Source organism: Aptenodytes patagonicus, chromosome 1 (assembly GCF_965638725.1).
Source record: "Aptenodytes patagonicus chromosome 1, bAptPat1.pri.cur, whole genome shotgun sequence".
Taxonomy (NCBI): Eukaryota; Metazoa; Chordata; class Aves; order Sphenisciformes; family Spheniscidae; genus Aptenodytes; species Aptenodytes patagonicus.
Window position 1 is genome coordinate 176,618,861 of NC_134949.1, and position 72,089 is coordinate 176,690,949.

At 42.6% G+C, this 72,089-nt stretch overlaps 1 pseudogene; it reads right to left on the minus strand.

Annotated features, from left to right (window-relative positions):
• Positions 1–21,499: 21,499 nt before the first annotated feature.
• Positions 21,500–26,236, minus strand: LOC143160365 (uncharacterized; annotated as a pseudogene).
• Positions 26,237–72,089: the final 45,853 nt, after the last annotated feature.

Sequence of the window (72,089 nt, forward strand, 5' to 3'; positions counted from 1 at the left end):
TAATTACATCATTTTCTTTCTGTCTTGTGAACATGACTATATTAAAACAAAAATGAGGAAAAAAGTCCACATCCAGGCAAAAAGAAAAAAAAAATATTCACTTTTTCCTTCAGTACCTTTTCCCACTCTGTATTTGATAAGAACATGAAACTAAAGTTACTTAGATTAATGTAGTGCCTCAAGAATGTTGATAGTTTCTAGTTTGATAGAAAATAAACTCTAGTGTTTGCTAACGGTATGGAAGCTTCTTTGCTAAGATGTTACCATGAGTAGCTCAAGAGTTGTTTGTTTGCTTAGCTTTTTATGATTTTATTTCCCTAACTTGAATGGATATCTTAAAGAGTCAGAATTCACTAAACATAAAGAAATATGAAGACAATATAAAAGAAATGAAAACATAGTTATTTGAGTCCTAAAAATTCTTTGATATAACTGGTTCTTTGTAAGACAAAATAGCAACAATGAACATAATGACAGCAACTCAAATTAAACATAAAATGCAAATTTATTTTAAGAAAAAATGTAGAAAGCCCTAGTGTAATCAGGCTTCAAAATTAATATTACATTACTTCAAAAGATTTCAGCTTATCTTGGTTTTCAGCTGTATTGTGCCATATAATAGCTACAGGTTCCTGTTTTGTATAGCATACACAAAAGCTACTGTATGCACAATATTTTTACTCTCATGTCTTGTTTGATTTATCTACTTGTTGTTTGATTAAAATTCCAGAATGTGGGGAAAAAAACCTCAAATGAAGAGCAGCAGACCAACAACAACAAAAATGTGCAACAAAACATGCTATATCTGAGCAAAAGTTTTATGGGTATGGTTAACTGTAAACACATGAGTAATATCAGCCTGCTCCGTCCAGCCTCTAAACAAAAACTTGATTCTTCCTGAAGTCAGAAATGTTGCAAATCTTAGGTGACTTCCCAAAGAGTCAAAATCAATGAACAAGACATTAGCAAAAGTGATAAAGTCTTATATTCAGTATCTTCCTGCACGTAGAAGGACATATGAAAGGCAAGTTGAAAGGGTCCAGACGTCTACTGATTTTAAATTATCTGCAAGAACTCAAGAAATAGGTCTAAGCATTACTTTGGCAGTGTAGACATTATTTCAGCAGTTTGGACATTAAAACAGCTGAAAACAGCTACTAGAAGGACTTGTTAAAAAAAAAAATATTTTCATATATTTATGTAGGTAGTTAGGCTGTAAGAACTTAAAAAAAAAAAGCTGAAAATATATTACCATTTAATTTGATGATGCATCCTCAAATAGAATATTATGTGTAATTATCTCGGGATATACCAGAAAGAGAAAAGGTACAACTAAAAGCATACAGTATTATTACAGTTATTCCATATGCAGAAGTCTAAAGCAACTAAAATTTTTGCTTAGAGATGAAAATTCGGACACATTGTATGATGGTAATATAAAAATGTATATTGCTGAACTCTTATTTTCCTAAGATTTACTTAATTATCATAATTTAAGTGAAAAAAGTAAATTCAAAGGAAAAAAAGATCTGAGCAAGAGGAAACTGTTAGTCAGGAATTTTATTTAATTAATACTATTTTTAGCCCCACAGCAAAATTTAACTTCCTACTGTTCATAAACTCCAAGTATGGGGTACAAGCATTAACAGAAATAGAAAAAACTATTGGATGTATATTAACACGGACAAGCATTCTTCATGCAGTCCTACTAAGTGAAGAAAAAAATAGTTCAATACTTAAGTCATCCCCTTCCTCCTAAAGGTTGGGAAATTCTCCTTATGGACAAATCTGTAAAGTTATTTAACACATACTAATATTTAAGTATCTGACTATTCCTTTTGTAAACAATGGAAAGTACACTAAACTTTTGTCTTCTGTTTAAATCAGTATAAATTGTTCTGTACGCTTCAAGAAAAGGAAGATTTAGCACATACAGATTTCCTGGATATTTTTATAGTAGGGTTTATTAATAGTGATTGTCAAAGACATGTTAAAGGACGACATGAACAAACCTGAAAAATGTCTTATTTGTCATATTAGTCTGTATAGTCTCCTAGTCAGCCTGAGTATAAATGCTATGTTGCATGAAATCATAAGTACTTCTAAAAATAATTAATTTATTATTAAACCATAGAACCTGTGTCTACTCTGATGATGACAAGACAGAAAAAAGCATGCCTGACCAACTTTATTCAGTTTTATCAAAATATTTTGAATGAACATGTATTAGAAATGAATCTTAGTACTAGAAAACAGTCCTATGTTTGATTTTTTTTTAATCCAGAAAAATACTCTTGAGATATTTTTCCACATGATGTGCTATTAAGATGGATATAGTCAATATAAAAGCAGTATGAAAACCAACCCATTGTAAATACTGAGCTTTATTATCCTCTCATAGTGTTTCAAAACACAAGTTTCTCACCACCTCCCACATGAAGCCTTTTAAAGGTTGATTAATCTGTTACTTATGGCAGAAACAGGAATATGTAATTCTCCTCCACTGGATAATCTGTAGGCTATAATAAACATTATCACTAAAGCTGCCAAATTCTCATCATAGTCAAGCAGATTTATAATACGCTTTACCTCTCAATCATTATATTGTAGCTATATGTATTTTAATAATAATTGATAAAGCTATATGATCCATTGTTTTATCACTAGTCCATACCCATGATGCCGTTTGTCACTGACCGTTCAATATATATCCAGCTAAAAAAAAAAAAAATTCACAGACATATTAGAGTATAATCAATTCTGAGCACTCTAGTCTCAAAGAATTATGGCTGTGTTATCGTTATTCTATATGTCAATTCCTTGGAAAATGTAAGAATCTCTAAACATAGAGTTCGTGGATGTGGTAATTTTAATTGTTCATCTAGCTACAATAATTTTAATTGTTCACCTAGCTACAGTTTGAACTGAGGTCACAGAAGAAGTGGGTAGATTTTTTTTTAATGACACTGCTTTGACCTAAGTTTGTACTTATGAAAGTAAATAATAAATTATTAAAGTAAATAATAAAGTATTTACAATATTATTAGAAAAAAAAAGTCAAAATTACGTTCTGAAAATCCCACGCTATCTTTCTAATGAAATTTTAGCCTTATTACATATTAGTAATCATGCTTTATATTACTACTAAGTATCCTGCCTTTTGGAGAGTGGAGATAATATCTATTAAAATTGGAAATAATCATTGTGAAATCATACAAAATTTTCAAACTAAATTGTAAAGCCATACAAAAGCCTACTGCAGGCAGACACTCCACTGTTTTAAAACTAAATTATCTTATTCATCTATCACTGGGATATACAATTTACATTAGAAAATCTAAATTTCAGTGTATCGATTTTATTATATATGCTATCCAGATACTTTCTAGAGGCATGAGTCATTACTATTACAAATGGAATATTAATTGCTTTGAAATTGGGGACTGTCAGATTTTTTTTCCCTTTTTCTTTAAAAAAAAGGTTAATTCGTTTGTGTAATTTAAATGAAACAAATAAAAACAAATGAAACAAATGAAAATGCTAGATTATCTGTTGATGTAATTAGGAATTTTTCTTAAACCTAGATTAGTTTCTACATTTTCAGTGACAATAAAAATAAAGTATTTTGTGTTTGTTATGTATTAATTTCACTTCATTTAGTTTTTTTCCAAAGGTCTATTTTTCCCTTTTTTAAAAAAACTTTTATCCTATATACATGTATAAGATTGGGTAATAGAACCATTCTAAATGAGTATGAGGGTAGTTTGCATCAGTTCACAAACTCAGTCCAAAAGTATTTCTTTAGTGGGCATTCTTTTATTCTTCTTCTGTGGCTTTGGGGAGGGACACTAATATTCTTTCTGGATATCATTTGCCTGATTTTGTTTTCATAAGAAGCAAATCATAGTGCAACACTTAAGTATGATCTTCCAATTTTTTCTTCATAAAATATTCTATATCATAAAAAGTTTAATATAATGCTTACTTCCTAGAAGAGGGAAAAGCTGAGTACAGAAGTTACCGTGCATTATGTCTCAACTGAGCAGAAGACATTGGTCAGTATCTTGTGCAAGTAAAAGCTAAATTTCAAATGTATTAATTTAAAGTCTAAATAACTCTTATTTTAAAATATTTTGTTATACTAACAGATTTTTTTTTTTTTGAGTAAAATATTTGCTGAGCCAGACCTCCTACAGTAATTTAAATAAGTTTCTTAACTAAAATAAATGTTTTTCAACTAAGTATTCAGCACCTGAGTTACAGGAGTCTCTGATGCAGGCTGGTTCTAAACTTCAGGTCATTTATGTTTTCTTCTTTCTTTTGAAAGAAAAATACTTTGTAAAGTGCAGATAAATAATTTGCACAAATTTCTATCAGATTTTTTGAGGAAAAACTCCACAAGAGGAACATGGACAATGAAAGAGAGATAGGAAATTAAACATCTGAATCAGATTATGTACAGTATCATCCACAGATATCAAATTTTCTACAGTATGACTTGAATGCATTGCATATGTAAAAATACTTTTCTAAAGAGTGCTGAAAGGCAACACATCTGATAACCTTGAAAATGTTTCAAACTGATAAAAGTCAGTCCACTTTGTGTCCCTGATGCATATCCTGGTTTTAATGGTGAGGGTTTTTTTGTTATGAATAAAGCATTTATCGCTTCACTTTCAATCCTTAACCTCTGTTATGACTTCTCAGAAAAAAAAAAAAAAAAAAGCCTAACTACATGGAACGGATGAAGAACATATTCAGAGAAATTGTTTTTGTTACTATTTTAAATCACAGTAAGCAATGGCAGGAATATTAGGGCACCTGCATCAACACAGGACCAGGTAAGCCTATTTTCCTGCAGAAGCTATAAATTGGTCATAATGCTTCAAAAGACATAACATAGAGTCCCATACATGACAGGAAGCATTTGGTAGGCAATAAATAATACATAACTCCACAGAATAAAAGGATGACAGAAACAGGAGGGGTTTAATATTTGTTTTGGTGCATATTTTGGAGAAAGGAGAAACCTCTGATAGTTTGTGGTTATTTTGATGAACATCCTTTCCCTTCCTCATTCTCTTTGTTTATTCAAATGCCCCTACATTTGGGTAATGGAACCTCAGTTTCTCCCTCTGTTTCTGGGTGGCATAAGAATTGGAAACAAACAAAAAACCCATAAATCAACAAGCCAATAGCAATATCTTTGACAAATGCCAAGGAATCACATGGTCACCAGTGGTGTATATATGCTGATGCAATAAAAGTATTATGATTCTATGTGCATATTATATCAAATACTATCAAAACCTTTAGGCACTGATGCCTACAATACTAGCCTTTTGCTCCTCTGTTCAGAACCTTTGTGTTATTCTTTAATGATCACCCTGCTGTGCGTTGGATTCATAATCCCTTCTCAACTCGATCCCTCCCCTCCCTTGCCATTCACAGCCAGTCTGATCATAGGAACTGAACATCCTATTTTAGAACTGGAATCAAAACTGTACTTATTCCTTCAGCCCCTTTTCATGTGCTCCCGCTGCCTTCCTACTTAGTGGTTCTCTGCCCTCTCTCAGCAAAATGCTGCATGCAGGCAGAGATGCTGTATGAACCAGGAGAGGGGGAGAGGCATCTATTGCATCTGTGAGAAAAGTGACTGAGGAAGAGGTACAGTGGTGGATTAGAGGATCTCAAATGCACTGTGGCAGAAGGTGAAGAAGGCTTGCCAGCAACTACTGCATTACCTGCTGTGAAGTCCCAAGAAGTTCCCAGTTTTCCAGAAATATCAGGACTGATGATGGGAGGCATTACTAAAGGAGCAAGAAAGATTCCTGTATTCTTTCATAGCTCCCCTACTCCTTAGTTTCCATGAGGATTTTTTTATCTATATTGTCACAAATTCAAATGTTAGCCCCCATATCTATTAATCACTTACTCCACATATTCATTATGGTAATTTTCATCGTGTTAAAACTGTAAAACAAACAAAGATCTTGTAATAAAAAGCAAAAAAATAAAACATACAATGTAGCCCTCTCAGAACATAACGATATTATCTATCATAGATAATAGTGTTATTTTGTGACATACAAAAGAAGAGAGCATACATGGAGAGCAAGCTGTATCAACCTCAGTACTGTTCATTGTGACATACCTGTGAAAGTAACAGCCAATAGCAAGCCATAACATATTTTGGTAGAAGAAATGTGGTTGCACTGTAAAGAAAGCATTAAAAACCACTTATATGTTGGGAAGTAAATGCTCAGCTTAAAAAAAAAAAAAAAAAAAAAATCAAATCTAGTAACTCTCAGGTTCACAAACAGTAAATTAAAATCTACTGTTTCATATTAGAATACTGATGACATTATATAATTATCAGAAACTTTTTCTTTTTACTGCTAGCCTCAAGTATTCAGTAACGAACTACCCAGGGATCTGCTGCAACAAAGTAATTGTTCGCTTCCCCCATTGTATTCTTCTTCTCCAAAGACTTACTGACTTTTTTTTTTTATCTTGTAATTACTCTGTGGGAAAAAAAAAGTAAAAATCTAGAGGGTTGTTTTTTTTTTTTTTATCTCTGGATTAATAGCCCTTGTCCATATGGGAGATTTCAACTTTTTGGATATCAACTGGGAATACTATACTGCTGTGACAAGCAAGCCTGGGAAATTCCTGAAGTATGTTGAAGATAATTTCATGTCAAAAATATTCCGTGAGCCAATGAGGAAAGATGCCCTCCTAGACAAGTATTTGTGAGCAGAGAAGGACTCGTGGGAGACGTGATGGTAGGTGGCTGTCTTGGTCAGTGATCTCAAAATGGTTGAGTTTAAAATTTTCAATGCAATGAGAAAAAAGGTCAGCAGAGTTGATACCCTGGATTTCAAGAGAGCAAACTAAGCTACTCAGGGAGCTAGTTTGCATTGTCCCCTGGAAATCTGCTTTTGAGGGCTTAGGTGTCCATGAAAGCAGGTCAGTTTTTAGGAATCACCTTCTACAAGCACAGGAGCAGGCAATCCTGTGGTGTCGTAAGTCAAGCAAGAGGGGAAGAAGATGAGCTTGGCTGAATAGGGAACTCCTCTTGCAACTCAGCTGGAAAAATAAATTGTATGATATCTGGAAGCGAGGTCAGGCTTCGCAGGAAGATCACAGGACTGTAGTTCACATGTGTAGGCAGAAAACACGAAAGGCCAAAGCTCAACTAGAGTTGAAACTGGCTGTTGTTGTGTCAGTCAACAAAAAAAAGGCTTTTTTAAAGTATGTTAATAGCAAGAGGAGGTCTAAGGGAAGTACTGGACTGATACTTGATGAAGATGGTCACCTGACTAATAGGGATAAAGAAAAGGCAGAGGCATTCAATGCATTTTTTGCATCAGTCTTTAATATTAAGGGTAGATCTTGGGCTGCCTGATCCTCTGAGTTGGAGGACCATGACTGGGGGAGCAGTGACTTTCCATTTGTGGACACTGAAATTGTAAGGGACCAGTTGTAACAGCTGAATGTTCACAAGTCCATGGGGCCTGATGGGATTCATCCCAGAGTACTGAAGGAGCTAGTGGATGTTATGGCAGGACCCCTCTCGACCCTCTACCAAAGGTCTTGGGAGTCTGGGGAGGTCCCTGCTGACTGGAAGTTAGCCAACGCTATTCCAATTCATAAGGAGGGCATCAGGGAACACCCTGAAAACTACAGATCTGTTAGTCTAACCTCAGTACCTGGAAAGGTTATGGAGAAGATCATATTGGGTGCTACTGATAGGCGTTTAAAGAATAATGCAATCATCAGGCACAGTCAACATGGATTCACAGAAGGAAAATCCTGTCTAACTAATTTGATATCCTTCTAAAAGAAGGTCACCCACCTAGTGGATGAGAGGAAGGTGGTGGATGTAGTTTTTCTGAATGTACACCCTTCCAATTCTCTCCCCCATCCCACCAGGGGGAAGTGAGCAAGCAGCTGTGTAGTGCTTAGCTGCCTTCTTGGGTTAAACCATGACACTAGATTTTGGTAAGACTTTTAATACTGTCCCTCACAGCAACCTTCTGGACAAGTTGTCCAACTGTGAGATGAGCAGGTACAGGGCATGCTGGGTGAAGAACTGGCTGAACAGCAGATCTCAAAGGGTTGTAGTGAATGGGGGTACATCTGGCTGGCGGCCAGTCACCAGCAGTGTTCCTCAGGGCTCAGTGTTCTGTTCAACATGTTATGGAAATTACGCACGCCAGCCACCAAAACAGGATTCGACTTTAGGTTTCTCCTGAATCAATAAGCTGAAAAGAGATGCTTTTATGAAGTCCTTTTTATTAATAACGCTACAGCTAGAGCTGGGTGCCTCTGAAGAGGGACCCCAAACAAAGAAAACCCTGGGCAATTATACCTTTACAATCTAAGTTCACCACCCCTCACGTGATAGTTCGGACCAATAGTAATATTAAGGTCTGGGGTCTTCCCGTTCTTCATTGGGTCCTTTCATTGTCTCTAGGCGGGCCATTTCTTTTCTTATCTCTAATGTTGCAGCTTCTGCTGACAATTGTAGCTTCCTTACCTTCCATCTTGAACCGGCTCTGGGGCCTTCTTTTACTTAACTAGGTAAAAGTTCAAAGCTTGTGGCCTAAAGCTTCAGCAAATTTAGCTACTAATGCTAAGCAAGTTCTGCTAAGCAAGTTCTATATGAGTAGTATACCAAATCACACAACAAATGTTTCTATCAATGATCTGGATGCAGGAGTTGAATGCACCCTTAGTAAGTTTGATGATGATACTAAACTGGGAGGTTCTGTTGGCTCTCTTGATGGACAAGAGGCCTTGCAGCGGGGTCTGGATAGATTGGAGCATTGGACAAACATCAATGGCATCAAATTTAAGAACAAATGCCAGAGTCTGCACCTGGGACGGAGTAGTGCAGGACACAGGTATGGACTGGGAGAGTAGTGGCTGGAGAGCCACCCTGCAGAAAGGCATCTGGGGGTGCTGGTTGACAGCAGGCTCAATATGAGTCAGCAGTGTGCCCTGGCAGCCAAAAGGGCAAACCGCATCCTGGGGATCTTCAAACACAGTATAACTAGCTGGTCGAAAGAGGTGATCATCCCGCTGTATTTAGCATTGGTGCAGCCTCACCTTGAGTACTGTGTGCAGTTCTGGGGCCTACAATTTTAGAAGGATGTTAAAGTCCTTGAATGTGTCCAGAGGAGGGCAACAAAGCTGGTGAAAGGGCTGGAAGGAATGTCTTATGAGGGGCAGCGAAGGACTGTGGGCTTGTCTAGTTTGGAGAAAAGGAGGCTGAGGGACGACCTCATTGCTCTCTACAGCTTCCTGAGGAGGGGAAGTGGAGAGGGAGGTGCTGATCTCTTATAGAATCATAGAATCATAGAATCATTGAGGTTGGAAAAGACCTCTAAGATCATCAAGTCCAACCATCAAGTCCAACACCACCATGCCCACTAAACCATGTCCCTAAGCGCTGCATCTTTTAAATAGTTCCAGGGATGGTGACTCAACCACTTCCCTGGGCAGCCTCTTCCAATGTTTCACCACTCTTTCAGTAAAGAAATTTTTCCTCACGTCCAATCTAAACCTCCCCTGGCGCAACTTGAGGCCATTTCCTCTCGTCCTGTCACTAGTTACTTGGGAGAAGAGACCAACACCCACCTTGCTACAACCTCCTTTCAGGTAGTTGTAGAGAGCGATGAGGTCTCCCCTCAGCCTCCTTTTCTCCAGGCTGAACAGTCCCAGTTCCCTCAGCCACTCCTCAGAAGACTTGTTCTCCAGACCCCTCACCAGCCTCGTTGCCCTCCAACACCGTTGACACGCTCCAGCACCTCAATGTCCTTCTTGTAGTGAGGGGCCCAAAACTGAACACAGTAGTCGAGGTGCGGCCTCACCAGGGCCGAGTACAGGGGCACGATCACTTCCCTACTCCTGCTGGCCACACTATTGCTGATACAGGCCAGGATGCCATTGGCCTTCTTGGCCGCCTGGGCACACTGCCGGCTCATGTTCAGCCGGCTGTCGACCAACACCCCCAGGTCCTTTTCCGACAGGCAGCTTTCCAGCCACTCTTCCCCAAGCCTGTAGCACTGCATGGGGTTGTTGTGGCCAAAATGCAGGACCCGGCACTTGGCCTTGTTGAACCTCATACAATTGGCCTGGGCCCATCCATCCAGGCTGTCCAGGTCCCTCTGCAGAGCCTTCCTACCCTCGAGCAGATCAACAGTCCCACCCAACTTGGTGTCATCTGCAAACTTACTGAGGGTGCACTCCATCCCCTCATCCAGATCATCAATAAAGATATTAAACAAGACCGGCCCCAGTACTGAGCCCTGGGGAACACCGCTCGTGACTGGCCGCCAACTGGATTGAACTCTGTTCACCACAACTCTCTGGGCCCGGCCGTCCAGCCAGTTTTTGACCCAGCGCAGAGTACATCTGTCTAAGCCGTGAGCCGCCAGCTTCTCTAGGAGAATGCTGTGGGGGACGGTGTCAAAGGCCTTGCTGAAGTCCAGGTAGACCACATCCACAGCCTTTCCCTCATCCACTAGGCGGGTCACCTGGTCATAGAAGGAGATCAGGTTGGTCAAGCAGGATCTGCCTCTCATGAATCTGTGCTGGCTGGGCCTGATGCCCTGGTTGTCCCACTCATGCCTTGTGAGTGCCCTCAAGATGAGCCGCTCCATAATCTTCCCCGGCACCGAGGTCAGGCTGACAGGCCTGTAGTTCCCTGGATCCTCCTTCCGGCCCTTCTTGTAGATGGGCATCACATTGGCAAGCCTCCAGTCATCCGGGACCTCCCCCGTTAACCAGGACTGCCGATAAATGATGGAGAGTGGCTTGGCGAGCACCTCCGCCAGCTCCCTCAGCACTCTCGGGTGGATCCCATCCGGCCCCATAGACTTGTGAGCATCCAGGTGGCATAGCAGGTCATTGACTGCTTCCTCTTGGATTATGGGGGGTTCATCCTGCTCGTCGTCCCTGTCTTCCAGCTCGGGGGGCTGAATACCCTGAGGAGAACTGGTCTGCCTGTTAAAGACTGAGGCAAAGAAGGCATTGAGTACCTCAGCCTTTTCCTCATCCTCGGTGACCATGTTCTCCCCCGCATCCAATAAAGGATGGAGATTTTCCTTGGCTCTCTTCTTGTCATTAATATATTTGTAAAAACATTTTTTGTTGTCTCTAACAGCAGCGGCCAGATTGCGTTCTAGCTGGGCTTTTGCCTTTCTCATTTCCTCTCTGCACGACCTAACGAGATCCCTGTACTCTTCTTGAGTCGCCTGCCCCTTCTTCCACAAGTGGTAAACTCTCCTTTTTTTCCTGAGTCCCAGCAAGAGCTCCCCGTTCAGCCAGGCCGGTCGTCTTCCCCGACCATTCTTCTTACGGCGTACAGGGACAGCCTGCTCCTGTGCCTTTAAGACTTCCTTCTTGAAGATCGTCCAGCCTTCCTGGACCCCTTTGCCCTTCAGGACTGTCTCCCAAGGGACTCTCTCAACCAGCGTCCTGAACAGGCCAAAGTCCGCCCTCTGGATGTCCATGGTTGCGGTTTTGCTGGCCCCCCTCCTTACTTCACCAAGAAGCGAGAATTCTATCATTTCATGGTCGCTAAGCCCAAGACAGACTCCGACCACAACATCTCCCACCAGTCCTTCTCTGTTTGTAAACAGCAGGTCAAGCGAGGCACCTCCCCTGGTAGGCTCACTTACCAGCTGTGTCAGGAAGTTGTCTTCCACACACGCCAGGAACCTCCTAGTCTGCTTCCTCTCTGCCGTGTTGTATTTCCAGCAGACATCTGGGAAGTTGAAGTCCCCCACGAGAACAAGGGCTAGCGATTGAGAGACTTCTGCCAGCCGCTTGTAGAACGCTTCATCCGCCCCTTCATCCTGGTTGGGTGGTCTATAACAGACTCCCAGCAGGATATCTGCCTTGTCGGCCTTCCCCCTCATCCTTACCCATAAACACTCAACCGTATCATCACCACAATCGTTGAGCTCTAGACAATCGAAACACTCCCTAACATACAGGGCCACCCCACCGCCTCTCCTTCCTCGCCTGTCCCTTCTGAAGAGTCTATAGCCGTCCACTGCAGCACCCCAATCATGAGAGTCACCCCACCATGTTTCTGTGATGGCGACTGAGTCATATCTCTCCCGCTGCACAATGGCTTCCAGCTCCTCCTGTTTGCCGCCCATGCTGCGTGCATTGGTGTAGATGCACTTGAGCTGGGCTATCGATTTCACCCCCGGCATTGGCATGCTACCCCTAGGCTCATCTCTAGCGAGCCTGGTTTTATCCCCTTCCCCCTTCGAACCTCGTTTAAAGCCCTCTCAATGAGCCCCGCCAATTGATGGGCGAGAATCCTTTTCCCCCTGTGAGACAGCTGAACTCCATCTGTCGCCAGCAGGCCTGGTGCCATGTAAACCTCCCCATGATCAAAAAAGCCAAAATTCCACCAATAGCACCCCCGCCTTCTCCCTGGCATCCAGTGACAGAATGTGTGGGAATGGTTCAAAGCTGCACCAGGGGAGGTTTAGGCTGGACATGAGGAAGCATTTCTTTACCGAGAGGGTGGTCAAACACTGGAACAGGTTTCTCAGAGAGGTGGTCGATGCCCCAAGCCTGTCAGTGTTTAAGAGGCATTTGGACAATGCCTTTAATAATATGCTTTAATTTTTGGTCAGCCCTGAATTGGTCAGGCAGTTGGACTAGGTCATTGTAGGTCCCTTCCAACTGGAACTGTTCTGTTCTGTTCTATTCTATTCTATTCTATTCTATTCTATTCTATTCTATTCTATTCTATTCTATCCACCCTTGATCATACAGCTGCAAAAGCTGTGGTCATACTTAAACCATGCATTATCCTACATATAAGTTTATCAAATTATTATAAAGGTTACCAAAAGTATACTCAACTTCTTAAATAGCATCTGAGAACTTACTCATTTCAAGTCCTTTCAAGGTCTTGTTTTTCTCAGAAGGGCAGCTGTCAATGACAGTTCACAGACAGGCTATTAGGGAACAGACACCCTGTACAGAGACAGGCCCTGATTATCCTCTGGTCTCCTTTACCTTCCCATTGGCCCTGTGCTCAGCTGGTGAGTGACAAGAAGGTTCAGACTTGTGTCTGGGTCCTGACCGTGATGTTGCCTTGCTCTTGCAGCGTAAAGTGGTGATGCTTTGCTTTGAACAACAATACATGCCAAGGGACTGATGGGAAGGAGGAGTCAAAAAAGCCAGGTTAAATGGTGTCCAGAAAACCTTGTAAAATGCCAGTGGCAGAGGCAAAGATAAAATAGGTGTGTGCTCCCCTATCTCATTTTTCAGCCTTCCAGTATATCCTCCTTCAGACACTTATCTTTGCAACGATGCATTGCATAAGGAGGAGGTATTGCAGTCCTGGAAACTTTTTCCTATCCCTACTCTTAGAGGGAATACAGAGGGTATTGCTCACTCATGCTTTATCACTTTATTTTGTTCTCTCTTCTGTCTCCCTTCCTCCCCCTCTCCCCCTCTTCCTCTCTCCCTTTCTTTGTCTGCCTTCCTTCCTTCCTTCCTTCCTTCCTTCCTTCCTTCCTTCCTTCCTTCCTTCTTTCCCTTCCCTTCCCTTCCCTTCCCTTCCCTTCCCTTCCCTTCCCTTCCCTTCCCTTCCCTTCCCTTCCCTTCCCTTCCCTTCCCTTCCCTTCCCTTCCCTTCCCTTTTTGATTTTAGCTTCTTCTTACTGTGCTTCATTGATTTGGAGCCAAAGAGACAACAGGGCTGGCTCGAACAGTCAGAAGGACAGATTTGTTCTCTCTGCTGACCTTTTTAGGCATCCCAGGAAGAGTGGGAAGTGGGCAGGACATATCTGCAACCCCCGGGGCTACACTATTCAGGTCTGCTCTGCTTCTTGGAGTTTTCCCTCTCCTCATCTTTGAGACGGTGGGGTTCTGCATACAGTTGCTCACTCAAGAAGGCAGCTATGCAGCTGCTGTTTCTATTGCAGCCAGCAAAGCCAAACTACCCTCTCTACTTTTCCATGAGAGTGTGAACCACCACATTTTATCCAGACATTATGTGAAGAAGAACAAAGTTGGCGTTAAAAAGTTGGAGTTAAGGAAAAAAGACAAAGTTTTCTTTCGAAACTCCATCTCTGGACTCTGTCACCAAGGTGTATCCTCTTTCTCCCTGTCCCGTAACAAGAGAGAGCCTTTTCATGTGGACCACTGCTTTGGCTGGAGGAAACATGCCCTTCTAACCCTTACAGCAGTGGCACAGGGAGACCTGCAGAAAGGGACTGACTGCAGATGGCACCGATATGGGCACAAAGCGTCCCAGGAAACATCCACACATACTTGTGACCAAAAGCAGCTTGGCAAAGCTGCTGGAAAACAGCTTGGCAGAAAGGGCCCTGAGGATCCTGGTGGACACCAAGTTGACCAGGACACACTGGCGAGAGCCACCCAGTGCCCCTCCCCTACCTTCCCTACCCCCAGTGCAACCGTTGGGGTCAGAATGGCATGCTGTGTTGACCCAGCACTGTCCCCAGCAATGGCCCCACTGCCTGCAGAGGCGGCTCTGTGCCAGCACGGAGCGGCACTGGGGAGAGTCAAGCTCTTGCCCAGCAGCACTGCCAGGCACTGGGACATGCCTTGGCAGCCTCGCATGGGCTGGCTGGACACTGTCCCAAACCCCACGAGTGAATCCCACGTGAGGTTTCTCCTGGCCTCAGCAGGATGGGCCGGGTGAACTGCTGCTGCAGCTCCAGGTGGGTTCCCCCCATGACCAGGGGACACACCGGGCCCCACAGCAGCCACCTTTCTCATGCCCGACACCATCTGCTCTGCAGGGATGACCCTGGCCCTGTGTAGCAGTGCGTGCCTGTCCCGGCACATGCGGGTGACCCAGGGCCATGCGACAAGGAAGAGGGACCTCCTCCTCTTCAGTGACATCTTGGTCATCACCAAGCCCAAGTAAGACTTGCAGACCCCAGCTGCCTTTCCTCCCAAGCCTTGGCCCAAGGAGCAGCCCCAGGCCCCTGGCATGCTGGTGCTGGATGCACCCATGACCCGTGGCAGGAGGATGCTAGAGGTGAGCCACCGGGCTTGGCCACCTCCAGGACACTCCCTGCCGCTTCTCTCTGCAGACGCGGCAGCGCACCGCGCCCACAGCTCTGTCTGGCCCTGGGCCAGCTGCAGGTGCTGAGCAGAGGGAAGAGGGTGGCCGGGGATGCCACTGAGGAGGAAGGCAAGCCCACCAACTCCCTTGTCCTCATCTGGCCCTGCGGCTCCTGTGTCATCACTTTCCAGTGAGTCTCAGTGCCATGTCCCACGGTCCCACAGCAGGGCTGGGCAGCACCTCTGCACTGCCCCACGGGGCTCCGTCCTGCTTCTGTGGCCGTCCCCACAGGGCAGGGCTGTGCCATCGCCCGCCTCTGCCCCAGGCTGGGGAGCAGCGGGCGCTCAGGCTGTTTCTCCTCTCTTCCTGCAGCTTCCGGGCAGTGAAGAAGCTTTGAGTCAGCGCACTCCTTGGGTAAGCCCTGCCTGGCAGTGCAGCCTGGGGAACCCGTGCTCACATCACAGGACGATGCTCCAGGTGTAGCCATATGTGGAAACACTGCTCCCCAGTTGGGAGAGCTGCCCCCATAGCTGCGAGCAGCTCTTGAGCAAGCAGAGTTAGTGGAACTGCTTCACCCAGCTGTGTCCAGCCAACACCTGCCTAGCCCCATCCTCAGCACTGCCACTGCTCTCCACTCGACTGCCGGGTGCTACCTGGGTGGTTTGGGGCAGTTTGGAAATACTCCCCGGGCTCGCAGGAGAGGGAAAAGGTGGCTTGGGTCTACACAGCTCTTTCTCTGCCCCTTCCTCATGCACAGGCCACCAGAAGGAGTGGAGGGTGCATCAGGTGACCCAGATGCCCTCCATCAAGCTCCTGCTGAAGGAGCTGAGCGGCCGCAATGCTGTGAGTGTCCCTCCTGTCTCTGCTCTGCCCCTAGATGCTGCTCCAGCCCAGCATCAGGGGCATCGCTTCTCACCTTCCGCTCTTTTCTCCTTGCCCAGGTGATGACACTACGTGCCAGCAGCCTGGAGAGGCTGGTTGAGGGCCAGGCAAAGGTAAGGGTTGCTCAGGGTATGAGGTGTCTCAGGCCAGTGGGCTGAGCTTTAGCAGGAGGGCTCCTTGTCCCAGCCTCCCCCAGCGCTGGCGTCCTGCCCTGCTGGGCACATACCGGGTCACTGGCTACAGCAAAGCCTCTCAGCCGTCCCCACCTCTCACACATGGCCAGGGGCTGATGCAGCTCGCCAGGGGCCCTTTCTGCTGTGGGGCTGCTCAGTGAGTGCAGCATGTTTCTTGCAGGCTGGTCCCAAGCAGCAGCCACCTCCCATCCCCTCTGGCAGCAAAGGTAGACTCAGCCACTCAGTTGGTGAGTTTGGAGAAGACAGAGGCAGGATGGCCCTTCTGTCCTCCTCTTGCAGGTGGGTATTTGTGCTGTACTGGGGCTGCTGCTGCCCTTCCCGCAGGGCACGTCCATCCCCATCACTCTGTGGCAGGAGAGAGCTGGGCCCCCATGTCTCCTCATTCCCAAACGATGCCTCTCCCTTGCACTTGACAGTGGCAGGGGGACAGTGCTGAGAGGGTCCAGGAGCGCTCACCTGGCACTTCTCATGCAGGGGTTTTTGCTCTGTTTTCCTTGGAAATGGGTGGGACCCACAGGAGGAGGGGGCTGCCATGGTCCTTTGTGCAGTGAGGGCCCTCAGCTGCTGCAGAGGTGCCTGGGCTGTCGGGCTCTGGTGGCAGGGGGGCTCTCTTTGGCCGGCCCCTGGCAGCTCTCTGCAGCCAGGACGGCACGCTGCCCCAGCCCATCCAGGTAAGCAAGTTTGGTCAAGGGTTCCCCATCCCTCTGGCTCCTCCAGAGAGGTGGTGTCCTCAGCAGAGGGACCCCAGGTGAGGGTCAGGGACAAAGCTGGCTCCTCCTCATGTCACCCAACCTGCAGCCACCCCTCCATCCCACCCCAGTGAGAGCCAGACAGTCATCCACACTTGCTCCTCTCCCCGAGGAAGATTCACCTGCCCCAGGGCCTGTGTCCAGCCAAGCAACTGTCCTCTGTCCCCTGCAGGACCTGCTGGCTCTCCTGCACAAGCACGGGCCATCCACAGAGGGGATATTCCAGCTTGTGGCCAGTAAGCACGCCTCTTGGGAGCTGAGGGAGACCCTTGACAGCGGAGCAGAGGTCCACCTCAAAAGCTAGCCTGTACACCTGCTGGCCGTCACCTTGAAGGTGAACCCTGCTGACCTGGAGCCCGGCAGCTCTAGGCTCTGTTGGTGCTGATGGGCACCTGCGAGAGCAGGAGCCGAAACACAGCTGCCTGCTCGTCAGCCAGAGTGCCAGGGATGCTGCCTGTGCTCCCGGTGGGAGTGGTCAAAGCCTCACCCAGAGCCCTTGGTGTTGCAGGACTTCCTCCGTAAGATCCCCTCCAAGCTCCTCAAGGAAGACCTCTATGAGGAGTAAATGAGCACCCCGCAGAAGACCAGTAGGCAGGAGAAGCTGGCAGGACTGAAAGAGTAAGTATGGCAAGGAGCCTGCCTGCTCCGCAGGGACTGCCAGAGTCCAGGGACTAGCCTGCAAAGTGCCAGCCTCCTTGAAAAAGCCATGTTTTCTGCCAGCCACCTCTTGCTGCTGTGGGGTTGGGTTTCAGGGCAAAGTGGCACAGAAAAGCATTTCTCTCCTTGAAGCACTTACTGAAGGCATTGGGGGTTGCTCCACAAAATGACTTGCCAGAAGGGGAGGTGACCATATCTCAGTGAAGGCTGTCCCTGTTGTAGACCAGCTGTGGCCAGGGAGCCTTCCCTTGGGTAGGCTTGGGTGAGATCAGCCTGGGTGACCTGTGTTGCCAACATCTACTCTAAAATGTTGTGTTCCGGCTCCCTCAGGATGGCCAGCAAGTTGCCCAATGCCAGCCTTCAAGAGCTTGCTGTCCCTGCTGCTCAACATCAGCAGAAATGTGGCCACCAGCAGGATGACTGCCAGCAACCTGGCCATCTGCGTGGGGCCGAACCTCCTGAGCCCAGTCGAGGAGCACACGCTCCCCCTGGACGTCCTGGTGCAGGTGACAGGGAAGGTACACTGGATTTACCAGACAGCTACAGCCTTCTGAGCCCACTCGAGCTTTGCTGTGCAGAGGTAGCTGGCTGCCTCCTCTCTTCAGCAAACGCTCGTGGGGGAGCTGCCGGGAAGAGCAGCCCCACAAATGCAGCTTTCTGTGCAGAAGCGAGGGTCAGGAGGGGGAAAGGCTGTTTGACCCATTTTCAGCCACCTAGGCGGAAACCAAGGGTTTGCTGTGTGCAGGTGACGCAGCTGGTGGAGTTCCTCATTGAGCACCAGGGGGAACTCTTTGGGGAGGAGATGGCTGGGCTTGCCTGTGCATCAGCTGAGGAGTCGCCAGCACCAGGGGTGGAAGCAGAAACGTCAGAGGTATGACAGGTCCACCAACAGCATGACAACAAAAGCCTCCCCCCTCAGAAGGTGGGACTGCTGCCGCAGGGACAAGCAAGGTCATCCACCAGCCTGCAGCTCTGCAAAAGTGCAGAGTAAGGCTGAGGCAAGTTGGCCATCGCACTTTGTGCAGTGATCCCACCAGAACGGGCTCATCTGAGCTGAGCAAACCCATCCAAGGGATCTGCCTTTCAGAGCTAAGGTAGCAATTGGGCAAACCATCGCTTCCTGTTCCAGGTAGGCCCTTGCCACTTGTTAACTTCTGCATTTCCATTGCAGGTGCCTCCAGTCACTCTAGGAAGCATGGCAGACTCTTCCATGTGGCCTGAACACCTGAAGAGCTCGTTTGGGGAAAAGAGGCAAAATGACTTAGCTTTGATTAAGAGAAGAATTGGTTCAGCTTTTTATCATGGCTTTACCTCCCTAACAATACTATTGAATTGAAAAGTTGCCAGGCTATTCACAGGAAAAAGAAAAACAAAGAAATGGAAAAAGAAAAGCAAACTGTGAAGAGGGAAGTGATGTCCAACCAGGCAAGAAAAGGAGAAAGTCAGAAATGGACTTTCCCCTCTCAGGGATGGTGTCCTGGTTTTGGCAGGGATAGAGTTAATTTCCTTTCTAGTAGCTGGTACAGTGTTTTGGATTTAGGATGAGAACAAAGTTGATAACGCACCGATGTTTTAGTTGTTGCTAGGTAATGCTTACACTAGCCAAGGACTTTTTAGTTTTCCATGCTCTACCGACTGAGAAGGCTGGAGGTGCACAAGAAGCTGGGAGGGGGCACAGCCAAACTGGCCAAAGAGACATTCCATACCATGTGATGTCATGCTCAGTACATAAACTGGGGAAAGCTGGCCAGGGGGGGCCGCTGCTCGGGGACTGGCTGGGCATTGGTCGGCGGGTGGTGAGCAATTGCACTGTGCATCACTTGCTTTGTGTATTATTATTATTATCATATTATTATTATTATCATTTTATTTCAATTATTAAACTGTTTTTTATCTCAACCCACGAGTTTTTTTCTCACTTGTGCTCTTCCAATTCTCTCCCCCATCCCACTGGGTGCGGGGGAGTGAGCGAGCGGCTGCGTGGTGCTTAGTTGCCGACTGAGGTTAAACCATGACAGATGGGCAACTGGGAAAACCCAAGCAGGGCAAGAAAAGGAGCCCGGGTGTGTAGCAGATTCTGTTGTCCATCTTTCAAAACTCTGAATGCTGCTCTGAGTATAGGAAATGTTTCCAAGGTGCACAGAGGTGACCCCAGACAGGAAGCATGCACCTGCCCTTGGGAGAACGTGTATGTCAGGAGAAACATACCACTCCAGCGCTGGCAGTTTTCATTTTGCACTTGTTGAAGCTCTGTTTGTACAAGGCTGAGCAGACATCCAGCAAGGTCACAAGACTCACAATTTTGAGCTCTTTGACCCACTACCTATATGAAGAGGCAAAGTCCCACTTTTCTGTTCATGTCAACTGGCAATCCTACCACTGGCTGGTGTTGCCTGAGTCCCAAAGACACCGCAAGGAGTTGTTCCAAGTAGCTGTAGACACTGAGATATTGGCACTTCTTACAAAGTTCACATTTCACCTGAGATAATTGAGGGAAGAAAAAAACAACCAACAATAAAAAAGACGCGTGTTTTGCCTTCAAACCTGGGTTTCTAGTAAGGGACAGCGAGGGATGCTGCTGCTGCTTGGGTTTTGGAAAGGACCACATCACAGCTCCCCGGGGGCTCCCTGCTGAGCCCTACTGCCTGGCAAAGGGGCACATATCTGTCAACTTGCCGTGCTCTGAGGGTATCGCACATGTTGAGAAGGGGCCAAAGCAACACCATAGTCACTGCCAGTAAGGGTTCACCCTTCTGTGCCGGGAATGACTCCTTTTACATTGTACTTCCCAAAGAAAGGGGGACAAAGTCACACCTGTTCCTGCATTTATGGTTTCATCGATGCTTTCTGACTGTCCTTGTAGGTGCCCTGCTGCTCTGGCTGGCAGATTTACTCATGCACTCCTGTGAGGAGCAAGAAAGGAAAACACGGGGTGCCTGCCCACCGGGCGCTGGAGCCGAGTGCTCCCCCCACTGCCACCACTCCAGGGCAACCCTGCACTGCCTGCACACCCATCCCACCCACCCCCCATGACAAGAAAAAGCCCATTGCCGGACTGATTAAGACCTGTATGTATTTTCCATTTCCATACTTATTCTAGTCATTCCGTAACCAATACAGTCATTTCAGTATTTATTCCAGTTGATTCTTTGTAACAGTGGAAACATCCAGGTCATCAAGAGGGCTGATCTAGAAGGTAGTTGATCTGAACTGGCTCCGACTACCTATGGTATGACAGTGTCTATAACTTGGGTTAATCACAGGCTGTCCTGTGAAAGAAGGACATACAGCTCTTTCACCTGTCACCTTTGAAGCTTAGGGTTTTGTGCATGAGGGCTTTATTTGCCTTTCTTTTCAGAGTTGCTCATTGTTTTAACATTGTTTGTGAGGAGGAAAAGATCCTTTCTGTATATCTTTTGCCTTCCCATGCCCACGACAACAGAAATCAGTTAGACCATCTTTCAGCTGAGACTATGAGCACATCTGTTGGAGTTTTAACTATAAAAATCCAGGTCATAGTCTGTCTGACTTGGGGGAAGCTTCTGAAATAATGTGTAGATATTTGTGACTGTCACATAGGCAGTAAAAATTATTCATGGTACAATTTTAATGTGTTCTTTTTTTTTAATTTAGTTAGTTTTTAAGTGTCAAGCCCCAGTGTATTTGGTGTAGGTGCCCAGGTGCTGGCAGTGGGGAGCTGCAGGGGCAGCCTCTGTGAGGAGAGGCCAGGGCTGCCTCATGCCAGACACAGCCGGTTCCAGCCAACTCCAATGGACCCACCGCAGGGCATGGCTGAGCCCAGCAGCCCAAATGGTGGCACCTCAGGGAAAACATTTAAGAAAGGGGAGAAATGCCACAGGATGTGGTAGTTTTAAGGTTGAGGTGATCTAGACATCTATCTGCCTGTAATTAGCCACCCTGTAGCAGGGTGTTGGAATGTCATGTGTAGTCATACCTTTTATAGCCCAGTTCAGAGCCCAATTTCCTTGGTAAGCTTTCAGAAAAGTTAAGTTTCAGTTAAGTTGCCAAATTGTGCATAGAGGAGAATCAACTATTCTTATATACTGTTGTCCTGCTGTAAGTGCAATGATCTCCAAAAGAGTAACAAACAAAAATCAAGGGCCAGGTGAACCTATTCAGCTAAACCTACCAGGGCTTATCTATCACTTACATACATGAATTCTGGGCAAACCACAAGAAGCTGGGAGGGGACACAGCGGGGACATCTGACCCCATCTGACCAAAGGAATATCCTATACCATATGACACTGTGCTCAGAAATGAAAGCTGAGGAGAGAAGGAGGAAGCCAGGGGGGACATTTGGAGTTATGACGTTTGTCTTCCCAAGTAACCGTTACACGTGATGGAGCCCTGCTTTCCTGGAGATGGCTGAATACCTGCCTGCCAATGGAAAGGAGTGAATGAATTCCTTATTTTGCTTTGCTTGTGTGCACAGCTTTTGTTTTACCTATTAAACTGTCCTTATCTCAACCTACGAGTTTTCTTACTTTTACCCTTCCCATTCTCTCTCCCATCCCACTGGGCAGGGAGCAAGTGGCAAAGCACAGCATCATCGTAATTTTAGGATTGTACCAGGTCAGGCAAGTCACACCAAATAATCTGTACACTCAATGAGTTTTGCTGTATATACTTAAAAAAAAAAAAAACAACCCTTGAGATTCTGTTTGTTTTACTGTAAAAAGAAATTGTTCTAACAGAATAGTAAAACTTATTTGGTGTAGTAAAGCAAACCACAGTTTCACACTCACTAATAATTATTTTCAGTTCCTAATTCTTTTCTGCAGTTGCATAAATGGTATATTAACCTTTGTCAACTATATTGCTCTCAGTTGTCTCTGATCACTTTAGATTCAAATTTGTTCTCATCAAATCTATACATTATTTTTGTACATTGAGTACTACAGCAAGTTAATAGCACAGAAAACACAATATTGAATAAACAAATTTACAGAAAACTACACAGCAAATACACCAATTTGATGGCATGCATAATTTTTCTTACAGTGTTTTTAATGCACATCTTAGTTTAAGTATCCCCTGTGGGACACAGACTAAAAATAAAATCATAGAATCGCCCAGGTTGGAAGGGACCTTGAAAGATCATCTGGTCCAGTCTTTTGAAGGAAACAGAGCCTAGGTGAGATTATCTAGCACTCTGTCCAGTCATGTCTTGAAAACCTTCAGTGATAGGGACTCCACCACATCCCTGAGCGTCGCAGATAGAGTGAGACTGCACTTCAATCATAAGAGAGAAGTGTTACCGTAAATCGGCAGATGATGAACTCTCTAAGACTCAATTTGGAGTTTTAGAAAGCAGGCATTCTTTATTGCGGTGCCGGGTGCAAGGTGGAATTTCCACAAATCAAGCACACCTATGGCTAGATCACCATTACATTTATACACAAAAATTATAAGGTAGTACACTCCCAGTTACAATGATTGGTTAATGATTTACATATAATTATAATATCGGTTATGACATTCTCTTCTGTTACTACGCTTGCGCGGGGGAAGGGTCTTCACCTGGGCAACGGTCTTCTTGAGCTGTGGGTGTGTTTTTTAGTATTATAATGAAGACAGTTCACTTCAGGACACCTTAAAAGTAGGTTTTGTTGCCAAGTTGGCCAGCTAGATATCTACCTTGCCAGGTTGTCAAATAACTCATGCCATATACAATAGAACCTGGGGGCTCTGTTTATGGTCTAGAGTCCAGAGAATAGGGAATAAGGACTTCAAGCAACACAGCCTCAAATAATAAGTAACACAGCATCCTATACATAATGCTACCATAGGGGCTAACTTATTAGAATCAGAATGTTCTTATAGTTGATTATTTCACAACCTAAAGATTCAGTAAAACTTAAGATACTCTTCAACAGAAGCAACAATACTTTATTGATAGAAAACAGTGAGTTAAAGTGTGAATTAACAAAGTTCAATGGTAAATGCGACAGTGAACAAGATTCGATGGCAAGGTACACTTGATTATTTACTGCATAGAGTAAAGGTCAGACAAAACAGTCAGGGAGACCCTCCCGTTGAGTCATGAGGTTCAGAAAGGACCCCCTTGCTTTCTAAATTTCTCAGAGAGGAGTCTAGGTGCGGCTGGATCCAGTCCTAGTCCTAGACTTGGTCAACGGTTTATGTCTAAAGGATTATATATGCGCAATCAATCCTTTAAATCACTTAGCTAAGATTTCAAAGTTTAGCATGCTATTAGTCACTTACTGAGTATCTGTTGCGGCAAGGAATCTCTCAACGTCAAGGAGTAACCTTAAGAGGCGTCCCTACTCAAGGGGAGATCCTGGCGTGCAGCCCGCTGCCATGCAGGAGAGCTCAAAGGGCTCTTGGGCTGCTCACTATTTATAGGGGTAAGATGATTGACTCATAGTCATATTTACATACTGATAACTGTGGTTAGGTGGGCGTATTTCTCACAATAACCAAGGGCTATTGTGTTGTTATCTGGCTCCCGAATCAGCTTTGTTAATGGACAAAGCTATCACTATCAGCATCCATTAACGACTGCCCCTGGTAGTTATCCCTTAAGCAGTGTTACAGGAGATAAAGGTCAGGTTGGGCGGGGGAGCACACCATCACACTCCACCCCGTGACTATAGTCAATTCATCTTTTTCTCACAGAGTGGTGATACGGTCACCTCTTGCCTCTGTGCCATAAATAGTATATTAATAGTATATGTGCTTATAGATCCACAGTAAGTAGATAGTGAAGCACTGCTATTTGTTGTGCATTAATTTGTATGTTTTGGGTGGTTGAAGTTGGGTTATTTGTTTTATCATGTACCAAAACTTTATATACAGTATAATTATAAGCAACAGATATATTGAAGTTAGAGTTAGTAAAATTACAACTGGAAGAAGCATAAGATTAAACACTCCTGTTGCTGTCGGTGACCATCCAAGAAGAGTTTCCCACCAATGGTGTTCTCCGTCCTTCTTCATTCTTTCCAAGACATGGTGTATCTTTTCTGTATCATGATGAATGGTGATTAGAGTTTTGTGTCCATTGTTTCGGACACATTCTAGCAGTTGACACAGGTCATTGTGTTGTAGTAGTTTCTTCACCAATGTAAGATTCATTCCAATGGGGGTAGGCAATAAATCTTCACTCAATGTATAATTAGATTGTAACAATTAATAGGATGTAACAGGAGCTGAAGAATTAAAGTCGCATCCCACAATGTTAGTAAAGTTACAAACACAAATATTTGAGCGATTGCTTGCATTTACAGTAACATTATCTACAAATATAAAATCACAAAGGGTTCTCATACAAACGTATCCTTTTCCAATATATACAAGGACAGTTTCAGGGGCTTCATCGCGATGTATTTCAAAATGACAAACATTTTGTTCAGTGTCAAGACAAATGTCTTGGGCTTTGCTGGTGTTACTCTCACAAATAAATCCTTGTTGGTCCCGTACAACGCATGCATTAACATCAAGAGTTTGCCATTTGTTTCCATTTTGTTGGGCCCACACTCTATGTTCTAATGGATAGAGTATATCTCCATTGTGATTTAATCCTAACGCAATGATTGGGTATATGGTGTATACCAAAGCATTGTGAATTGTTAAGACAAAAGCTGTGGCCTTATTGTTGATGGGGTCATAAGTTAAATTAACCAAATACCACCAGGATTGGAATTCTTTCTCAAATTTTGTTGCATTATCCCAAATTACCTTTCGAATTTCAGTGGGTAAGATGCCCTCTTCACCTTCTCTTATAATTGCTGCTACCATAGATTGCATCCACAGTTGAGCCTGGGTACAACTAGGGGCTAGAGAAACATTATTTTGGGCTGCACCAAGTGCATCCACAATCAATTGATGGTCCCTTTCATTAATTCTTTCCCACTGAGGCAATATATTGGATAAAAGCCATTGGTTAGTTCCCAATGCTAATAGAGAAGACCGCAGTGGGTGTTCTAATTTGTTTAAATCACTTGTTGCTGTACTCAGTTTATTTACGAGTACTTCGGCATCTATACTATTTAAGACTCCCAGTCCTGTCCCTATGATACCAGTCATATCTCTCCTTGTTCATCTTGGGGAGGTAAAGGTTCACCCACATAACCATGCTAACCATCCTGCATAGGTTGTACTTAGGAATGGTGAACAGGTTGGTTTGATTGTAGAGATATTAATTTGCATTAGTAGTTCTATTCTTTTAAGAGACCACGATGGATTGAATAACACTTATTGTTGGCCTGTATTTTTAATCACATACAGTCCAATTTCAGAAATTTGTGGGGACAGAGTTTTCTTATCCTTTACAATCAAGGCAGTTGTTGTACTAGGTTTAGTAATGTCTATTTTAAATTTAAATGATAGTCCTATGCTGTGGTGAGCCCAGAGGCAGACTACAAAACCGGTTGTACTAAGGTAAAAATTGTACTAACAGTCCAATTTTTCAGAGGTGCAAAGTTTCTTATCTTTTACTACTGGGTTTGATGTAATGTTGTACACAGGAATCTGAGACGCCTTCTCATGGGTAGACCCATTGACCATTTGGCATCCTATTTTAATTTCTTTTCCTGCCATTCCTCGAAGTTGGGGAATTTTATTATCAGCTTCATCTTTATCCCAGATCCATTCATTTTCTAAGTATGTTTCAGTTCCATGTGTGACCATGGTGGAAGGATTTAAATCTCCTTTATTAGAGTGTATTCCCATACTCCCAGAGTACTTAACACGAGCTTGAGACCATGGCCATCCTGGGGTTCTTTGACCACAGGTTAAGAGGAGTGTCATTGTCAGAGTTTGGAATAGTAGCATGAACATAGCATTTCTGTTTTTCAACCTGTGGGGTGCTATAAGAGAAAATAGAGACTTGTTTCGGTGAGGAGAGTCCGAACAGGTTACCCCATTAAAAAGAAGGAAAAATCCATCGTGCAGTAGTTCTATGTTTTGCACCACTGCTATCGGTAGTTTCCCAGGCAAGTGGGCCACAAGGTTTAATTAAAGTCATAGGCACAGTACCAATGGATGGTAAATTGACCATCACAGGCTGTCCTGGCTGTAATGTCATTAGATATTCTCTTTTCTCAGCAGGCAGAGCATTAAGCTCAGTTTTTATAAAGAATGCTTGGCTTACGGGGCTTCCAGTAGGCCTGTATTGATTATTTCATTGGTGGAGTACTTTGGGGAGTTGCGTATCCCATTGAGTCTCATGTAGTTTGAGATTCCTTTTCAATAAGCCATTAGCTCTTTCTACCATCCCATTTGATTGAGGGTAGTATGGGGTGTGGAACACCCATTTAATTCCCTCTTGTTTTGCCCAATCTTGCACTTCCTTACACGAAAAATGTTATCACTTTGGATAACATCAGGAGTAGGCAGATTTGAGAGCCAAAATGATAGCCCTCGCACTGTATTTCGTCCATCGGCTTTGCGACACTTAGTCGCCATAAGCAAGCCAGAGATTACTTCCACTCCTGTGAGGATGTATCAATATCCTGCAGAGGATTTGAATGGTCCAATATAATCAATTTGCCATGTAGACCATAAAGTTTTCCCTTCATTAATATGTAGAGGTGGTGTTTTAGCAGGATGATCTGTTTGTAATTTCAATCTATACTGGGGACATTCTGTAAGAATATTTTGTAAGAATAGTTTCACAAGTTTTCCTGTTTATAGGCCAGCCTTTACTCTGTGCAGCGAAGTAAAGTGCTTCTTTACCTGTGTGGCCTAGGTTTTGATGTAACCATTCTCCCAGTCGATACCACTCAGGATATAATGTAATTTTCCTAATTTTAGTTAGTTCATCTACCTTTTGATTCGACTTTGTGGCTGGTTGATTATCCTTAGCATGAGCTTTTACCCATCCCATCTTGAAAGGTGTTTTCCTGGCTATATTTAATAATAATTGCCAATCTTTGTTTCTCCAAACTGGGGATCTATTTACTTCCCAATTCAAGGTTTCCCATTGACAAAGCCACTGTGTGGCACCGGCCCACACAGCATAAGAGTCTATATATATGATTTTTGCTCCATTCTGTGCTGCCAAAACAACTGCTCTTATTTCTCCTACTTGTGCACTGCCTTCACCTTCTTCTATTACTTGTTTGCCAGTGGTAATACTTAATGCAATGGCCTGATAGTGCCGTTTACTCTTTTTGCTGAAACATCCATAAACCAAACATTTTCTGTTGGTGTACCCTCAGTGAGGGGTGGTACACGCAGAATGGGTGAAGGTTTAAAAGGTTGTTGTAACACTAAAGGGTCTGTGTTTATGGGCATCTGCAATTTGGAAACCTTAGTGTGTCCTTCAGTTAATTGCATATTTTCTGCAACTCCTGTTAGGTAGGCATATCATGTTCTGATAGTGGGTTTTTGTGCAACTCCTTCTGGGGGAGCAGTCCCCTTTAGGATTGTTTCTAATAAATTAAATGGTCCTCTAGTTTGCACAGGTTGTCCCTGATGTATTTTCTCAACTTGTTTAACTGCTCGGACTAAAGATAAAAGTCTCTTTTCCCATTCACAGTATCGTTGCTCTGTTTCTTTAAACAAGCTCATCTCCCCACTGACGGAGGAGCGCAGAGACACAGGGTGGGCAGGGGAACCCCGATAACTTAGTTGGAAAGACAAGCACCGCCCTGGCCCAGGGGTCAGGTGAGATGCACAGGTGTGTCTGTGTGTCTGTGTGTTTGTGTGCGTCCATCCGTGCCTGAGGCAACAGCGGGAGAGCAAAGATTCAGGACCAGCTGATGGGTGGACTGTGCGTGGAATCCCAGTTCCTGGAGGGATCCAAAGTGTGTGTGTGTGTTTGTGCGCCTGTGTGTTGGTGCACGTGGGCAAGGGGGTCTGTACCAGCAACTGGAGCGGGGCTGCAGCGCAGGGGCTCAGTGCAGGTGCCAGCAACTGGGGAGACTGGGAGCCGGGGGCAACTACTGGGCAGACCAAATGTCTGAGCTAGAGGGATCCACGTTGCACAGGTGTGTATATACACATCTATATTTTCCTCTAAGCGGCCTTTATCCTGACCAGCCACAGAGAGGAGCAGGATGAGGTTGTTTGCGCTGTGTTCATGTGCGTTCTCTGTGTGTCTGTGATTGGTGTGGCCAGCTGTGTATTTTTGTGTGGGTGTGTTGCATATGTCTATCTCTGCGTGTGCCCATTGGGAATACATGCTCAGCCTGCCTCCTGGTTTGACATGGGGATGTGGGGCTGAAGCAGTCTCTTCTCCATTGGGCTACTGGGTTTGACAGCTCCCTAATACAAAAATGTAGGCTGACATGATGGTCTCAAACAATATTTCACTTCAGGTTAAGTCTGAGGGATTCATTTGTGTATCTGATTTTATTTTGGTGTTCTCAAAATGTTTTACTTTTAACTCTAGCCTTTTTGATTTGTTTTTCTTACAGTTATATTGAAGTCTTAAACAGTAATTAATATGATTATTGTATTAATTTGTTTTATAAATTCAGAGGTGTTTATTTTGAAGGAAGCAAAACGGAGCTGCCAGAAGAACAACAGTGTATACGGAATAGGTAACAGAAAACTGTTCCAGAACAAAAGGTACAGTCTTCTGTGCTGTAATATATCAACAACTGCAAAAAGAGATGACTCAGTGGTTCTCAAAAAAATTCTGTTACGTTTTCGTTTTTCCATTGGATGTCTTTTGGTTTTGTTTCCTCCACAAAATGAGAAAAATATCGGTGTTTAAGAATATCCTATGCAATGTTTTTTGAACACTCTCATTCACAAGACTTTTCTGGATTTATAGTAAACACGCCTACTCTGCTAAATAAAAGAAGGCTGGGGAAGCACGTTTGAGTGATGGACTCCGTCTCACATACTCCCTTGCTCGCTCCCTGCCTCTGTCTTGGGCTGTTCCAACCATCATCTGTCCAAGATAATGGCCAGGTGTGCTTCAGGGGTTGTTTCACTGTAGGGATCACTTCTGAGAGGCATTATGGATGAGACTGCACCAAACGTGATTCTTTGCCTGTCCCAGGCACCTTAGCATCCTCAAACAATCTTTTATATCCTCAAGCCGCTCTCCAGCCTCGCAGGAGGCAAACTCGGTTTTGTGGTATGAAAATCACCACTCTCGTATGCTGCATGACAGTCCTCCCACGATTCTGGACACTTTGAACTGAGAGAATAAAAAGCCCTACTCATGAAACGTTATTTATGTCTTAGATTTACAGAGACATTATATGGTTGACAGCAAAGATTAAAGGCCAAGCGTGGGCATAGCCGGTCTGCTTTACCGTTGTTTAAGCTAATTTCAGCCTATATGGGCTCCTCTGCCTTTGTCTGGGACTCATGGACAATTTCCTGGAACAAATGCATTTAACAATATGGATGTAAGTGTCCATGCTTGTAAGGTTTCCGCAAGATCTATCCTCCATGATGTCACGCTGGTACAGAGATACAGGGCAGGGAGAAAACCTGACACCTTTTGCGTGGGAAATCTTGCTCCGTAGCAGTCCACTGCTACAGTGCAAGATTAACTTTACTGAGCTGCAACAATAATGAGCAGAATCTATCTTCGCTGAACAAACACCCCCATTAAAGTAACAAAAAAGGTGCTACAGGTACAGCTCCAGCATTTATTGCAAAGAACCTTTGTACAAAGCTTGTTAAATCAGGTTTTGCTTAAATGAACTCAATGGACTTTTTGTGGACATTTGTGGACATTTGAAAGACGATTCACAGGGGTGGTCCATAGACTAAGGGAATGATATCTGTGTATTATATCAAAGCATGGGAAGGGGGTGGTGGTGGTTAAAGAGGATGTATTGGATAAGTGGGACCTGAGCATGACGTAAATGGTATGGAATAAGGGGTGGTGAATGTGCTGGTTTTGGCTAGGATAGAGTTAATTTTCTTCACAGTACCTAGCATGGGGCTACGTTTTGGATTTGTGCTGAAACCAGTGTTGATAATACGGAGATGTTTTCATTACTGCTGAGCAGTGCTTACACAGCATCAAGGCCTTTTCTGCTTCTCACACCACCCCACCAGCGAGGAGGCTGGGGGTGCACAAGAAGCTGGGAGGGGACATAGCTGGGACAGCTGACCCCAGCTGACCAAAGGGATATTCCATACCATATGACGTCATGCTCAGCATATAAATCTGGGGGAAGAAGAAGGAATGAGGGACGTTTGGAGTGATGGCATTTTGTCTTCCCAAGTAACCGTTACGCGTGATGGAGCCCTGCTTTCCTGGAGATGGCTGAACACCTGCCTGCTGATGGGAAGTAGTGAATGAATTCCTTGTTTTGCTTTGCTTGCGTGTGCGGGGCTTTTGCTTAACCTATTAAGCTGTCTTTATCTCAACCCACGAGTTTTCTCACTTTTACTGTTCTGATTCTGTCCCCCATCCCACCGCAGGGGAGTGAGTGAGTGGCTGTGTGGTGCTAAGTTGCCAGCTGGGGTTCAACCACGACAACATTCAAAAGAAGTGTGGCAACTAAGATGCACTTTAAATGGATTGTTTCATTACCTGAAGTCTGTTACTGTTGTAAACAGCTTTGAAATGAAATAGTCAGTCTTCTTAACTACGAAAGCCGATTTTTTTTTTAAAAAAATGTCCTCATGCTCCATCAATAATATGCAATTTTTATTAGGAAATTGGTGAGCAACTGTATCAGGCTTTAAAGATAAATAAATTTCTACTTAATTTCTTTAGAAAAACCCTGCACTCCTTGTACTTTTTAAGTGAAGAGGGAAGTTGAAAAGCTTAACATATCCTGTCTGAAGTGACTGCATTACTGACTTGGTGATAACTATTTTATTTTTCTGGTTGTTAATGATGATGTCACAAAGAAGCTCAGCTGTTCACTTCTGTATCAGGTACAGAGATGAGAAACTACAAAGAAATAGTAACAAAAAGTGCTTACTATTTTCCTACTGAAAATGATGACATATTGGAATCTAAACCTGACATTTTTTATTATTTCTCTGATCATACCACCAAGTTTCTATTTACATTTCCTAGCTCAGGAGGATTATCTAGCCCAATGCATTTTTCAGAATCTTAATTTTCCATTGTAAGCCTTGTGTGACAATAATCCTTTCCTTTGTATGGTAGTTTTCTGTCCAAAAACAACATTCTAAACTTTTAATGCTGAAATTTTTTAGATTAATAAAATAGTCGTGTAAAGGTTACACTATGAAATGTTTCCTGCTGTTGTAAATGCTGCTTATTAACTCGGTAGTGATGTCAAAAGCAACTGAGTTCATAGAGAAATACTGGTACAAACTCATTAAGAATCTCACTGAAGCTTTAGAAATATCTATGCTCATTCAACTTTTTTGCAAGCGTTGTTTTTACTGATTCCTAGTTTTACAGACTTTTTTCTGAAAAATAAAGGAAAAAATACAAAATAAAGTTTTCAATTTTTTTTTTTTTTCCTAATTACTGAAAAGCTGATTGGTTTGTCTAAGTGACTAATGAGGATGTTTACAGTCCCTGAAGAAAATTCCTGTGGCACAGAGATGCATCCTGGTAGAAATTGATCATGTGCTCATTAGATGTTCTGTGTGTTTTTACAGTATGTATCATTTCATACTAAATACTCTATCAGGAAAATCTGGGATCCAAATATAGATAAAAATTTTGAAACACTACATTCCTTAAGTGTTTAATTTTTAAAGACTCCCTAAGGCATACTTCTTTTACATGTTTGTGAACTATTGGCAAACATCTACTTAACATTTGACTGTGGTTACCAAGGACTGTTTAGCTTTTTAATACCTCATGACAGTGAGTACTTAACATGAATGAAGGCACATCTGAAAATACTTTTTTGGATGTTACACAGAACTCAGTAATGTATTTTTGTATTTTAATAGATCAGTTTATGCTGGTTTTCATTTGACATAAAAGTGATATGATGCAATTGAAACCAAAGAAATGCAACTGAAGCTTATTAAGCTTATTTAAGAAGCTGAGTTCTTGTCTTTACATACCTTTTATCAATAAAAGATGTAATCAGCTGTAACCAGTTCTTGATTAGGAGAGTTGTCTTTATTTTTTTTGCATTTTGTCTGAAGACAGTAGAGCCATAAATATACATGCTATCAGCAATTAAAACACTACTGTTTTGCTGACCACTCAACTTTTTTCCTGAGGAACTCTGTTTATCATTTGTAGAATATGCTTATTCCTGGATGGGAAAATATATCTTTTTGTAGGTACTACTACAGAAATGCTCAAAGAAAACATGAACAAAATGGCAGGAAAAATATGCTGTTCTCATGCATAATCAAAACAAGAATTCCTGTAATTTCTTTTAGACAAGATATAAAAAGTCCTGACCATAAGTACAGATGATGACATTTCTCAACATTAGAACCTCACTATGCTAAATGAATATATATATAGATTTTGAGGAACTTCTCACTCAAAAACTTGCTTTCTCAATAACATTTTCTTCTGTGCTAATACATCAGGCTTCTCTTTGTGGAGCTGAATTTTATTTTAAGTCGCTAAGAGACAAGTGATTCATCAAAATACTCAGTTGCAAAAACACTGAGCTAATTTCATTCCATCAAATTCATCAACACTGAGCAATTTTACTGCTGGTTTGGGAAAAAATCTATTCAGAGACATTATTTAAAGAGAACAAAAATTAGCCAACTGTCTCTATCCTTGTATCTGATTTTGAAAATTTTCACATATTTGACTTATTGTCATCCAAAGTCTGTCATTATGAAAAAGTCGTAAACCAGGTATTTGATCACATTTTCTCAACAGGGAAAAAAATATTTTGAAAGATGTGTAAAAAACAGACCCCTTATCTTTAAAGACAAGGATAATATAATTCGTGTAGTAGTTAAACAAATAAAATGTTTCCCCTTTTTATTCCTGTTTTATTCAGCTTGTCTTTTGCTGTAGGAAACAATGTGGTTTTGTGTATGAAAATGTCTGTATCTCTATATCACTGAAATAATCTCAACAACAGTGAATTCAAGTTAACTATGCAGAGTGGGATTCAGTCCATTTAACACTGGTACCTAACTAGTATCCAAGTCTTGATGATTAGAGAAGCAATTCTCCCAATCTAGATCTCTACATATCCACTTTAACCCTACTTTAGATTCTTTATGGAAGATGAGAACTTCCACTGGGAGGTCTGGAGGAGCTTCACCTCAGTGAAATAGCACATAGGACAACTACAATGGAAAAAATTCTTTAATACTGTTGCATGCATTTCATTTTCTTCAGTGCTACACATGATCAGTAGGAAAAGAACTCCCATAAAACGCTGTGAAGCCACTACTTCACTTTCATCCAAACCCCTTATTAAAACATTACTATGATGAGGCTCATAGGAAGCTAATCCCTAGGCAGGTGGCAAACTCTAATAACTGTGATTACTGCTGCTACCTTATTTCATATACCCATAATTTATTCAATTAATTCTGCAGTTTGTCTCACTAATCTAGTTTGGTTGATCTCTTAGAAGCTTTTGGGGACTGTGATTAACACTTTCTGGAAGTTCAGTCAAAAGAACAAAAGAACTGTCTTCAAAAGACTTCATAATTTCCAAACTTTTCTGCTTTCTGATTTTTGATGATCCCAAGAATAAATTTACTAACTTACTTTGCTCTTTCATCATTCAGAAAATCAGAAAGAAACAGTGATGTTATAATTTCCTGTTCATGTCAGATATTGCCCTACTTGCCATCTCTCATCACTATTTTGTGAAATTGGTTGATCCAATATGACATAATGTAAAAAACCCAATATTTTGGAATACTGAAAGTTACCCTGAGATATGTCTTTTTCCCCAAATAAAGATGAAGTTATCCTGAATGAAATAAAATACTAAAAGAAGAGTTTACTTGTCTGTCTTGTGGTGAATTTATAAGAACAAACAAAAACTTCTCTAGAAAAATAGAAATAAACAGCAATACTAAAACAAGCATAAAACTAACCTGTGAGGTTTTATCATTTACACAAAGCACACAAGCTTCTCCGGAGACATGATTATAACAATCTTTGAAATACTTTTGTGGTTGGACTCAGAATATTAAGAAGAATATTGAAATATTTAGATTCAAATTTGGGCTCTGGTTGTGGAAAAGTTTGTATATAGGCATATGTGAATACAGCTTGGCTTCAGAGCTGTATTCACTTCCCAGACTGCAATAGATCTTAAATTCAAGAAATTGTAGACATTGACAGTACAATTCTCAAATATATGTGAAGCTTGTTTTATATATTAAGATTCTAAATGACAGCTTTTTTCAGCAAAGACTAAAAAATAGTGCTGTAAATGGTAAACTGTACAGAAAATGTACAATATATGTATGATTTTCTAAAGATCAGGGACATTGGTTAGGATATAGGAAACTGAGGTTTGACCTTTTTTTTTTTTTCCTTTTCATTTTTTATACAGGAATTAAATAATGGTTCGCTTTTCGGTTACTAAAAAAAGTACATAGAATAAAAAAAAAGGTTGGAAAGGTTTGTTGCTCTCATTGTTCCAAAAAACAGATGAGTTACATACCTCTCCTCCACTTGAGAGTTTTGACTCTCAGTTTAGTGCTTATTCTGTTTGTGGAGAGACAAACCCTTTCCTTCAATTTGTTTAGAATATTACTAAGATGGTATACAAAAAAAGGTGCTAAAAGTAAGAAAGAAAAGTAACAAAAGGATGGGTTTAATGGTAGAGATATGAGAAAAATGTAAGTACAGATGAAAAACAGTAAAGAAAATATTAGTTTAACTGACATAAGAAAAAAAAAAAAAAAACCCAAAGAAATTCCAGGCACTAGACCTGCTTTGGGTTTAAAATAAATACAACGTTAAAAGCCAAATACAACAGAGAACAATTACCTTGATTATAACTTTATAACTTGATTCTGTTAATCAGAGTGACATAAGTAGAGACAGAATTGTGTAAAGACCTGAAAGTAAAAGAAACACAAGGAGCAAGCCAGAAGAGGATCCAAGTAGCATTTTCAGTAGACATGCAAGCTGTAATATAATGAAGAAGTAGGAACAAATTTAGGAGGAAGCAATTAAGAAGCAATTTATGCCAACTCCTATCTGTATATATATAAACTACCCAATGGGCTATTGAGGAAAACAGTCTACAAAACCATTTTTTAATTGGCAAATTGAGCTGTCAGAATTGAATACCTCAGGAACACTTGTTGAATACAGTGAAATTAATTTTATGAGAAAAAAGTGACACAAAGACAAAATTAAAAGTTCAGCTACACCAGTTGCATAAATATTTACTGATAATGGAAAAATCATTTAGATGCAAACCCAGAAATAGGTATATCTGAAGACACATATCTAATTTGTGAAAAATTTTAAGTCAACTACATATAAATATTTTCATGAACCATTTTTCTGTAAAAAGAATAACCAGACTTCTAAGTCTGACTTTGGAAAATTTGAAATCTAGATTCAGAAATTAGCAACATGAGCCTGTCAATAGTATAAAGTACTAAAAAGCAAGAATATGAATGCTAATATTCTAGAAAAAAATGCAGGCATCCAAAACAGGACCAACATAGCATGCTAGCTAGTTACATAGTCATTGTATTCATAAAAGAAATGGAAAGAGGTTGTGGCAGGTGCACACACCCTGATAAAGACTGGGGGCATTAAGACCACTGTGTCCTTACTTTTCGCGCCCTTACTTTCGCACCTTTACGGTGGCGAGTGCTGACCGTCACGTACACACTTTTGGGCCAGTAATTATGGTCACGTATACACCTCAGGAAGGAGTAAGAAAGTTAAGGCCCTCAGCCAATTAAAATTGACCACAGGTCAGATTCGACTAGGGTATAAATGGAGCCCCACTGGAGGGCAAGCAGAGTCAGTCCTCCTCGGAGCAGCAGGTCTGCAGTTGGGGACTCTCCCCTTGGGTCGGGACGCTGCCCAGGGAAACTCCTTGAGGTTGAGAGCCTTCATCTTGTAGGTGAGTCATTGTGCACATTTTGGATCCTCATTTCTAAAGCCGGCTGTGCAGTATTAATTCCTTGTACACCATCCTGAACCTGTGGTTTACTGCCATCGGAGTGTTGAAGCCTCATTTCTAGTTAGTTTTCTCCTAAAAAAATTTGGTTTAAATAAAGTTTATTTTTTAATCTATGACCTGCCTAATTTGATTTTTTAAGCCTCCGTGACAGTGGTAAAGGTCCTCTTTCTGAAATTAAGAATATTAGTTCCAAAGTGGCAAGACCAGATTATGCATTTTTTCCTTTGCTTATTTTTTCCCATGTTTTCTTTCTTAAATAGAGGAATGCTCAGTATAACAATTAACTTTTAGTTACTGAAGGGGGACAAAAGTAATAATTAAAAATTATTTGAGAGGAATGCTGCTCTGTCTTCAGACAAAAATAATGCCTCTACCTCTTCTCTACTTTGAAGAAGAGTGATCTTCATCAGGGCCCTTAGCAACTTGGGCTCATCCTCATGTTAATCGAAAATAACATTTTATATGACATACATTACAGAGGGAAATGTCATATACATGCTTTGTGTCATACACTGAAGAGAAAAAAATGTAATTATTCTAGCTCACTAATTAAATTAGGATTGCCAGTTCACTCAGTATAGAAACCTTGTATCAGAGGTTAGGCAGAAAATCTGTGAATTTTCATGAGGATGTTTTTGTTTGTGTGTAACATGGTTGGGGGGGGAAGATTGTTGTTTGGTTGGGTTTTTTTTCCAATCAAAGTAAATCTAATGATTAAGCAACAACCATAAAGGACAATAAAACAAGATTTTTAAACTGTACCAAAAAGAAGTACAAAACCAGAATAAAAGTTATGTTTGATTTTTTTTTTTTTAAATGTGATCTTTTTGATTCCTAAGTATTCCCTTTCTAACAACAAACTAAAGGAGTAAACTCACAGTAACGGTACTGTGTTAGTACTGACCAGGACAGACTGCTTTGTCACATTAAACCTTAAGTATTTTAATCAAAATGTCATTTACCAGAAGCTAGAAAGTCTTTCATCTGACTTACTTCCTTTTAACGAGTTTTCAGATGTAAAATTTAAGAGTATTTGGAAATCCTTAATCTTAACATTTTAAGTTACTATTTTAAATACCAACAATGATTTTGGCCTCAAAAATGGCAAAGGCAAAAATATTTCTTTAAGATACTGCCGCAAGAGTAGATGCAGGTAAAGCTACACTATCGCTAAGAGAGAAGGGACTGTGCATGATATGGCAGATTGCAGATCAGGGGAATAGAAAGAGCAACAACATGAGACACTTCAGGCTTTAGAGCAAACTTGATAAATTCACTCAGATAAGTGAAGATAAAGTATCAATGTTTGTGGAGTTATTTATATGGATGTTATATCAAGTATCAAGTTCTTGAGACACCATCTGTTCTGAAAAAGACCCCTGCTTTATTAATAGATTTCTGCAAAATTGTCAAAGAGGTGTCATATGATGTATGGGTAGATTCTTAATGAAAAGTTATGAAGCATCTAAATAACTAATTCAGGGTGTTAATTAGAATAAATACTGAACTTTTATGACCTTTTTTTCAGCTTACAATGCTTTGAATTCAGATTAGCATATTTTTTTCCACTTGAAACCAAAGTAACTTTCATGTTTTATATGGTAAAATTCTGAGCACAGCAATAGCACTTCAGTAAGTTCATTAAATGGCTTAATTAGTTTTGAGGTCACAGGTGAAAATTAATTTGGTCTCTACCATATTATTTCCTATTTTCACAAAAACACTCTACAGTCAGAAACCTGTTCAAGAATGTCAGCTGATACTCAAGAAATACATAGGAATGAACTGTCAGAGATGTAGTAAGTCAGGCTGTGAAGTTGTTCAGAGAAGACACTTACTCATAGCCTTTATATTTGATCCTTTCCAGACTTTGTATCTGATCCTTTCCAGTCCTTGTTGGCATGCATTTTCAGAGGTAGTTCTTGCAATTATGAAAACAATTATCCTGAATCTTTTGGATTGCATATTCCTAAAGAAAATGAGAGATAAATGAAGGTAAGGAGATTTCAGGATTTCTATGTAATAGAACCTCACTCAGTATTTAAAAAAAAACCAACAAACAAAAAAACCCAGAAATCGGACAGTGAATATGGCATGTAACAAACAATATAGAAAAAAGTAAATGTTTCACAAGTAAATGTTGCACAGAAAAAAAAAACTTAACTAAATTTAGCTTTCTCACCCTTATTTTGCATTCAGGCCTTAATTCCTGATTGTCCTGTTAGTCTGCTCCAATGTGAATCTGACTTCTTTTTGGCTGAGAAGCAAAGGTACAGAATAAAGAAGAGTCCTGTTTGCAGACTCTACTCTCCATATAACATGAATGCAAGTTAGACCAGATTTGACTCTGCCGGCCCTTTGCAGTCTCCCAAGGTTAGACCAGGAGTCTGTGGTGTCCTGAGTAAGTCAGGAGGAAAATGAGTGCTAGAGGACACTGGTCTGCTGGGCAGTGTTCTCATGCTGCCTTGACAGAAAGGTTAGATACCATGTCTTTACGTGCTCCTAACATAATGTGCTGTATAGCCATACTGTAGATATTCCTGAGTATTAAATAAAATACGCATGTGCAAATTGGTTCCCCTGGCCAGGGAATGGCAGGATGCTCCTGCAGCAGATACTAACTCCGTAACAGATACAGCCTTTGCATTCCAAAATATCCACACACATTATTGTTGGTTTTTATAGGCGATGAAGCTATGAGACTATGGGAGATATTAGGTCCTAGAAGCAACTGTTACGTGCCAGAGATGCTTTGAAGTAAGAATATATGTATATGAGGATCTCAAAATAAATCTAGAAATGTAGGTAGATCTGCAAACTGGAATTCTGAATGCAATATGTCAAATATCCCTCTACTACTAAGAGAGCGCAAGTTTTCCAAGTGTAAGTTTTTTAAAGAAAATAAACTGTAGTCTTTTGTCCCACTGCTTCCTTACCCCACTGCTTACCTAAATGACATGATCTGAAGTCCAGTCACTTAAGCAGTTATTAGAAGCATCTTCAAATATTAAAGTTTACCAGATTATGTAATTAATAGTAATATAAATTATTTTATATATTGGAAAAAACTGTCTGAAAGTGTTAAAAGTGTACACATTGATTTCAGCTAAAAGTAGAATTTAGATTGTTAAGCCTACAGACAAATACTCCTTTACCTTGCTGAAACTGCTGTGTTGCCATGAGATACTCAAGTGATGACACTGTTTTAATGTCATAGTTTAACCCCAGCTGGCAACTAAGCACCACACACTCACTTGCCCCGCAGGGGGATGGGGGAGAGAATCAGAAGAGTAAAAGTGAGAACACTCATGGGTTGAGATAAAGACAGTTTAATAGGTAAAGCAAAAGCCGTGCACACAAGAAAAGCAAAACAAGGAATTCATTCACTCCTTCCCATCAGCAGGCAGGTGTTCAGCCATCTCCAGGAAAGCAGGGCTCCATCATGCATAACGGTGACTTGGGAAGACAAACGCCATCACTGCGAATGTCCCCCCCTTCCTTCTTCTTCCCCCAGATTTATATGCTGAGCATGACATCATATGGTATGGAATATCCCTTTGGTCAGGTGGGGTCAGCTGTCCCAGCTATGTCCCCTCCCAGCTTCTTGTGCACCCCCAGCCTACTCGCTGGTGGGCTGGTGTGAGAAGCAGAAAAGACCTTGACTCTGTGTGAGCACTGCTCAGCAGTGACTAAAACATCCCTGTATTATCAACACTGTTCTGGTCACAAATCCAAACCCTAGCATAGGTTTTGTATATACAAGCTACTATGGAAAAAAATAACTCTATCCTAGTCAAAACCAGCACATTTAACAATGCTAAACTATTCTTAAGGTGTCTTGAACCAAAAAATATGCTTGAAATGAAATATTGACATAAGCAAGGCTTTGAGTTCATTTTTAGATTTTTTCTTACTTTGCCCCATAAAAATATCAAATAACTTTGTAAATTCTTCATATAGGCTTCAGTACATTATTTGAACATATATTTTAAAAGGGAAATAGCACAACTTCTGGGAAGAATTACAAGGGTTTTACAGAAACATCCCCTCTTCCCTACACTGTTCTTGCATGTTTGTTTTTTTTCCAACAACTCAGTGATTTTCAGAAACAAAATCTTCAGTCTCTTCTGGATCCCACAAGGTTTCTTTCCATCATATCTCAGGTCAGCCTGTTCTTGTTCACAATTTGTCAGTATCCATTTGCTGAAAGTGTCCTTCTGCTTTTTCATTACTCCCTCTGCATGCTTGAATGCTCTTCCCTGCACTCCAGAAGGTTCCCCCAGTTCAGCAACCTTAGCTGATCCCACAGAAAGGCTGAGTTCCCTCTTCTTCCGCAAGTTCTACTTGATTCAACAGACAGCAGTCAAGACAGGTAAAACAGAGATCATCATTCCCTGCTGCCCGGCCACATCCTTTAAAAAAAGCAGAACAATAACATAAAGTTAGCAATAAGCAAAGCAAAGCTGACATCCCTCACGCTCATTTTGGAAAAGAAACTGGTATTATTTCATTGCTGGCATTATATTCAAACCACTGAACTGTGCACACTCAGAAATAAGTCTTATAAAAAAGGCAATGCAAAATATTTTACTGAAATAATTTTATATAATGTGAAAAAGTCACTTTGCACTCAATTCAAAATATTTGAAAAAAATATGAGGAGGGGGGGATTATGAAATATAAAGAAAGGTGAGAAATCAGATTTCCCCCAAAAATCAAATTGAGTATGGTAGCAGGAAGAAATATCAGTTTCAAAAGTGGCTTAAAAATTATACAAAAATGCTTGTACAATCAGGTAGCAAACAGTTCCTATGAAAAGTAAATTACACTCGCTGACCCATTTGCAATGCCATGCTCCTCCTATTCTGGGGTTTTTTTTCAGTAGTTTAGTCATTAACCATGCTTCAGCATCTTGTGCTATTTGCTACAATATAACTTGGCTAATTTTCTGGGACTTGTTTTTTTTCTGCAGACTTGAATCTCTTCAGCAGACTTCCTAATGCACACAAAGCTTTCAAGAAACAAAATGGGTCTCTTATGGAATTATATTAACTAGCTGCTTGCAGTTTCACTTGGTGTTGACATGAAAGCTTAAGCAACTCATTTGGATTGATTGAATCTTGCTTTGACATGAGAAGTTCATTTGAACCTGAAGCTCGAAGAAAAAGTCATAGATTAAAACCAAGATGAACTAAAACTGGGGAGAGGGCATTATACAAAAGTTCTTAAAATCAAAATACAATTTTGTGTGGCTCTGTTTATAACTTAATTTCAATCCTCTTCTCAGTTACTTATTAACCATTTTCAATTATTGGAGAGTAATCTTAAATTTAAAATTAATTTCTGTCATTCCTCAAATGTACTGAAAATATTTTAAAGGAAATTTTATAATGATACATCACAAATAGAGGATTACCTGGAAGTTAGAAGACATTTTATATAAATAGCAGATGGATATTGTTAGAGGAAAATATGTCATGCCCAAAAGAGATGAGGCTGCCACAGCTCCATGTCCCCAGGTCCAACCAGCAGCAAGACTGAAGCAGGCACATGGACACAGAGCACACATATACACCACATACATACGTGGTCAGCCACACAGATAACAGGCAGACATTCAGAGCACTCACAAGAACACAGACAATACCAACAGCCCCATGCCGCTCCCCTCTCTGTCTTATTGGTCCCAATAGCCAGCCGTCACTGTGCTCTCACCCTTAGAGGCACACAGGCACTCTCACATGCAGAGTTGGCTGGGACTTCCACAGTGATGGAGCTGCGAGTACCCTGGCAGGGTATTATTTGGGTTCCCCCTCCTGCCATTGTCTCTCTGAGCTCCTCTGTGGGTGTGAAGATGAGCTTCTATCATATGACCTAACATGTTGATTCAAAGGTGACTCATTTCATCTTCTTTCCAGTAGACAAAGTATCTTACAAATCAATATGAAAGGTCAAAGCTAGGAGAGTGTGTTAGGACTCAGTGTTAAATTATCTTTGGATAAACACACACATTTTAAAGAGAGACTTTAGTCTATGAGGTTCATCTAATGTAATGGAAAATTACTCATACGCTGAGGTTAAATTCTTCAGGTCTATCCTGTGTTAACTACCACATGAAGAGACCAGAGTTTTTAAAAAATTGAATAAATTTAACTATATTATTGTTTTGAATTGTTCCCACAAATTTCTTTCTTTTTTTTCATGAGGCTTTACTCGGACTAAACATTGCTTATTTGTCTATACATACCTGCTAGTATATAAATATTTGGTTGCTTTTTGGATGAAACAAAGTTTAACAATGACAAAATTCTTCATTGAAAAGGTATAGTCTATACAGTGTCAAAATCCTTCACTAAACAGTTGTGGAATCCTATTTAATGATTTTGGATAGAAATTTCATTTTAAATGAAGAAACAGATATTTTTCATTAAAAGAGTCTTAACTAACTACAAATTAGTTACAGCATGGTTTCTGTTTTTACAACTCATTAAAATTTGCTGAACTCACTTCCTGGAGTTCTGCCTAAACTATTTCTTAGGGATTACACACCTAGAAATTTCTCGTTTGCTATAACATATACAAAATGGTGATAAACCAATAGCATTGAAAGTTATTACAATGCATTATGTTCTGCTGCATGTCACCTGCAGTTAAATAGATGCCTATCATTTAATTGTTATATTTAAAATGTATTTGCAATGTTTCTATTCTCCACATGAGTATTTCACATTCTTTAATCTTTCTGTGAATGTGTAAGATAGAACAGCAATAGTTTATGTCTTTAAAATTCATGGGGTTTGGGGTTTTCCAATTTTTTAAATAAAGCACTTTACTTGGAGTATGTACAAACTCAGAACTAAAACATTTTACTCAGCGTTTGTAAGAATCCCTAAAGTTTATGTTTATTCATTATCACTCCTTTTGCATATTTGCACAGCAGACATACTGCTCTATAAAACCAATGATATCTATCAGAAGAGTTATTTATATCATGGTTAAGTTACATACTTGTTTATTAATGATCAATTATTTTAATTCTGTTTCTGCAATGAGGCATTGTCTTGCTTTTACTTCCAGCACATGTACAGGAGTTTGTTTTTATATGTCTGCTTTATGGTATGTATAATGCATTATTTGTTGTAGAAAATGTATGCATAGAGACACTAAAGAATATACCTATTAGACACATGAAAATGTAGTTATATTTTTATGTTCGTATTCATTACATATCCCAAATTTCTAGGCTTGTATTGAGTTTTCAAATTAAGAAACAAAACAAAACAAAAAAGCCCTTCCCTATCTTAATTGTTGGCTTCTCTGAAAGGAATTTAATTGGTTTTAAGTCTTAAAATGGCTTAATTTCCATTTTCAGATTTGTTTGCTTACCCATTTTTCTTAACCCTGTTACACCTTTGTTTTATAGATAATGACAAAACCCTTATTTTCATTAGTTTTCTAAAATCCTTTGGCAGTTATCACATTATTTCAAGTTTCATGTAATTCCATGAGGATTAGTTAAGGCTTTTTGAAAACTTTTCATGTACATTCAAGAATTATCTTAAACTTTACTTCATCCAAATAGCAACCAAGTATATATATATATGTATTAGCAGATAAGTGTAGACAAATAAGCAGTGTTTAGTTAGAATAAAGCCTCATGAAAACAATGAAAGAAATTTGTGGGAACAGTTCAAAACACCTAATCTATCATTTAGCTATATGAAAACCTCCTAGAAAAGATAAGCAGAAAATGTATGTCCTTTTAGCATTCTTAACAGCCAGACAAAAGCAGTATTGGGCTAATAAGGAAGTAAGTATCAGCCAAATGATGAATATGTCATGCTTTCAGTCCCATAGCCAAAATGAATTTGCCAATAACCCAAAGGGCACAATAGTTTTCAGACAGTCTATGCAAAAAACCTATGCAACTAAGAAAACAACATGCATCTTTGAAGAAACCCCCAAATACTGTGGACAAATTCACTATGATGCAAAAAAGAACCTCCTATGATTATATAACACTGGTTGTTGCATATCTCCTTAGCTTGAAACCTAAAAGGAGAATCATGAAATGACAATCCATACTGGAAGATGACCATGCCTATATCTTTGTCTCCTCAGACCTCCTCTTTCCCAGTTGTTCTAGCTTTAAGCAGCCTTAGCAGAAATGAACTTCCCAGAGACAAAAATGTACACAACTGAGCTATCTTCCTGACACCACAATAAACGTCTCCATGATCAGTGCATCAAAATCCTAGAATTATGTAACTGTATACTTCAGATGTAGTGTACTTCACCAAAACCTTTAGTCATTGCATGCTTCACAGGAAAAGGTTTCCACCCCCACCATCTCTAAGGAATTTATCTTTATACTTAGTAACCCCTCCTCTGTTCTGCAACATTTTTGCCCAGTTTTTCTAACCTATGCTTAGAGTCCAATAATCAAGCTAAACATAAACTATTGGCAGTACATATATTTAGTTTTGAAAGCAGATCCTTCTGTTTCATATATAAAAAAAGGTTTATCTACTTGAAAACTCATCTGTTTCTTAAAATGAATTGGTCTAATAAAGCTATTGCCTCTCTGTGCAAACTTCATCTGGTTTATATCTTTAGATCAAAGCTACAGCAATGCTATTGTAATACCATGAAAAGCAACTTACAGGCATTCAGTATGAAAGTCACACATGCATAAACTATAGAAGTCATATCTAAGAAGCCTGAAAATTCATAGACATAAGATGATTTAAATATGTCTATGGATCACTACTTTTTAAAGGGCTTCCAGTCAGCTTGCTCTTATCCTTTATAGCCAGGCAATAGGCAAATAATGACATTATGTTACAATCTGAAGCAAATAATAAAAAAAATAAATAAAAAGTTTTGCAAGTCCAATACTTTTCATCATCTACTAGTCTGTTACAATACCATGAAATCATATCAATTACCCTATCTTAAGGAAAATTCCCCTCTTGATACAGTTTAGTTTTTTGGTTTGGGGTTTTTTTTTGAGACCCTAAAACATACTGCAAACCTGACCTGAGACAGTTTCCTGCATAGAGAAGGTAGCTGATCAGTTTGGTTTTGGATTGGCTTGTCTAAATAACATCAAACTACAAGAAATTCAATGCTATTAAGATGAATTTGTATCATAAAATATATGCAGATTGATCAAACAGTCTGCATTTTCTACAGCGTCTCTTACAAATGCCTGACTCAAGTACAGAGTGTTCAAAAACAGTCAAAATATTACACCAGTGTTGTGGTTTAACCCAGCAGGCAGCTAAACACCACACAGCCGTTCGCTCACTCCCTCCCCTCCACCCCAGTGGGATGGATGAGACAATCGGGAAAAAAGGAGTAAAACTCATGGGTTGAGATAAAGACAGTTTAATAGGACAGAAAAGGAAGGGAAATAATAATAATAATAATAATAATAATAATAATAATAATAATAATAATAATAATAACAACAGAATATACAAAATAAGTGCTGCACAATGCAATTGCTCACCACCCGTCGACTGATGACCAGCCAGTTCCCAAGCAACGGTCACCGCCTGCCCCCCTGGGCCAACTTCCACCCAGTTTATGTACTGAGCATGACATCACATGGTATGGAATACCCCTTTGTCCAGTTTGGGTCAGCTGTCCTGGCTGTGCCGCCTCCCAGCTTCTCGCTGGCAGGGCACGAGAAGCTAAAAAGTCCTTGACTAGTGTAGGCACTACTTAGCAACAACTAAAACATCAGTGTGTTATCAACATTATTCTCATCCTAAATCCCAAACACAGCACTGTACCAGCTACTAGGAAGAAAATTAACTCTATCCCAGCCAAAAGCAGGACAACCATTTTGTGAAAATCAGACATATTTTGGGAACCAGATGCTCAATTAAAGGTCTCTCTCCTCATTAAAATAACATTGCAACATAGTTAGCTAAGGTTGACAGAAGTCATCTGGGAGAACCCAGATTTCCACGTGGGAGCAGCACTGAAATAACTGTGTGTTTAAAATTAGCATGTTCTGACAATCCAATTCAAAAACATGGAGGTTGTAATCATGACATTACACTTAAGGGATGTTAGGTTAAAAAAGAGCAGGTTTTAAAATAAAATCTGAAGTATTAAAGAATTTAATTATGCTAAGTATTCAAAATCTAAAAAGAGAAAAAGAAAAAGATGATTTTTAAAATCCATATCCTCTATCTGCTAGAAGTGATGTTGAACGAGATGTATGGCATAGGAGTTCAGAATAGGAAATTATGCTCCACGTATTGATAAATAAGGCAATAAGTTGTGCTCTATCAAAAATGCAAGAAGTTTTTAAAAAGAATTTGATACAGTATAATCATGGTTATTTTATTTCAATGCCACAAGCAGGCGATGTATTGTCAGATGAAGTTGATCATTGTTTTCCTTAACTTTAACAGTGTTAAGTTCCTACTGAATAATACATGGTCTTATATTATCTAGAGATAAAAATAAAAAATAATCTGTAATATATGTCATCTCTTTTGTAAAACAAACATTGGATATTTCAAGGATCTTTCATAATCAGTAGAACTAGAAACCAGAAATGTATTGCTTTCATTAATTGTTACCTAAGGAAAAAAAAAAATCAAATCTGTAATAAAAATATAGACATTTCAAATGCCACACTTTATATACTACTCAAAAGCAGCCTCAGCTTCAATGGCTGTAGCATTCCATTTTCATAGTTTGAGATGAAACTTCCCTCACAGTCTTAAATGTCACCTTGAACTCCCTTCCACCTCCAAACTCACTGCTCATCAGACCAGTTTCCAGTCATCTAGCATTTTATGTTTCCTTACATTTTATGTTTCCTAGCATTTTATGTGTCCTTATGACCTGTTGTGCTGGTTTTGACTGGGATAGAGTTAATTTTCTTCATAGTAGCTTGTATGCGGTTATGTTTTGGATTTGTGACCAAAACAGTGTTGATAACACAGGCATGTTTCACGGTGCTTACACAGCGTCAAGGCCTTTTCTGCTTCTCACCCCACCCCACCAGCGAGGAGGCTGGGGGTGCACAAGAAGCTGGGAGGGGACACAGCTGGGACAGCTGACCCCAGCTGACCAAAGGGATATTCCATATCAGATGATGTCATGCTTAGCATATAAATCTGGGGGAAGAAGAAGGAAGGGGGGGACGTTTGGAGTTATGGCGTTTGTCTTCCCAAGTAACCGTTATGTGTGATGGAGCCCTGCTTTCCTGGAGATGGCTGAACACCTGCCTGCCGATGGGAAGTAGTGATTGAATTCCTTGTTTTGCTTTGCTTGTGTGTGTGGCTTTTGCTTTACCTATTAAACTGTCTTTATCTCAATCCACGAGTGTTCTCACTTTTACCCTTCTGATTCTCTCCCCCATCCTGCTGTGGGAGAGTGAGTGAGAGGCTGTGTGGGGCTGAGCTGTCTACTGGGGCAAACCCACAACAGCTCTATTCCCCACTCTGGTTCATAGTACTCTTAAGAGACATCCTGAAAGCTTCCAGCCTCCAGGCTGTCAGGTGCTCCTACAGCTGTAGGAGCTGTCAGGAGCTCCTACAGGACTCAGGTGAATGATTTTTGAAAGGGCAGCCCTGTTAATGCCATCCAAGTATCAAGGTACCAAGCTACTTGGTGCTATCTGCTCTCTATCTGTGCTGAATGGACAAGCAGAGGCAGTAGCTTTCAAAAGTTCTAAGAGGAGGAGTCAGACTTTCACATCAGATGATCTTGTATAGATATTGGCTAACCATGAATGACATGACTACATCTCCAAAAGAGGAGGAAAACTGTTGTCAAGGGCTGGTGGCAAATTAAAATTAATGGTGGTGATTTGAATGGATTCATTCATTATTTTGCTCACCTACAAAATTAATTTCAGTATCAGACTCTGGACCTTGATCCACAGATGACTTCCAATGAAAGTGAAAAAAAGATGGTAATTTATTTTTGCCTTAGCTCATGTACTAAGTACACATTTTAAATGACAGTCACCTGAGTCAGTTATGTAAAAATGAATTGATTTCTTACAATATTTAATCAAAACCCACCTCGAGCAAAAATTCAAGTTAACACCTAAGATCATTCCTCAAATTACAGCAAATCTAACACGTATCAGATCAAAACCTAAAGATTCCCTAGAAGAAACATTCTGCTTCTAATCTACATATCTTCTTCTTTTTTGCAAAATGAGTATAAATGATACTACGAATAATTGCTGTGTGAAGAACATGTAATGCAAAATGCTTGAAGGTTTTCTAGACCTGCCATAATAATTACTACTATTACAAATTGATGCCCCTTTTGCATTTCACGTCTTAAAGTGAGATGTTACCTGAAGACATCCATGCAGGAAAACTTGTATCCTCTTTCATTTCCCAAATGTCTGGGAAGAGAAAAAGAATATGAAAAGACATCTGGTGAAGAAACATAGTCACATATGGTTTATACTGTCATCCTTTGAAGGAACTTGTGCAAAAAGATTCGCAGAAACTGCTGTAATTATAGTTATCAGTTACATTAATCTGCTAATTAGGGAATCTGCAGAGGTTTTCCTGCAAAGGCAGTTTTCATTGGTAAAATGTGTTAGAAAACAATATTTCTTAAAATACCTGAAGATAATTAATAAAAACAAAAATACATCCACAAAACACTGTCTTTGTACTAGGAAAATCAGGAATTCTAGGCTACTTTCTGTGAAGCTGGGTAACTCTTTTCGACCCTAATGCCTGAAAATCTTGGTACAGTCTTTGTGGTCAACATATGGGAGAACAGGCTTGAATCCCTAACCTGCAAGGGTGATGCAGAACTACTGAAAAGTGCTGGAAATTTGAGATTATGTGTAAATGAATACATCAGAACACCTAACTGTATTAAAGCATAGGACACCTTAAGTACCTGTGTCCACACACGGGTATGAGTCATTGTCCTGAAAGAACTGGTTCATTACAAACCTACAATTGACTAAAGAATTAGAGCGATCACTGTTTAGCACTCAGTCCATATTCCAAAAGACTTCCTGTTGCTTATATTTGTTAACACCATGCAACCACACACTGACATTTTAGATAAGACTAGAAAGCAGAAGTATAGAGTAATTTTTTTCCTCCATTCTTCTTCACATTTCTGCAATATCCTGGCACTTCAGAACTGGTATGCTCAAAAATATTTTGATGCCTACAAAGGAAAATAAACTATGGGATTTCTAAAAACTCTCAATGGGGGACATTTCAAGCTTCTTTATCTTCTTATTTGGAATAGAAATAAATTTGTCAATCACAAAAAATCCTAAGTAATAGATTTTATTTCCAATTTTTTGATTTAGGGAGGAGGAAGACAAGAAAATTACTGATAGAAACACATAAACATCTTAAAGATGAGAAAGGAAACATAGTTTCCAGTGCAGCACATACTTGTCATGGTTTAACCTGGCAGGCAGCTAACCCCCACACAGCTGTTCGCTCACTCCCTCCAGTGGGATGGGGGAGAGAATCAGGAAAAAAAAAAGGTAAAAGTCATGGGTTGAGATAAAGACAATTTAATAGAACAGAAAAGGAAGGGAAAATAATAATAATGATAAAAGAATATAGAAAATAAGTGATGCACAATGCAATTGCTCACCACCTGCTGACTGATGCCCAGCCAGTTCCCAAGTAGCAGCCGCGCCCTGCCAGCCAACTGCCTCCCATTCTTTGTTCAGCATGATGCCATATGGTATGGAATATCCCTTTGTCCAGTTTAGGTCAGCTGTCCTGGTTATGTCCCCTCCCAGCTTCTTGTGCACCCCCAGCCTCCTCACTGGCAGGGCAGTATGAGAAACTGAAATGTCCTTGACTTAGTGTAAGCACTGCTTAGCAACAAATGAAACATCAGTGTGTTATCAACATTATTCACATACTAAATCCAAACCACAGCACTATACCCGCTACTAGGAAGAAAAAATAACTTTAGCCCAGCCAAAACCAGGACAACATCCACTCCTTATTCTATACCATCTATGTCATGCCCAGGTTCCACACTTCCCAATACATCCCAATTAATCACCAATACTTTTCCTGTCTTTTGATGTATATACACACAGATATCATTCCCTTAGTCTATGGGCCATCCCTATAAAATGTCCACTGAGTTCATTTAGTCCATGGCTTTGGGCTCCATCTGTGATAACAGTCCTTCAGGGCAGGAGAGATGGTGTGTGATTGTGGATTGTTGCATGCTGAAGCCAGTTCTGGTTCCATCACCGCTGCATTTGTCCAGTTCTATCATCACAGCACTTTACTCGGTTTCATTAAAGTTCATTCTTCATTAATCTGGGTGATTCTTACTGTAATACTGTTGATATGCCATATAGCCACCACAGAAGTGATGACATACAGTATTATATAGCAATTAACGTCATACAGTTCAAATCATTGGCTATTCTCACCCAAAATCAAATCCCCTTGAGGTACACATCAGACTTCCCCATCCTCCTGCATCACCCACCAAGTGCACCCAGGTCCTTGAGCAAAAGCAATCCCACGAATGGGTTTGCCTCTGCCCGAGGCAGGAATAACCCAGACTGTCTTCCCCAGCATATTTTTTGCATGTACTACAGGGACTTTATCCCCTTCTACAGTACATAAAAGTTTTAAGTGGGCAGGGCCAGCTCGATTGGCAGATCCCCGAGTGTTGACTAACCAGGTTGCTTTTGCTAAATGTGTGTCCCAGTGTTTGAATGTCCCATCATCCATTGCTCTCAGTGTAGTCTTTAACAGTCCATTGTATCGTTCAATTTTCCCAGAGGCTGGTGCATGATAGGGGATGTGATACACCCACTCAATGCCGTGCTCTTTGGCCCAGGTGCCTATGAGATTGTTTCGGTAATGAGTCCTGTTGTCTGACTCCATTCTTTCTGGGGTGCCATGTCGCCATAGGACTTGCTTTTCAAGGCCCAGGATAGTGTTCCGGGTGGTGGCATGGGGCACGGGATATGTTTCCAGCCATCCGGTGGTTGCCTCCACCATTGTAAGCACGTGGCGCTTGCCTTGGCGGGTTTGTGGGAGTGTGATATAATCGATCTGCCAGGCCTCCCCATATTTATATTTCAACCATCGTCCTCCATACCAGAGAGGCTTTAACCGCTTGGCTTGCTTGATTGCAGCGCATGTTTCCCATTCATGGATAACCTGGGCTATAGTGTCCATGGTCAAGTCCACCCCTCGATCACGAGCCCATCTGTATGTTGCATCTCTTCCTTGGTGACCTGAGGTGTCATGGGCCCACCAAGCTAGAAATAATTCACCCTTATGTTGCCAATCCAGATCCACCTGAGCCACTTCAATCTTAGCAGCCTGATCCACCTGCTGGTTGTTTTGATGTTCTTCAGTGGCCTGACTCTTGGGTACGTGAGCATCTACGTGACAGACTTTTACTACCAGGTTCTCCACCCAGGCAGCAATATCTTGCCACAATGCGGCAGCCCAGATGGGTTTGCCTCTGCGCTGCCAGTTGCTCTGCTTCCATTGCTGCAACCACCCCCACAGGGCATTTGCCACCATCCATGAGTCAGTATAGAGACAGAGCACTGGCCACTTTTCTCGGTCAGCAATGTCTAAAGCCAGCTGGATGGCCTTGACTTCTGCAAATTGGCTCGATTCACCTTCTCCTTCAGCAGTTTCTACAACTTGTCGCATAGGACTCCATACAGCACCTTTCCACCTCCGATGCTCTCCCACAATACGACAGGACCCATCAGTGAACAGGGCATATTGCTTCTCATTTTCTGGTAGTTCATTATACATTGGGGCCTCTTCAGCACGCGTTACCTCCTCCTCTGGCAATATTCCAAAATCTTTGCCCTCTGGCCAATCCATGATCACTTCCAGGATTCCTGGGCGACTGGGGTTTCCTATTCAAGCCCGTTGTGTGATCAGTGCGACCCACTTACTCCATGTAGCATCAGTTGCATGATGTGTACAGGGGACCCTCCCTCTGAACATCCAGCCCAGCACTGGCAGTCGTGGTGCCAGGAGGAGCTGTGCTTCAGTGCCGATCACTTCTGAAGCAGCTCGAACCCCTTCATATGCTGCTAATATCTCTTTTTCAGTTGGAGTATAGCAGGCCTCGGATCCTCTGTATCCCCGACTCCAAAACCCTAGGGGTCGACCTCGAGTCTCCCCTGGTGCTTTCTGCCAGAGGCTCCAGGTAGGGCCCTTCTCCCCGGCTGCGGTATAGAGCACATTTTTTACATCTTGCCCTGCCCGGACTGGCCCCAGGGCTACTGCGTGAACTATCTCCCGTTTAATGTGTTCAAAAGCTTGTCGTTGCTCAGGGCCCCATTTGAAATCGTTCTTCTTTCGGGTCACTTGATAGAGAGGGTTTACAATCAGACTGTAATTTGGAATGTGCATTCTCCAAAAACCCACGACGCCTAAGAAAGCTTGTGTTTCCTTTTTGCTGGTTGGTGGAGACATGGCTGTTATTTTGTTGATCACATCCATTGGGATCTGACGACGTCCATCTTGCCATTTTATTCCTAAAAATTGGATCTCCTGTGCAGGTCCCTTGACCTTACTTTGTTTTATGGCAAAACCGGCCTTCAGCAGGATTTGGACTATTTCCTTCCCTTTTTCAAAAACTTCTCCTGCTGTGTTGCCCCACACGATGATATCATCAATGTATTGCAGGTGTTCAGGAGCCTCACCCTGTTCCAGTGCAGTCTGGATCAGTCTATGGCAAATGGTGGGGCTGTGTTTCCACCCCTGGGGCAGTCGGTTCCAGGTGGACTGGATGCCCCTCCAAGTGAAAGCAAACTGTGACCTGCACTCTGCTGCCAAAGGGATTGACAAAAACGCATTAGCGATATCAACTGTGGCATACCACTTGGCTACCTTTGACTCCAGTTTGTTTCGAAGTTATAGCATGACCGGCACAGCAGCATTCAGCATCGGCATGACTTCATTCAGGCCACGATAGTCTACTGTTAGTCTCCACTCTCCATTAGACTTCCGCACTGGCCATATGGGACTGTTAAAGGGTGAGTGAGTCTTGCTGACCACTCCTTGGCTCTCCAGTTGACGAATCAGCTCATGAATGGGAATCAGGGAGTCTCGGATGGTGCGATATTGCTGCTGGTGCACCATTGTGGTGGCGATCGGCACCTGTTGGTCTTCAACCTTCAGCAACCCCACAACAGAGGGGTCCTCTGAGAGACCAGGCAAGGTGGACAGCTGTTTAATTTCCTTCATCTCCAAGGCAGCTATACCAAAAGCCCACCGGTACCCTTTTGGGTCCTTGAAATACCCTCTCCTGAGGTAGTCTATGCCAAGGATGCACGGAGCCTCTGGGCCAGTCACAATGGGGTGCTTTTGCCACTCATTCCCAGTTAAACTCACTTCGGCTTCCAATACAGTTAGCTGTTGGGATCCCCCCGTCACCCCAGAAATACAGATGGGTTCTGCCCCTATTATAGCTTGATGGCATTAGGGTACACTGTGCATCGGTGTCTACTAGAGCCTTATACTTCTGTGGGTCTGATGTGCCAGGCCACCGAATCCACACAGTCCAATAAACCCAGTTGTGCCTTTCCTCCACCTGGCTGGAGGCAGGGCCCCTCTAGTCCTGGTCATAATATCTGTTACTCACTTGTAAATGTGAATCTAAAGTCCCTTTATTAAGATCAGAAGTAGGATCAACCCTTCTACTCTGTCTGGGGAACTACCCACTGGAAACTGGAGCAGCAATTTTCCTGGAAGAACCCCCTTCTGTGATTGTTTTCCTTGTAACTCACGTACCCGTGCCTCTAGGGTCAAGGTGGGATTTTCCATCCCACTTCCTCATGTGCTCTCCATGGTCACGCAGATAAAACCACAGGGTGGCCCATGGTGTGTATCCACTATATCGTCTTTCTTGAGCATAGGAATGCTTACTCCTAATGGCTGAGATACTGGTCCATACAGGTGGGGAGTAGGACATATTTTCTTTGAATCACTGGAACTCCTGGGACAGTTTCTCAGCTAACACGTCCAGCAGTTTCTCCACAGCTGAGATGCAGGCCCATAGGAAGAGAGGCTTTCTTCATATTGCCAGAGTTGGCCAACCAATTCATCCACCGTTTGCCCCTCTCCGTCTTTCCAGGTCATTACTGCCAATGAGTTGACATGATGATGGTGTGCTCCCTACAAACTTCTGCCACATGTGCTGTGTGCACTTGACTTCATCTGGATCTTTGGATAACTGCTCATTGTTCAGGTCACCATAAATCACCTCCAGCATGGCTAATTCCCTCAGGTACTGGATACCTCTTTCCATGGTGGTCCACTTGCCTGGGTGACATATAACATCTTCCATGAAGGGATACCTTTCCTTCAAAGCCTGGCAGGAGTCGCCTTCAGAGGCTGAGGACTTGTGTCCCTTTTCCAATTGTTTTGTCAATGCCATCTTCCCTGGAAAGGATCCTAGCTACTTGGCTTCCCTACCCTCTAATTCCAGGCTACTGGCCCCGTTATTCCAGCATTGGAGCAGCCAGGTGAGAACGTGCTCGCCTGGATGACGGCTGAAATCTTTTCTCATAGCTTTCAGCTCACTCAGGGATAGAGATCAGGTGGTTACTGCCTCGTTTATGAGTTTTGCCTCTTCCTCCTCCTCTTCTCGTGATGGCCTTGCTTCAGAGTAGCCTGCCTCATCCACTTCTTCATCCTTCCTTCTTAGTAGGAGTTTCTTCCCTTGTTAAATGAGCTGACTTTCACATCCAATATTTCTTCTTGTGTATAGAAGTGACTGATACTAGCACAGGTTTGTTCTCTGTTTCAGCTGCAGTGCCTGTCACAAGGGTTGGAGTAGCCACAATGCATGTCGCCAGGGTTTGAGTAACCACAATGCCTGTTCTGGGGATTGGAGTAGCCGCAGTGCCTATTGCAGGGGTTGGAGCAGCCACAGTGCCTGTCATTTTGTCTTCAGATACAGAGACCTTCTTTTCCCCTTGAGGGTACTGAGTAGTGTTGAATAGAGCTCGGTAGGCATGGGCCAGGCCCCAGCACATTGCAGTGATTTGTGTCTCTCTGGAGTTGCCAGGGTGACAGCATACTTTGTCCAAATATTCTGCTAATTTTTCAGGATTCTGCACTTGCTCAGGGGTGAAGTTCCAAAACATTGGAGGTGCCCACTGTCCTAGGTACTTGCCCATATTATCCCACACACCCTGTCACTCATAACTAGCCAGCCTCAGGGCAGATCTCTGGGTGGTATTCTTAAATAGTTGTTTAACCTTAAACAAGACCTGAAACAAGTTCAGGAGACGTAGATATAAGAACATGCTGGTTTGAACATCCCAAGGATATTCAAAATTCTCAAGAGCTGTTGTAACTAGCCTGGAGAAGAAGGGGAAGGTGAAAGAGCAGGGGAAAGTGTCCCCCCTTGTCTCTCCAATAGATTGGCTCTCTGGGGAGAAAAGGTAAAGAATGTAATTATTAATAGTTTCCAAGAGATGGTTTCTGAAGTACAGAGATGATGGCAATGCTAAGTATAAATAACAGATTAGTCTCACAACCAGTAATTTTATCATATCATAAACCAGTGTTAGCCAGTACAGCAAAATGATAACCTCAATCCAGCCCCCAGAGGTGATAAACAGCACAACAAGGAACATATACAGCAAGTAAGGTGTTACGTAACACAATTTTGAGAGCAAGCACGACAACTTTGAGGGTAAATTAGTCAACATTGTTACCAGCGACTATTAACCTACTAGTGAAAGCTTATAACAAGTTTGTTTTAACATGCCGTGGTCAGATCTATCATTATCTCAACCCTTCGAGCCCCACATTGGGTGCCAACAGGACTGTTGTGGTTTAACCTGCAGGCAGACAGTTAACTCCCACACAGGTGTTCGCTCACTCCCTCCAGTGGGGTGGGGGAGAGAATCAGAAAAAAGGTAAAACTCATGGGTTGAGAAAAAGACAATTTAATAGGACAGAAAATAAAGGGAAAATAATAATAATAATAATGATAAAAGAATATAGAAAATAAGTGATGCACAATGCAATTGCTCACCACCCGCTGACCGATGCCCAGCCAGTTCCCAAGAAGCAGACGCACCCAACCAGCCAACTCCCCCAAGTTTATTGTTCAGCATGATGCCATATGGTATGGAATATCCCTTTAGCCAGTTTGGGTCCGCTGTCCTGGCTGTGTCCCCTCCCAGCTTCTTGTGCACCCCCAGCCTACTCGCTGGCAGGGCAGTATGAGAAGCTGAAATGTCCTTGACTTAGTGTAAGCACTGCTTAGCAACAAGTGAAACATTAGTGTGTTATCAACATTATTCTCATACTAAATCCAAACCACAGCACTGTACCAGCTACTAGGAAGAAAATTAACTCTTTCCCAGTAGAAATCAAGACAATACTGAAAAGATGGCCTGCTACAGAGAGGACATAATGATAAAAGAATATAAATGTTTCTGCCGTCCTTCTTTTTTTACTCTCTGAATTCAGTCAGAGTCTATTTTCCCTTCTGCACCCATGAATTTACATAAAAATACTTTCCTCTTTTTGGCAATTACATTGCTGCCCTCTCTGATTTCCTTTTTTGTTCAATTCTCAAACTCCTTATCCACAACAAGTATACATAACCCGGCATACACATAACGCAGCAACTGGGCACAGGTCAAGGACACTCATCCTACCTGACACTCGAGGCAGAATGGTGGGCACTCGTCTGAGGGTAAAGGCCATGGCTCCAGCCATGGTCTGCACCATCTACCCCAGCGGTGGCCGATGCCTTCATGCAGACAGAACTGCTGAAGGCAGAGGCTGCAGCGCAGACCTCAGACTGCAGGAAGTGCCTAGACCCCTCCCCTGGGGTAGGGACAGGCAGCAAAATGTGTGCCCAGGTGGAGGACCTCCTGCAGCAGGTGGCTGAGCTGCGGGAGGTGGTGAGAAGACTGCATAACATCAGGGAGGCAGAGAAGGAGCTAGATAGCTGATTCCAAGCACAGTCTGCAGCGAACCTGCAGCCCACGGCCAAACAGCCAAACACTCCCTCACCGGCACACGCAGAAGGGAGCAGAGGGGCCAATAATGCAGAAGAATGGACAGTTGCAAAGGCAAGGACCAGCAGAAGGAAGAGACTTCCCCTGAAGCCTGAGGTGCCCTTGCAGCACCGCTTCACCGCTCTGCAGGCCAAAGAGGAAAGTCCTGTCACACCAGGAGAAGCGCTGGAGCTGGGTAATGCAGCCCCATCTGCCCCCCGTATAACAACCAGCGCAACTAAAAAAAAGGCGACGGGTGACAGTAGTAGGCGACTCTCTTCTGAGAGGTACGGAGGCACCCATTTGCCGACCGGACACACTCTCTAGAGAGGTGTGCTGCTTACCAGGGGCTCGCATCAGGGATGTCACCGAGAGTCTACCAAGCCTTGTTAAGTCCACTGACTATTATCCGCTGCTGCTGTTTCACGTGGGCACCAGTGACACAGCCAGGAGCAACCTGAGGACTATCAAGAAGGACTACAGAGCCCTGGGAGCGGCGGTAAGGGACTCGAGCACAGGTAGTTTTTTCATCAATCCTGCTGTTCAAAGGGAAGGGGTTTGAAAGGGCCAGTCGAATCTGGTGAGTCAATAAATAGTTACGGGACTGGTGCCACAGCCAGGGGTTCGGCTACTTAGACCATGGGACTCACTTTGAGAAACCTGGTCTACTGGGGGCTGATGGGGTCCATCTGTCAGAGAAGGGGAAGAGCATCTTGGGTCATAGGCTTGCCAAGCTGGTGAAGAGGGCTTTAAACTAGAGATACTGGGGGAGGGGAACCTCAATCCATCCCACTCCTACCAGCTTGGTGCCAGGGCCAGCAAGAGATGCCCAGAGCCTGGAGAAGGAACACAGGTCAGCAGGAGAGCACCTGGAGAGCAGCACAAAGGAACTCCAGCCAGTAAGACAGCTTCATCGGGGGCCCAACTTAAATGCCTCTATGCAAACACATGTAGCATGGGGAATAAGCAAGAGGAGTTAGAGACATGCGCATGCCTGCAGGGTTATGACCTTATTGGGATCACAGAGACGTGGTGGGATGGCTCCTATGACCGGAGTGTTGGGATGGAAGGATACAGGCTGTTTAGGAAGGACAGGCAAGGGAGAGGAGGAGGGGGTGTCGCCCTCTATGTCAATGACCAGCTGGAGTGCATGGAGCTCTGCCTGGGGATGGATGAGGAGCCAACCGAGAGCTTGTGGGTCAGGATTAAAGGGAAGGCAGGGACAGGTGACATTATAGTGGGGTTCTGCTACAGGCCACCTGACCAGGAAGACCGAGCAGATGAGGCCTTCTATAGACAGATAGAGGCAGCCTCACGCTCACAAGCCCTGGTCCTCATGGGGGACTTCAACCACCCCGACATCTGTTGGAGGGACAACATGGCCGGCCATAAGCAATCTGGGAGGTTCCTGGAATGCGTCAATGATAACTTCCTACTCCAAGTGGTAGAGGAGCCAACGAGGAGAGGTGCTATGCTGGACCTTGTTCTCACCAACAAGGAGGGGCTGGTGGAATATATGAAGCTCAAGGGCAGCCTGGGATGCAGCGACCACGAAATGGTGGAGTTCAAGATCCTTAGGGCACTGAGGAGGGCGCACAGCAAACTCACTGCCCTGGACTTCAGGAGAGCAGACTTTGGCCTCTTTAGGCATCTGCTTGGTAGAGTGCCATGGGACAAAACCCTGGAGGGAAGAGGGGCGCAAGAAAGCTGGGTAATATTCAAGAATTGCCGCCTTCAAGCTCAGGAGCGATGCATGCCAACAAAGAGGAAGTCAGGCAAAAACCCCAGGAGGCCTGCATGGATGAACAAGGAGCTCCTGGACAAACTCCAACACAAAAAGTCTGCCTACCAAGGGTGGAAGCGAGGACAGGTATCCTGGGAGGAATACAGAGAAGTTGTCCGAGTGGCCAGGGATCAGGTTAGGAAAGCTAAAGCCCTGATAGAATTAAATCTGGCCAGGGACGTCAAGGGCAACAAGAAAAGATTCTATAGGTACATCGGGGATAAAGGGAAGACAAGGGAAAATGTGGGCTCTCTCCAGAAGGAAACGGGAGAACTGGTTACCTGGCATATGGAGAAGGCGGAGGTACTCAATGAGTTTTTTGCCTCAGTCTTCACAGGCAAGTGCTCGAGCCTCACCACCCAAGCTGCAGAAGGCAAAGGCAGGGACTGGAAGAATGAAGAGCCACCCACTGAGAGGGAACATCAGGTTTAAGACCATCTAAGGCACCTGAAGGTGCACAAGTCCCTGGCACCTGATGAGATCCATCCGCGGGTCCTGAAGGAACTGGCGGATGAAGTTGCTAGCCACTATCCATCATATTTGAGAAGTCATGGCAGTCCAGTGAAGTTCCCACTGACTGGAAAAGGGGAAACATAACCCCCCTTTTTAAAAAGGGAAAAAAGGAAGACCCGGGGAACTACAGGCCAGTCAGCCTCACCTCTGTGCCTGGGAAGATCATGGCACAGATCCTCCTGGAAGCTATGCTAAGGCACATGGAGGACAGGGAGGTGATTCGAGACAACCAGCATGGCTTCACCAAGGCGAAGTCCTGCCTGACTAACCTAGTGGCCTTCTGTGATGGAGTGACTACATCAGTGGACACGGGAAGGGCTACAGATGTCGTCTATCTGGACCTCTGTAAGGCCTTTGACACGGTCCCCCACAACATCCTTCTCTCTAAACTGGAGAGGTATGAATTTGATGGGTGGACTGTCTGGTAAAGGGTGAGGAATTGGTTAGATGGTTGCATCCAGAGAGTAGTGGTCAACGGCTCAATGTCCAGATGGAGGTTGGTGACGAGTGGCGTTCCGCAGGGGTCCATACTGGGACCGGTACTGTTTAATATCTTCATCAATGACATAGACAGTGGGATCGAGTGCACCCGCAGCAAGTTTGCAGATGACACCAAGCTGAGTGGTGTAGTTGACATGCCAGAGGGACAGGATGCCCTCCAGAGGGACCTGGACAAGCTGGAGAAGTGGGTCCGTGTGAACCTCATGAGGTTTAACAAGGCCAAGTGCAAGGTCCTGCCCCTGGGTCGGGGCAACCCCCTGTCTCAATACAGGCTGGGGTATGAAGGGATTGAGAGCAGCCCTGCCGAGAAGGACTTGGGGGTGTTGGTTGATGAGAAGCTCAGTATGACCCAGCAATGTGCGCTCGCAGCCCAGAAGGCCAGTTGTATCCTGGGCTGCATCCAAAGAAGCGTGGCCAGCAGGTCGAGAGAGGTGATTCTGCCCTTCGACTCTGCTCTGGTGAGACCCCACCTGGAGTACTGCGTCCAGCTCTGTAGCCCTCAGCAGAAGAAAGACACAGATCTGTTGAAGTGGGTCCAGAAGAGGGTCAGAAAAATGATCAGGGGGCTGGAACACCTCTCCTCTGAAGAAAGGCTGAGAGAGTTGGGGTTGTTCAGCCTAGAGAAGAGAAGGCTTCAGGGGGAGACCTTATTGCAGCCTATCAGTACTTCAAGGGGGCTTATAAGAAAGATGGCGGCAAACTTTTTAGCAGGGCCTGTTGTGACAGGACAAGGGGGAATGGCTTTAATCTAAAAGGGGGTAGATTTAGACTAGCTATAAGGAAGAAATTATTTACGCTGAGGGTGGTGAAGCACTGGCACAGGTTGCTCTGAGAGGTGGTGGATGCCCCATCCCTGGAAACATTCCAGGTCAGGCTGGACCTCTGAGCCACCTGATCTAGTTGAAGATGTTGCTGCCCATGGCAGGGGGGTTGGACTGGGTGACCTTTAGAGGCCCCTTTCAAACCAAACTATTCTATGATTCTATGATTCTATATTGAACTCTCAGAACTGATAAATGTAGATACATTCTTATATTAATACATAATTAATATGTTTCTATGTATGTGTATGTATATATATTCATATAATTGCAGAACTTTAAAAGCCTTTAAATTAGTCTGACAGATTTAAAGCCTTAGCAGTAAGGTAAAAATCCCTGAAATACTTTTATAGAATCATAAACCTTAACACTCGTATTTTGCTTGTCTAAAAATTATTATGCAGTCTCTGCAGAAGAAACAGAAGAATAAAACAGAAGAATAATATTCTTCCTAATGTATGTTTGTACCCTACAAACTCTTTCTTCAGTAGAAAAAAAGTAGTCCTGTATCTTAAAGTAGTAGTATATGATTTCATTTTCATTTTAGTCTTTTACAAGTTTCCAAATATTTCACTTTGACTGGACCTCCATTAGAAGATCTGGAAAACCATGCTTCTGTTAACTATACCTCTGGTAGTTCGTATGCCTGGCGAAGTCTTCCAATAACGGATATTGGAAAAGCAAGTAGGCACAGTAAGATTTTACGTCACAATACTATAAGGAAGACAATTTTAAAAGCTACTTAGTTTTTGATAGTGAAAATATCAATTTTATGAACTGAGCCTATGTTATTAAAATGTTGAGCATCAACACACCTTTCTGCTTTGCAGTTATAAGTAATGATCACATTTCTAAACTGATATGCAGGGCTGGGATTTCAAAGATAAAGACAGATATCTAAACTTAGACATGCATACGTAAGGGATATGGGATGGAATTCCATGCTAAGATAACAGTCTAAGATATTTGGGGTGAATGAAGTTTGGTGGGGTTTTTTGCTGCTTAATCACTGAACTCAGACCACAGATTTTGGCTGTTACTTTTAGGTAGCTAAAATGAGATGAACTAAACTCCACGCCCAGTAGAAATCAAAGAATCACAGAAAGGTTGAGGTTGGAAGGGACCTCTGGAGGTCATCTGGTCCTACCCGCCTTGCTCAAGCAGAGCCACCTAGAGCCGGTTGCCCAGGATCATGGCTAGATGGCTTTTGAAGATCTCCAAGGATGGAGATTCCACAATCTCCCTGGGCAACCTGTTCCAGTGCTCAGTCACACTCACAATAAATAAGTGTTTCGTGACATTCAGACAGAACCTCCTGCATATCAGGTCGTGCACATTGCCTCTTGTCCTGCCACTGAGCGCCACTGAGCACCACTGAGAAGAACCTGGCTCCATCCTCTTTACACACTCCCTTCAGGCATATACGTACATTGATGAGATCCTTCCCTGAGGCTTCTCTTCTCCAGGATGAACAGTCCCAGCTCTCTCAGCCTTTCCTCACAGGATAGACGTGCCAGTCCCTCCATCATCTTCATGGTCCTTCACTGGATTCTGTCCTGTAGCTCCGAAATGAAACTATCAGAAAGAGTATAGATACCATAATTCATTGTCCTCCCCAAGCTCCATGAACTGATTTTGAATTTCTTTTCAAGAGAAACGTGCCTTGCTAGTCATAGCTTTTAGTCCTGGCTCTCCCATGGGAAACTCAGGATGCATATGATTTTGCTCAAGTTGAGGAGACCTTTGACTTTAAAACTTGCAAGACTAATGAGTTTTCTGACAACCAGTTTTCGTTTTACCAGATTTTGTGCTTAGTAACAAAAGAAAAAAAAAAAAAAAAGAAAAAAATGTCTATAATCAAGAAAACCTGATTACATTTTAGTTTTAATTCTGAGCACAGGAAGATTATTATGTATCTTGGATATTCTTGCAGGGTTTTCCTGAGTCATCTCTACACTGGAACACTGTGCTGGGTGTTGTGTCTGGAAACTCATGGTCAAATCTTAATGTGCCCTGAGAGAAAATCTGGGGCAACATGTCACATCAAGTACATGTGGAGTAGATAGCAGTCATGTAAAACCTTGTTACTAGCCCACCTATGCCCCTTCAGCATTTCTGCTGTACCTGACTTGCCTGGCTTATGTAGAATTTTTGACCCTGCTAGACACTTTTTGTCAATGGTCCTGCAACATCAGTATCAACACTGACCACAAGACTTGCACCTGAACTGTCCAATGAATACTAGCTGGGGAAAAGGAATTACATGCAACCATTGTGAAGGTGGTGGTACAAGGTTATAGCAAGAGGCAGCATCACCATAGAATTTGTATGAAAGCACAAAGTAAGATCAGTATTACATCTCAAAATGCTGAATTTTGATAACCATTATGAACTGCTGGCCACTCAGTATAATTTATGCAGTTACCTAAACACTACAGAGCATATCACATATAATAGGCTGCCACCCTGGATATGCATCACTGTATATCCGGTACATGTATTCACAAGATCCTTCGGATGCCTTATGGTCATTAGCAGGCGTCAAGCCAGCTCAGTCTCCCACACTAAAAGCCCTGTCTTCCCCAGGAATGTATTGGTCATGCAGGGAACTTAAAAGCTAGGGGGTTCTCTTTCTGGAGCCAATTAAAAATACTCTGAAGTCCCAGAAAGCATTTCTGTTCAGACAATACCTATGTGGTACAAGAGCAGAATGCTCCCAGAAAAAAAGACAGGTAAGAAGCAAAGAACTGCCTCTGCTTTTGTCCTAAAAAGTGCAAAATGGAAAAGCGAACAGGGGCCTACATAACTCTGTACCTACAATATGGAGAGCTTAATTCCCAAGCAGCTTTTAAAATTACCTTTAAATAATAGTAAGAAAAATAAGAACAACAAAACCCCACAAACAAGTAGATATATTTCTAAATTAATAATTAAAATATAATAATAAAAAAGATATTATCTTTACAATCCTGGTCTGGTCTCTTCTGCCTATCTGTACTGAGCAGGTGCTTCCCTTTCTACATAGCTTCTGAGGAGCTCTAGTTTTAGTGGACCTGCTGCTATGGATGCCATCCAATGCCTGCCTTTTGCAGGCATGCAGTATCATATGTTGGCTCTTTTCCTGGTGCCACTGAAAACCATGATGATAGCCAGTGAAACAGACTGTGGGATGTTTTGCCTGATGTTCAGAGAGGCAGGCTTATGAAAATGTCCTAAGCATATGCCAGCTCTCTTGATTTCCCCCTTGAAATAGTAAATGTGGTACAAAATTCTTAGTATTAAGATTTTTCTCCTCTACCTTAGTAGACTGTCCAGAGCACAACCACCAATTCAAGTCCATCATCATACGATTCATGCCATATAGAAAGTTCCTGTCTAGCAACCCTTGGTGAGCTGCCTCCAGTTGCCTTCCAGACATTCTCTGTAACCATCCTCTCTTCTTTTTTCACATTCTTGGTATGCTGCAAGATACTGAAAATGCTGTGCCTCTGGAATAGCTCAGATGATGCTCATATAATTCCTTAGGAGAATGAAGGGCAAGAGAAAGAGAGTGAGGGGCAAGGGCAAGCAAACCAGAGTTGCTCAGTGCCATTTGGAGGAAGGTCTGTAATCACTTTACTGTTTCCTGTGTGTGTATGTCTGTGTCCTTTCACAGAAGCAGAATTGTGGTTTATTGAGGTCAAAGTCGCTTGCTATCTCACTCTCTCATGGGAAACAAAAGAGGACACTCATTTATGCTTGCACTGACTGAGGGTTTTTACAGAAGTTACTATGAACCAGCAGCTACTTAGATAGACATTTGTATTCTCATAGTCTGGAGACATGTTAGGCTCACAAAAACATATCTGTTAGACTTTATCAGACTGCCATCCACAGACTCTTCATTCAGTCTGACAGTATGAGTCGAAATTTTGTGCTGTGAGAGTTGCTGCCTAAGACTGAGTATAGCAAGAAGACCAAAAGTCCTAACATCAGTGTGCTGGTTTTGGTTGGAGTAGAGTTAATTTTCTTTATAGTAGCTAGCATGGGGCTATGTTTTGGATTTCGGCTGAAACCAGTGTTGATAATACAGGGATGTTTTAGTTACTGCTGAGCAGTGCTTACACAGAGTCAAGGCCTTTTCTGCTTCTCACCCCACCCCACCAGCGAGTAGGCTGGGGGTGCACAAGAAGTTGGGAGGGGACACGGCTGGGACAGCTGACCCAAACTCACCAAAGGGATATTCCACACCATATAACATCATGCTCAGCATATAAATCTGGGGGAAGAAGAAGGAAGGGGGGGACATTCTGACTAATGCTGTAACAAAAACAAAACTATAACTAAGCAGGAGAGGAGAGAAGTTGGGACTGAATATCTTTGAGAATGTTCATTACATTCTTAGAAATCTCACAAAAATAAAAAATATGTGGAGGTTCCAAAAGGAAAAAATGAGAAAAATTTGAAAAGCATAAAATGCAAATTCACAGCTCGCAGCTTCCACCTTTCATTAGCATTTAGAAATCTAGCTGTTTTTTGTCTCTTTGAAAATTATCATCTAAAAATCAGGATGCAGTATTAGGTGTAATTTCTCAGAAATGTAATTAGCAGACTCTGATTAAAAAAGCCAAGGTGCTGATGTTTTTTCTTATTTGAGTAATTCAGAAAACTTAATTCAAAACATAATATTTTGCTTAATGTAAGAAAAAGGCAGTGTGACCAATGAAATATTCTAAAAAACCTGCACACATAGTAAAAGGGTGATGGTTATTTTAAAATTTGGTATGAAAATTTGCCCTCTAACCTGTACTGTTGCATCGGGTGCAGCAGGTGGAGCATTTGGCATTTCCCTTCATTGAACTTCATGTGATTGCTTTCTACCATTTCTCCAGCCTGTTGAGGTAACTCGGAATGGCAACACACCCATCTGATGTATCAACCACTCCTCCCATTTTTGCATCATCTGCAAACTTGTGGAGGGTGCATGCCAGCCCATTGTCAAGGTCATTAACAAAGATGTTAAACATAATTGGGCCCAAAGGTATACCCCCCCAGGTTAAACTACTGGTGACTGGCCTCCAGCTGGACTTCATGCCGTTGATCACAACCCTTTGAAGTTGGCAGTTCAACCACTTCTTAATCCACCTTGCTGTCTACTTGTCTAGTCTGTACTTCCTCGTTTTTTCTATGAGAATGTTATGGGAGACAGTGTCAAAAGTCTTAAGATAAACAGCATCCACTGCTCTTCCCTCATCCACTGAGCCTGTCATCTCATCATAGAAGGCAATCACATTGGTCAAGCTTGATGTCCCCTTTGCAAATCCATGCTGACTCTGCCAATAAAGTTCTTGTTCTTAATATTTTGGGAAATTGCTTCCAAGTGCATTTGCTCCATTACCTTCACAGGGACTGAGGCAAGTCTGATCATCATGTGGTTCCCTCAGTGCTCCTTCTTGCCCTTACTGAAAATTGGAGTGACGTTTCGTTTCTTCTAGCCCTCAGGAACCTCTCCCAGTCACCATGACCTTTCAACGATAAACAAAAGTAGCCTTACAATGACATTGGCTAGCCCTCTCAGTACTTGTGGGTACATCCCACCAGGTCTTATGGACTTGTGTACATCCAATTTGTTTAAATGATCCTAACCTGACTCTCTTCCACTGATGGTAAGTCTTACTTGCTCTGGACTTTCCCACAGATTTCAAAGGCCTGGGATTTCTGAAGCTGAGTACTTGACTGGTAAGTCAAGGCCAAGGTGAAAAGGGCATTAAGTACCTCATTCTTCTCCACATGCCTTATTGACATGTCCCCATTCCCATTCAGCAGCAGGCTTACATTTTCTTTACTCTTCTTTTTGCCGTTTATCTGTTTATGTACTTGTAGAAGACCTTCTTGTCGTCCTTCACATCCGTCATAAGATTCAAGTCCAGGTGGGTTTTGTCTTTCCTAATGCTGTCCCAGAACACTCAGTGTCTCTATATTCCTCCTCCATGCCTTGTATGCTTTCTTTTTATGTTTGAGTTTAGTCAGGAGCTCCCTGTACATCCACGCAGGTCTTGTGCAATCTTTGCTCAACTTTCTGCATGTTGGGATGGACCTCTTGAGCTTGGAGGATATGATCTTCTAAAACCAACCTTTATCTTCTGGACCTTCCAAGCACGTCCCCAAACAGGCCGAGGTCTGCTCTCCCAAAGACCAAGGGAGTGACGCCGCTATTTGCTTTGCCTGTTTGTCTTCTATTTCCCTCGACTTAGGATCCTGAACTCCACCATCTCAAGGTCACTGCAACCATGTTGATGCAGGACGTGGATACAGTTTATCAGTGACTACTAAAACATTATAAGTATTATTTTTCTTTTTTTAAGGACAGGGATGTTCTCCTAAGAGAAAATTTAGTTGATGGGTATTGGGAGGCTCCAGACAAAAAAGTAGTGAGGCCATTTGTTTTATGGGAGCAGTCATGTTCATTTCATTTTGGTAAGTTTTCTAGTTCTAGACCCTTGATGAGATGGTGTAACCCTCATTACATGGAGTTTTCAAGATGCAAGAACATAAATAATGGATGTCACATGGATGTATATGTCCTTTTTTTGTTCGTTTGTTTCAGTCCTTTTCCTAAAAATTCTTACTATTCTGTCCTGCTTTGGCCACCACTAAGCCCACATTCATCTGCAGCTTCATGTAGCAGCACCCAGATGTGGTTTGATGAACAGCACTAATCTTGTTTGAAAAAAGCTGACAGGGACAAGGCATTCATCATGAGAAAAGAAAAGCAATGCCTTCCCTTTTCTTTCTATATGCTTCTTGTGTTTCTTTTATTTCCCCTTCTGATTAATGCAAGCTTACTTTTCCCTATTTATTTCAATAATTGTAGAAGCTGAGAAAAAGTATTTTTCTTTACTTTTAAAGATTATGTAGTATCTTTCTTACTGTACATTGTATGACATTATGTTTTTGTAATATTCTTTCTAGACATACGGTACTATATTAGCATCTTCTGCTTCTGCCTCCATTTGTAGAATATAATACATGATAAACCAGCTGCTGATGCCGATTAATGTACACATTTGTGCTGGTTTTGGCTGGGATAGAGTTAATTTTCTTCACAGTACCTAGCATGTGGCTATGTTTTGGATTTGTGCTGAAACCAGTGTTGATAATACGGAGATGTTTTCATTACTGCTGAGCAGTGCTTACACAGAGTCAAGGCCTTTTCTGCTTCTCACACCACCCCACCAGCGAGTAGGCTGGGGGTGCACAAGAAGCTGGGAGGGGACATAGCTGGGACAGCTGACCCCAACTGATCAAAGGGATATTCCAAACCATATGATGCCATGCTCAGCATATAAAACTGGGGGAAGAAGGAAAGGGGGGATGTTTGGAGTGATGGCATTTTGGCTTTCCAAGTAGCCATTATGTGTGATGGAGCCCTGCTTTCCTGGAGATGGCTGAACACCTGCCTGACGATGGGAAGCAGTGAATGAGTTCCTTGTTTTGCTTTGCTTGCATGCACAGCTTTTGCTTTACTTATTAAACTGTCTTTATCTCAACCCACGAGTTCTCTCACTTTTACCCTTCCGATTCTCTCCCCTGTCCCACCAGGGCTGAGTAAGCAAGAGGGTGTGGTGTTCAGTTGCTGGCTGGGGTTAAACCACAAAGGCAGTCCTTTTTGGCGCCCAAGGTGGGGCTTGAACAGTTTGAGATAATGACAGATTTGGTTGGAATTCTAGATGGAATTTATAGCTGTTATTGCTGTTTAGCTAGTAATTGACAGGCTTCTGTGCTTGCCATGGGGCTTGCTTGCCTTACTATATATGAGAGTCTAGTGCTTGTTAGTGGCTGCTTTGTGCTTTTGCTGCTTGCTGTACTGCTGTACTGCTTATCATCATATTCTACTGTGCCTGGGAACATTTTGATAACAGCAGTGGCCATGCACCTGGGCTGGCAGATGGCCAGGGCATCGCTGCTGTTTCTGTGCTGCTGTACTGGACAGGCTGGAACTCCAGTGTGAACTCGAGTCAAAGGGACTGTGACCTGTGGGTGAGTCCACGTGGGAGCAGGACACCCTGTAGCATCCATGGCCGTGGATAAGCCCATCATGCCAGAGCAGGTACATCTTGAAGCGTCTGTGGCCATGGTTATGTCTGTGCCACAGCAGGTACACCTCCGAAGGGATTGTGGCCCAAGAATAAGTCCACGGTGGAGAGGGTACACCTCAAAGCATCTGTGGCTGTGGATAAGTCCGTGCTGCAGCAAGTACACCTTGAAGCATCAGTGGCTGTGCATGAGGTCATGCTGGAGCACCTCAAAGCGTGTGGCCATGGATAAGCTCACGACAGAGCAGGTACACCCCTGGAAGGACTGCAGCCATTGGTAAAGCCATGTTGGAGCAGGTTTACTTCTGAAGGGACTGTGGCTGTGGGCAAGGCCAGGCTGGAGCAGGTATATCTCTGAAGGCATTGTGGCCCATGGAGAAGGCCACGCTGGAACAGGTGCACCTCAAAGCGACTGTGGCTGTGGATAAGTCTATGCCGCAGCAGGTATATCCCTGGAGAGACTGTGGCTCATAGATAAGGCTCCACTTGGAGCAGGTATACCACTAAGGGACTGCAGTCCGTGGATAAGTCCAAGCTGGAGCAGGGGCAAGGGGAGGAGTTCACTGCAATGTTAAAACCTATGGTCTGGTCCAAAGGGACAAGGGGTGGAGATTGTAATGGAAATACCTTTAAATTGTTGTAACCCGGGATTTGAGTTGCATGTTAAGGAGGTACTATAGCAGGAACCACCTGAACCAATGGAGGACAAGCCTTACAAGAAGCAGTGCAAGTGCAGCAGTGACCTGACCTGAGCTGGTTTTGGTGCCCAATAACTCCACGCAACACACCACCTCTCCTGTCCTGAGTGACCACCATAACAGATGGAGCCCAAAGTCATGGACTAAATGAACTCTATGGACATTTATGGACATTTTACAGACATTTCACAGGGGTGGTCCATAGACTAAGGGAATGATATCTGTGCATCGTATCAAAGGATGGGAAGGGGGGTGGTAGGTAATGAGGATGTATTGGATAGTGCGGTACCTGAGCATGACGTAAATGGTATGGAGTAAGGACTGTCGTGGTTTAATGCCAGCCCTGCATATCAGTTTAGAAATGTAATCATTACTTATAACTGCAAAGCAAAACAAGAAATTCATTCACTGCTTTCCATCAGCAGGCAGGTGTTCAGCCATCTCCGGGAAAGCACGGCTCCATCATGCATAATGGTTACTTAGGACGACAAACACCGTAACTCTTAACGTCCTCCCCTTCCTTCTTCTTCCCTCAGCTTTACATGCTAAGCATGGCATCATATGGTACAGAACATCCCTTTGGCCAGTTGGGGTCAGCTGTCCCAGCCGTGTCCCCTCCCAACTTCTTGTGCACCCCCAGCCTACTCACTGGTGGGGTGGGGTGAAAAGTAGAAAAGGCCTTGGCTCTGTGTGAGCACTGCTCAGCAATAACCAGAACATCCTTGTATTATCAACACTGTTTTCAGCACAAATCTAAACCATAGTCCCATACTAGCTACTATGAAGAGAATTAACTCTATCCCAGCCTATTAACTCTATCTCTATCCTATCTTCTCCTTGCATAAGCATTATCCTAGAGATGTTCCCTTTGCCCCTTTAAGTATTCCACAACCTGTCCTCTCTGCCACGTCAGTCACCAGTTCCTTTCTATAATAAAAAAATAGTAACATCTATTTCACATCAGTGTTGTGATACTGCTTCAGTTTAAGAAGAATTATCTAAGTGCTCTTATTACCAGAAATCATACATAGCACAGACACCTCTGTTGTGTGCTAGATACTCTCCGCATCAACATCTCTTCGAGTGTCGCACATTTCATTTGCAGTAGTGTCCTGTATTCCTTCTTCCTTCAGAGAGTACTGTTATTTACTTGCATTGTGCATTTGTTCATTTGAGAGCTGCAGGTTGTTCTTTTCCTTTTCACAGGAACAAAAGCTGTACAGTACCCCGTGGGTCAGCACAAAAGAGGCTTAACTAGGCTGCTGTTTTCTGAAATTTTCCGTGGTATTCCATAGTGAATCATCTGTATATTCTTTTAAATACTTTTCATCTGTTTTCCAGAGAAATTCCATTCAAAGCACAGGATTTTTTTTTTCCTTAACTTTCCAGCATATGGAGTCTTTTTGCACATCATCTTTCTTTTGATGATCTGATCCAGGGAATAAGGTATAATTAAAAGTGCAAAAGAAACCGAGCTTCCCAAATACAATTGTTGCAAGAACTGCTGCCTGATCACTTATACCAGTTCTCAGCAATTTTTTAACTTCAGTATTAACCTGGACCTCCCTAAAATTCATATTACGTTTTTTGTAATAATTGCACTTACACAAATTCTCCATTTTAATGTTGCACAAATTATTGTCCTCTTCCATTTGAAATATAGCATGACATTATTTATTTAAGTATCAGTAAAGTTCAAAATAATCCAATAAGACAGAGTCTTTGTCCTAGCAAAAGTTATTGTCTCCTATTTTAAGTGCATCAAAATTATGAGATGTCATTTATAACTAAAAGTGTTTTAAAAAAAAACAAACAAAAAAACAAACAAAGAAAAGGAAGACCTGTGGATGAAAAAAGCAATTCTAGAAAAATGTTTGGTTGCGCAATAAAAAGCTCATCTCCCCACTGACGGAGGAGCGCAGAGGCACAGGGTGGGCAGGGGAACCCCGATAACTTAGTTGGAAAGACAAGCACCGCCCTGGCCCAGGGGTCAGGTGAGATGCACAGGTGTGTCTGTGTGTCTGTGTGTCTGTGTGCGTCCATCCGTGCCTGAGGCAACAGCGGGAGAGCAAAGATTCAGGACCAGCTGATGGGTGGACTGTGCGTGGAATCCCAGTTCCTGGA